We start from the raw sequence: 72,089 nt of genomic DNA on the forward strand, positions 1-72,089 counted from the left end.
GCCCTTTCTTGTTCAGCAGTCAATTCTGCTGCTGTATATTTCGACCTGATGACGATTGCTTGTGTTGCGATCGAAACGTCGTGATTTATTCTTATTTTTCTTCTTCTACCTACGTGACTTTACCGAAATAACCAAAGAGTAAGGACAACTACCGTGGACATCCCACAAAGTGCATACTTATTTTATCGACCCTATAGCTATGATGAGCTGTGTTTCTCCCTGATCATCTTGCAACTATAAAACAACACTTGGTTTCAAAAATGTAAGTTTGTAGGCTGATAATTTCAATTTACATTTCGACAGCATGTCCTGGTGATTCGATTTGATGTCTAAAAAATGACAGCATCTTGATATTATTTAGACACGTATATAGATTACAATTGTTTTGCTGTCTGTGCAGAACAGTTATGTCATCGTTTCCTTTGTGACAGCTGTCATATTTGGGCATTGCAGTAAAATAAAGGTAAAGGTGCAGCGCTGAAATTGCTTGTTCGCACCACTGTTGCCAGAAAGGCCTCAACTAAAATGAACTCCACAATTTCCCCCCAAAACAGAGGATATGTTGGCATATTTTTTTTCATGCTGGCCAGACATCTTGAAAGAAGGACGAGCACCCACACTTTGCCCCACCGCACACGACCTGTCGGTCGACTTTACTCTGGTGTGTCCACTGAACACGGCTGGATGGACAGATGGCTGGTGGAATTCAAGAGACGCGTAACCCTCTTGCAACTGCCACGCCAGGGGCGAGATCGAACCGAAGGCTGTGAGTATTGCGACGCGAAACCCGAATCCGAGGTGACACTTTTAAGTCATGGCTCGTTTCTCCTCGACCTGGAGCCGCCTGTGTCTACCGGCGGCTCTGACTGCAGCACCACGCGGTTCAAATCCGCAACACGAGGACTCTGCGTGAGCCTCAGCGGTGCTTGCGTGACGTCACGCCGTCAGCCCCCCCACCCCGCCCGGCTCGGCTGCCGCACAAAATTAATCGGAGGCATTGCATGCCGCTAAAGAGGGCAACATTGTTGAGTCTTGACTTAAAGCTTTCGTGACTGCTGGATTACATATTTTCTGGGTCTTTCGGTAAAGCCACGTAGATAGAAAAATAAAAAAAATATCACGACGTTTCGATCGCAACACACGCGATCGTCTTCACCCGCACTCGAAGCGTCGTGATATTTTATTAATTTCATTTTTCGATCTACGTGGCTTTACCGAAAGACCCATAGAATAAACGTTGTTGAGTTTAGAAAGCTCAAGTAATTCTTTCTGCCTTGGAGGTTGTTTGTGTCACTCGAGCTTTCATACTTGATCTGAGATCAGCCACTTTCAAGCTCTGTGGTTCAGAGTATTACACATGCTTCTAAAACTGACAGTAATCCTCAGAAGCGAGTTGCAATCGACTGCTTTGGTGATAATGTGATTCGTGAAAGTTTGCACAGCTCCATTAAAGTCATGGCCATGCATTCCCGAGTGAATTACTGCACCATTCTGATATATTTATTATGATTATTTATATAAAGCGAGAGAAAAAATTTCAGTATCAATTTCCCACCGCGGTTTTATGCAATACGACACGTGAGAGTTGTTTCGGCAGTCAACAACTTTCAACGATTGCATTTAAAGAAAAAATCCCCCAGGCAAAATGATTGGTTCTGGTCATTTGAGAGTTTGTGGTTGAGTGTGGTGTCTCGCTGTGAAATCTGGATGATGATAATGCTATCAATTCTGTATAAAGTAGCCAATGTTCTCATTCAACCACTTATAGCCATGAATCCAACGGTGCTGTTTTGTCTTTGCTGTCTGAATTTCGCGCAACTTTTTCAACGTGAAGGCTTTAAATCCCAATCAGGGGGGGTTGACTGAGCCCACCCCACCGTTGTGTAATGGTCTGCACCTCAGAATCACGATCCTGAGGTCGTCTGTCCGATCTTCCGGCATGGCAGTTGAAACAATGGGCAAGCCTCTTAAATTCTAGATTTGAAGCTTTCGTGACTGCAAGGATTCATATTCTTAGGTTTTTTTCGGTAAAGTCACGAAGGGAAAAATTTAAAATTTATAAAAGTAAAATAAAAATCACGACGTTTCGGAGGCAACACAAGCTTCCGTCTTCAGGTGGAACCGTCACAGCACGATAGCTGTGACGGTTCCATTACCAACGGGCCTGGCATTGGAATGTGGACGTTACACCACTGGTTGAATCTCACTGCCGATGTCCAGCCAGCAGCATCGATGGATAACAACCACAGTTAGTCGAATGGCAGGTCCAAGATGTCTGGCTAGCATGGACGAGTAAGTCCTTACTAGTGGGGGCACTGCCACTAGCAGTGTCGGGAGCAGGTAATTGCGGGGCTGTGCCTTTGCCTTTGTAAATCCTCACAAATTACCAACGGGCCTGGCATTGGAATGTGGACGTTACACGACTGGTTGAGAGCCACCGCTGGAGATAAACACCACCCAATGCTCGTTCGAGCAGAGGGAAACTTAGAATATTAAAGCTAATTTCGTGACGCTGTAAGCAGAGATGACAAATTTCATAGATGTATGGGACGTAAATAAAGCAAATGGTCTTCCCTAGACGTGTTCTTAATTAGGCTGTGCCACTTTATGTGTCCATTAATAACAGTGGGCGGAATTAACTAGGCAAAATGTATAGAGTTGGTATGCATTTCAATGCTCCGAAAATGTTGCATTCATCCACATTACTGCACCATTTTCAATATCATGCCACGCACACTTTACATCGTAAACCTGTGCACGACTCAGCGGTAGCTGGCAGCAAGGCAGCATGCTAAATAGCCACTGCATACGCCGGCGTCTACAGGGACAGTTTTATCACAACCTGTGACCTTGAGGGGCCATGCTTATGCGAGTTCCTGTGTGCGTAGGGCTGAGTTAACTAATAGGCAGCTGCCTTAATGAACTGTTATGTTTCCTAGCGGCCGATCGCGTTGACAAGGGCGTTGATGTGAATTGTTCAAGAGTGGCTGGGGAGCATCTGAGTAGCTGGCTACTGGGCCCTGTGAACGTACACGAATATTAAGTGCCACATTCAATTGGTAAAGACGGGCGCACCTCGGATCGGATTCAGATTGTGTTGGTGTTGTCGTCTTCGGATGTGTTGCAGCAGCGGCAGGAAAGTTTTGCACGGAATGGGCATGTCACCACCACTGAAAATGAAAAATAAACCACGTTGATGAATAAAAAAAGTGTTCTCATAAATCACTGAACTAAATATATAGAGATACATTTTTTCCCAATAAGCATAAAAGTGTGTTGTATTTTTTCCAAAGTATGTAATTGTAAAAGTCACTTAAAATTGTGGCTATTTGTCAAAATCAATCAAACTTAGGTGGTGTTTTAAAATAAACAAAAATGTCTACATCTGATTGGGAACATGTAGATAACATGACATCCTCTTCAATCGCCTCCAATGCCAGCTAAATGCAAAGGTAACCTGATTTCCAAGTTCAACCTCCTTTCCAAGAAGAAGCCAGATCCACACGTTAAGAAGTTAGACGTTGACAAGATTGTTATCAATCAGAGTAACAGTCTAATTTCCGACAGCCTAAAATCGGTTCCAGCTAAAGGGTTGAATTTCGCAGTCACCCATAAACACATCCCAGTTGATGATATCATTGCCCAGGTCGACGTAGCCCTTAAAGTTTTGGGACCCATTACTGCAGACGTGGCAAGATCGTAAATCGCTGCAGTCCTCAAAAACGCTAAGACACCTATGAGCAACATCAGTGAGGATGAGCGCTTTGAGCTTTCTCAATTAAAAAAGAGAGGTGACTTCGTCATCCTCTGAGCCGATAAGGGCAATGCCACAGTCATCATGGACAAAACCACATACAATAGCAACGAAATCTCAGCCATTGAAACTACGGCACTCATTCATGGCCATTGACACAAAGCTAGTACAATTTGGCTGTCACGGATGGTAAAACATTAATCTGGTGCATATTACCTGCTAAAAATACGTGTGCACTACATTCAGTCCCGTGCACTATCACTATTATTACAAACACCTCAAAGCTGGACTCGCGCAAGCCTGAATTTTGGGTGAGCCGGAAGGCACCCCCTTAAAATATTATTTAAAAAATATAACATACAACCCGTTGCTCAGCAATGGAAAAAAAGAAGCATCTGTTATTTGCAGTCTTCTTACAACCCAGCATTCTCTAGGATTTCACGAACATTCCGGCGAAATAATGACACGAATAGAAGCACAAATTGAAAAGCTAGAGCAATTTTAAATCAACCGTATCGGTCTTCTGTATCCATGACTCCCGCCTCTCCAGTGTCGCTGTTTCACTTCGGTCTTCCGAACTTCTTCCGCTGTGTTAATTCAACTCGATGTTGATCCGTTACACGGAAAATCCCGTTTAGCCCGTTACCCAGTGAGTGTCGATGCCAGTGGCCTGCAGCCACTCACGATCGAAGTATTGTCAGGGTGGAGAGAAGCCCAGCCAGCACCCAGCCAATAAACTCGAGGCATAAATATAATATACAGGGTGATTTAAAAAGATGGACCCAATTTCAAAGCAGTATATTTATTCACGATGGCAACATGTTGCAATTACACGAAAAGTTACAAACTGTTTACTGAGTTATCAAGTTTTACTAACCATTTTATACTGGTAGGAACCTCCTGGGGCTGGGTGGGGAGGGTGGGGCTATACTCAACGTTTAACCTACTCACGCCGGCTTGTGCCCGCCCTCACAGTCGGGCATATTTACGGAATACACCACACCGCCGTTGACCCTGCAGGCCATTGACCGAGCAACCCAACGTTGCTACCAGCTCCCTCCGCAGGAATGTGTTAAATGCTCTATGTGCCCTCCACCTGCTGTACGGACAGCATCGAGACGATAGTTGAATTCGTCCCAAACGCCTCTCAAAGTGTCTTCTTCCACTGAAGTCACCACTGCCGTGATTCTGTTTTTGAAGTCATCCAGATTAGTCGCTAATGGTGGCACAAAAACACGGTCTTTTGTGCCACCATGCGTTTTGACATTGGCGGATCAATGCGAAAACGCCGTTGAAACGCACGCTGCACCGCAATTACGGATTCAGTCTTGCTGAACTGCATGCAGCACGCAAAACGCCCCTTGTGTGTTGCGGGGTCACCGTCTTGCGAATGACTGAGGCTAGGGGCTGTTTGTGCGCTGGGAGAGGCATCTCGCGGTCATCATTTGACACTCTATGCCCCGCCCTTTCGCTGCAGAGATATAGCGATTTCAAATCGGGTCCATCTTTTTAAAACACCCTCTATTTTTAAATCCTTTATATTAAGTTCACTTGCTTGCTTGCTTGCGCGCTTACGACCGTGCAAATCTTTAGGTCGTTTTTTAACCCACTTCCCGTGATCCAATCGAGCTGACATTTTGCACACAGACTTGTTGTGCGTGACAATTTATTTTCGTGAAATTTTTCCCCCCAAAATTTTACACTTTTTAGGAAAAAATAAATTATATTTAATTACCAATTGCATAATGGTGGCAGGCAATCATCTGACCCATAGGTGGCATCCATCTCAAGCCAGAGGACGAGAGGACTCTAGCCGCCACGCATATAAAGGATTTATAGTGAAAAACTTTGTTTTTACGGGTTAATTTTTTACATAGTTTGATTGCAACTGTCTGGCGGGAACACGGTCCACACTGGAATTAAATTTAGTGTGGTCGGAGATGTCGTATGCGTTCTATAGCTGCATACGTGTGCTGCACTCATCGGTTGCATGGAATTCAGGACTCACGTTCTGTTCGTGCGCGTTCTATATATATTTTTTTCCAATGTACTTTTTACAAAGAAATGAATGTTAAAGGAAATAAATGTTTGAAGGCTATTAGGACATCGATTGAGCCTTCCACATCTGCTCAAATTCAGCCTTCAGCCTCTGCCTCACAGTGATGGTGATTCAGATTAAACGGGACAGCGGTGATTTTGTTTTTAATTAAAATTATATAGGTAAGTGTTACTCAATGTTAATTCAATATCTTGGATTTCATTCGATTATTCAGTAAATATTATTCAAATGTAGTGCAGTACTCGAATTTAACAATTATGTAATTAAGTGGATGTTCCCAAATAATGGAGATGCTTTCCCAGGAATTAGATTTCACTGAATATTCATTATTATACAATTGGATCTATAAAGTGATGGTCACATTTCAATAAAATGATTATTGCATGAAAATGCGCAGATTAAAATGTTTCCATGCGTACCGTGTTGCAGTATTAGACTGCAACACGTCAAAGAGTTGCGAGCGTGAAACGCGAAACTTCGATATTTATCGTTTGAGATATTTCAAAATGAAAATTGTTCCGACCTGTTTAGATTTTTCATCACTCACCTACTGAGCCTGCAGGCATTGAGTCGACAGTTCCATTCCAGTAGCTCCCCTAATAATTTATGCTGGCACTTATCAAAGTGTAACCCCTGCTGAAATGTGTTTATTCCAGAACCTGTCTCATCATTTGCATTCCTACTTGTGTGAGCCAAAAATTAAAGGTCGAAAAACTCTCCAACTGCAGTGATTAAAACAACAATCCATCGTCCAATGTAGTTTTAGTTATATTAATGTCAACCTTACAAAGTAATTACAAACATCGCTGCACTCTCACCTAGTTAAATTAATAATAATTAATTTACTTAAGGACCCGTCCTCTCATATTTTTACATGGCAATGCCCCGACATTCACTCAGCGAATTCAGACCTGGAAAATGTGTTTTGGTAAAGGGCGATTACATAGCCTCCTCATAAATCCACCCCATCATTACTGTCAGCGAACAATGATTGCAGCAGTGGTGTCAGCCAGCTTGTCCTTGCGGAAGACATAACACCTTTAAATTTTGTTCGTCGTGAGCTTCTGTCCTGGAGTTATTATCGAAAAGTAAGGCAGCCCTCTGGGGAAATGCTGTCAATTTTTGTTTTGTTTTATTATATATATATATATTTCAACAAGAGGCTGGCCACTGGTTGGTGCCTACACCTCAACGTTGCGATTTTTTGCACCAAATCCATTCGAGTTTGAGCAGTACAGTTGTGTCAAAAATAGCAAGTAATGTCTGCCCGCAGAGAATATTTCAACCGGAGATGATTGACGGTGGACTTTTGTTTTCGGGGGGGGGGAGGGCGCAAATGATAGTATCTCTACAATACAGCAACGTGTGGAAGTCAACAGTGTTTGTCCTCTGGATATACTGGCTCCCGTCATGGCAATGTGGAGTTTCAAACGATGGCTCATGACAGCCAATGAAAATTATCGTTGCTGTAATTCTTCTTTGAGCGTAGACATTGTGACTTCGACTTAAATTTAAATGGTGTGTCACTGCTACAAAATAGCATGCACTAAACCAGCACTTAATACGCGGGTCAAGTGGGTCTCGAGTGCCAAAGAGAACCGTCCCTAAGCCTGCGATGCATTTTGAAAGTTGGACCGCACGCTGTTTGGCATCGGGCTCCTTCATGAACTCCCAGCACGCGGAGCCATTGCGCTGAACAACGCATCGCGTTACAACCCGAGAGCACATTGGAGGAGAGCTGTAGACGACAACAGCGAAGACCGACACAGACCAACAAATGACAAGGAATACCTCCGCAACACAGCAGCAGCACATCGCTAACACTACCCTTCCACTGTTGTTAAATTCAATGCAATGTAATTTACTCTATTTTTAAATTCTTTATATTAAGTTCACTTGCTTGCTTGCTTGCGTGCTTGCTTGCTTGCTTACAACCGTGCAAATCTTTCGGTCGTTTTTTAACCCACTTCCCGTGATCCAATCGAGCTGACATTTTCCACACAGACTCGTTGTGCCAGACAATTAATGTTCGTGAAAAAAAATTCCCAAAATTTTACACTTTTTAGGCAAAAAAAATGTATTTTACATATATTCAAATAGAACTCATTCATGGCTTTGGCTGAACGTCACAGTATAAGAGCCCAGAGCGTAACCCCTCCACAGGCCGTGGCGGAGTAGTGCAGTTGGTAGCGCCCTCGCTTCCCATGCCAAAGGTCGTGGGATCGATCCCCGCGTCCTCCACAGGCAAATATATTTTTAAATCCTTTATATTAAGTTCGCTGCCACACATATAAAGGATTCATAGTGAAAAACTTTGTTTTTACGGGTTATACTTATTCACTCGATAATAACCCGCTGGGGTTATGTCATACAGGATGTTTTGTTTACTATTTGTTATTTTACCAGGTAAGGCCCACTGAGCTATTTAGCGCTTTTTCAGAAGCGATCTAGCCACAAATGATAGCTCAATAAAGTGGCTTATGACGTGAAAATGTATAGCAGCCAAATACTTTAAACGCATGTTTCTTAATGTAGGGGAAAACAACTGGAGGACCCGGAGAAACATACACACGACCACAAGGATAAAATGCAAACTCCAAATATACAGCAGGCGTCAGGGTCAGGATCGAACGCATGACCTCCTACATGCCAGGCGAGGTAGTTAACATCTCGCCGCTGCGGCTTCCCATCCGTCCATCTGCAGAACGTCTCCCACACAACCCGTTCAAGATCTCCGTGCCCGCACCGGGAATCAAGTCCACATCGCCCAGCACTCCGCGAGTCTTCCGCTGGCTCCCGTTCAAGACCTTCGCAGCCGTCAAGATCATCCCTCACCACATTCGAGATCCTGCATTGAAGAACCCTCGCCCGAGTCTTCCCTCTCACCGGGCCTTACTCTGCCTTCGCGAGCTCGCCGCCGTAGACAAAACAGAAGAAGGCACCTCCTGCCGAACGCTGTTCACGGTCATTGCTTTTGTATATTACAACAACAAAAAACCCCCTAAAATCCGAACAGGAAGACAGCGTCTTCACCTGAGGACAGCTGCTTGCGTTGTGGCCGAAACGTCGTGAGAATTATTTTATTATGTTTTATTTATATTATTTTATTACTTCCCTTCTACGTGACTTTACCGAAAGAACCAAGAAGATGAATCCCTGCAGTCACGAAAGCTTTACATCGAAACCGAACAGGAAGTAAACCCACAATCGATCTGCTCCTCGCAAGTCACGGCGGGTTTTTATTGGAGCACAGATCACCTGGCGATACCGTTAAAGCTCACAAGCTCATTTACTAAATATTGATCATGCATTAATTATGACGCGGTTCGTTGACACGAGGCCCGACTTTAACACGATGAATTTGCGTTGTGTTTGTACGTCGTGGTTATTTGTGAACAGTGACGCTCATTGCTCTTTAGTTGCAACGCAAACCCACGGCAACTCGACGAATGTCACAAACACGTTCCTTCGGAGTGGGCAGGTAGGAACTTGGTTGGACAGCGCATTCGTGCACGGCAGACAGACAAATAATCCCTGGTGGGCAGTGTGGAACCTGTTGTTCCTACCTGTGTACAAGATCACGTGACTTGAGGTAGCCAGCCAGCCAGCCAGGTAGCCGGCCCCCTTAACTATCGGCCCCTCCCCCTTACTTAGGCACCTCCGCTGACCCCCTCCCTCCCTTAGGCCCCTCCCCTGACCCCCCTTCCCTTAGGCCCCTCCCCTGACCCCCCCTCCCTTAGGCCCCTCCCCTGACCCCCCTTCCCTTAGGCCCCTCCCCTGACCCCTCCTCCCTTAGGCATCTCCCCTCTCCGTACCCGGCAGTAGGTCTCCACCAATCAAAGAGCTGTCTATATTATATATTTATTTATGCACGACAGACAGACAAAAAATCCCTGGTGGGCAGTGTGGAACATTGTTCCTACCTGTAAAACTGCCACTGTCTCAGCGTGTATGCGTATGCACACCGCATATAAGCTGCAATAAAATGAAGACTACGAAAGCGAAACACCCCGAGACAACTCACTAAACCTTAATTTGCTCTGTGATGCGTTTTTGGGTTGTAGCGCGCGCCGTTCGGCATGGTGTTTTCCTACACGTGGAAACTGTTCAGTTGCTGAGGAAGCTACCAGCACGTGAACCGAAATATCGCGCATCATAAGCAGCAGCAGCAGTATGCGCTACAAGGAGAAAACGCGTCAGAGAGACATACGGCACAACCGCAAACGCCTACGCTGGAGCAGAAACCTCAAATTGCTTCACAAGTGCATGGCTCTGTTTAATAAAAAAGAATATCCTGTTCTCTAAGCTCCTATCCAGCAACGTCTCAACACCGAATTCTAGATTTGAAGCTTTCGTGACTGGCAAGGATTCATACTCTTAGGTTTTTTCGGTAAAGTCATGTAGGTAATTTTTTTGTTATAATAAAAATAATAGAAATAATAATAGAAATAAAATAATAAATCACGACGTTTCGGAGGCATCACAAGTCTCCGTCATCAGGTGGGACCGTCACAGCTAAATTTACTGCATCAAGTGAGGCAAAATTCGAAGAGACAAGCTCTTAAATACAAGTTAAGGGGGGAGGGGAGGGGCTTGTCTGAATGTGGTTGCTGGAGAGTGGCGGGGGTGGCGGGGGCAACCCCTCCAGCAATTAAAAATGATAGAAGAGTTGTTAGTAAGTAAGGACTTGTCCCTTGCTTTTTATTCGACGCGTGTGCGGCGATGGCTCAGCCATCGATCGAGGGTCGAATTCGAACCGCGTTGTGTGATCGGCATCGCGCTCGCTGAAGGTGTTGATGCCTTCAGCAGGGAAGTCGTTAACTGCATACGCAACTGCGCACAATTCTGTGAGTCACTTATAGCTGCTTTGCCGTTACTTATTGCCAATTATGGACTCAGACTATTGTCTTATCATCTCATAGAGTCCCTGGCACGTAATAATATGCTACACAGTGGCAGTGGGGGTCGCAAAATGCCGAATTATTACTAATCAACCCCAATGATCTGATTGAAATTAGGGATTTCGATCGGATCATTGGGGGGGGGGGGGGGCACGTGTCACCCCCTCCCCCACTGGCTCCACCAGTGCCTGTGTGGGTACCACTAAATATCACTCGTCATATTTCTGCTCACCCGTAGATGGCAATGACGGTGACACACGCCTTTAATGCGAAATTATTGTAGACCGCATTGGTGAACTTCTCGGACACTAATCTGCAGCAGGCAGCGTCAGAAGGTATCTTCCACAATTATGAGTATGCTTGGTTACTCAGCAAAGCCTCACTCAATCTCATGAAGGGGTCCTGTCAACTATTTTTGCAGTAGGAGGGGGGGAATACTTTTCTATGTGTATTCCAACTGAGTAGTTTGCAGCGTCATCGGATATTTAATATCCACTGTGAAGCAGACGGTGTCATATCGGTTAGGGGCAATCCATTTAGTACGTACGCATGGAGGGGGGAGGGGGGGTTAACTCAAATGCGTACGCTTGCGTACGGGGGTCTACTGACAATGTGCGTACGCATAGGAAACGGGGGGGGGGGGGTGAAGCCTCGATAATAATTTGTCCACATTGGCCTTCATGTGAGTTAGATAGTCCGGCGATGTACTATCAGTTTACTTAAACACGTCAATATTATTAATCCGTGATCGTTTCTGCGTAGATTAAATATCGGCCGTTCTTTAGGATTCGGGGGTAGGGGAAGGGTGCGTTAGACGAACGTACGCAGGTGGGAGGGGGGTGTAAAAAGTCCGTGTGCGTACAGGGATGGGGGGGGTCAAGTTGTGACAGATTTTTGCGTACCTACTCAATGGATGGCCCCTTCATACACGCGGCTCTAATCACCAGGGCAGCCACTGCTTTCAAACCACGAGCCTCTGCAAGGCGTGTCACCACCCCTTTAAAACACTTATTTACGTATTGCAATAATAATACAAAAGCACATCAAGGTTTTAGACAGTCCCTGTAGAGGAATAAATATTCAGTCCATTGGTAAACAGCTGTTTCAAGTTCATATTCTTAGGTTGTTTCCTATTCTGTTTCAAGTTCATGTGTCACAGTATGTATGTTGAACTTATTTCGCACCCTACCGATACAAACTAATTGGAGCTGCAGAGGAAGGACAACAAACTAAACACAAAATGCCATTCTCAAGAAATTCTTTTCAATCTACATTTAAAAGCGCATAGCTCTAGCAGCTTCCTCATATGCAAGGAAGAGCGTTCCAGACGGCCGCATATAAGCGCATCTGCAAGAGCGCGATGCAGTGACCATCTTTGTTCGATGGTTAGCCAAAAGCCGCGACGAGGATGACCAGCGTTTGCGTGATGGTTTTTTCTCTTTGACAAGATCAGCAAGGTATTGTGGTTCATTAGTGGCAAGCACTCTGTGCGTAATGAGCACAACTTTATAATGTATTCGTTTGGCAACTGGAAGCCAAAACAGCTTGACGAGCACCGGACGGATATTGTCAGATTTTGTAGTACCTGTCACGACACGTACCAAATAATGTTGTACAGGCTGCAGCTTTCTAATGTTTTTTTTTTGCCAGACGTCCCGTAGAGTAGTGAGTCGACTCAATAGTCACTGATTGTGCCGTAGAGCCCTGATATTAAAATTGCTTGATGTGAGTATATTTTGCACGTGGTGTTCAAACGATATATCGTTTCAACAAGCGAACTTGTCAAATGTTTTGGTTTCATTAAACCTCATCTGCAAGGTGTGGCTGCATATATCAATTGCATTGGGTGCCCTGGTGTTATAGACTGGAGCCAGCCGTGTTTATTATGTGGCCTACTTTGAGTTGCAACAAGATAGAACAGAAATTTCAGATTGAATGTCCTTTCAATGAATAAACAATAGCTCTTTCTAATTTAAGAGAAAATCGCATTTGCATGATTCACCAAAGCAGTACAAACAATTGCATATTTATATAGGCACGCAAACAACATACATCTTTTAGATTTTGATGCATTCCTGCTGCCAGCACGGAGGTCAATGGTCAATGTGGAAGGAGTGGATGGAACACATTTAAGCATTATTGTGTACAAATGGCATTATGTAATGCAATAAGGCTGTTGACATGGCCTAGCGGGAGTGCATTCACGCTTGTCACAGAGGTTAGCGTAGCGGTTCTATCCCAGTGGCCGCCCTGGTTAAGCCTGTGCGTGCATTAACCATACAAATACACGCTGTCTACTTTAGCGTGGACGTTGGAGACCCAAGACGTCATTCGCAAGAGTAGGCCATTGTCTGCTGGCGCCATGGTCAATATTTGCCAAATTAGAAAAATTACCTGTAAGTTGCTAGTTTGGAATATAAACATAAATCATCGGCCCTGGCAGCAAAATCTTATCAGGACCCTCCTGAAGACGAGTCATGAGACTTACTTAGGCTTTCTTGGGCCAACAAGCGTATCAATAAATAACAGCATAGTAATAATAAATTACGCTTGTTAGAAAACGAACAAAAAATTATTTTGCCGGGCAGGGGTGTTTATCGGTTGCTCATGTGCGATGGTGTTTGCAGTGCGCTGGATTGTGTGAGAGGTTTGCCCTACTGTTGTGGAGCGTTAGCGTGATGAAATAAATGTAGCAGAATGCTGCCGGAAATGTTTTGTGGAATATTAAAGTGAAAGCCTACTGGCCATGTGTTGTCATGTCAATTTGAATGAAAATTTCCCATAAAATAAATGCACAAAACATTGCCATAAGCCCTGCTCATAACACATGGTAATATATTCTATCCATATATATATTTAAAATATATATTAGAAGTAAGTAAATAAATAATTGTTTGACTAAATCGGTAAATTGTGCAATTAATATTAAAATGAAGTGAATGAGTGATATTTGGATAAGTAATTGAATGGTAAAAAAATGTGTGAATCAATATTATGAAGTGATCAAATTAATAAATAATGGAAATGATGAAGACAAACAAAAACGGTGCACAGGTTAATTAATTTGAATCATGAATACTTTAATAATTTTATTGGTAAATACACATGCCAATCTTAGCTGTATTAACTCACTGAATTCACCAACAAGGTACATATTAGGAACTCGCAGCCATCGAACAAAGACGGTCACCGCATCGCACGCAATCAGATGCGCTTCTGCGGCCGTCTGGAACGCTCTTCTTTCCGATATTAGGAAGCTACTGGAGCTATGCACTTTTAAATCTAGATTGAAAAGTCATTTATTTAGAACTGCTTTTTGGTGTTTAGTTTGTTGTTCTTCCTCCGCACCTCTGATTAGCACGGTGGGCTATGTATGGTGCGAAAGAAGTTCAACTTACATACATTTCTTAGGTTATTAAGTTGTGTTATACTCCTATTGACAGCCTTGAAATACAAATGTATCTCTTTGTGAGGACATTGGCAATACAACTGCCGTACAGCTGCTAGGCAATGTGCAAAGCATGCCCAGAAATCCACGTAAAATGCTAATCAGTGCAAACTTTTGGTGTGCGATATGAATTGGTTTGTGATTGATGAGCACAGCCAGCTTGTTATCCCTGCTGTTTAATTCGTAACTATTTAAATGCATTAACACCATACACCAAGTAGAGAAAATCAAAACAATAAAGGGATTGAAAATCAATGGGTGTTGTTCTGAATTTCGTTTAAAGTACTGTATTAATGTTTCAATGCTATAGGCTTCACGTAAAGTAATTATATAATCTAACATAACTCTTCCAGATATCTCGACTAGTGCAATCTAGTAGGGCACATGTAGTTTTTTGAAAAATAAAGCCATACTGTATATGCATTAGCTGTTTGGTTTTTAAAGTAGGCTAATATTCAAATTGGCAAGAGGTACAGGTGCAGTCATGCAATTCCTTACTTATGCCACTGCTGGTGGAAAAAACTTCACTAGAGGGAGCTCTAGAGAGCCCCATACAGAGGGATTTTGTTTGCCCATCATGGAGGTTTTGGAGTTAGATCGCGTGAATATATAAATGTGTCATTAAAACCCGCCACCACCCGACACAGCCAACCAGTAAGGGTTGTCACGTAAACAGAACATGCCAATTCGTCACTAGTTCAGCACACCCGGTGTGTTGGAGAGCCAAGCCACAACATTTACAATCTTAGTGCGACGTTTCGCCAGTAATTACAACTGGCTTCATCAGGCGACAGCCAGATTTGTGGAGAAGTCTTACTGCTTCGTTCGTTATATAGAGGCGTACATGTGTTGACCACCCTTCTGCGCTCTTGCACAATGTGATTTGGTTTACTCTTCAGCAATGTCCAGATGTATTGGAAGCGTTGGGAGTATCCATACCTTTTCCGCACGATACACGACCGGCCGTTCAACTCTCTGCTACACCAGGGGGTCGGGTCGGCAACCAGAAAAAAACCCTAAATATTTCAAGAGCCGCAAAGCATGTGAATAACGTCACGAAGCAGCAGTCCTTAAAGAGCCGCATGCGGCTTCGGAGCCGCAGGCTGCCGACTCTTGTGGCACACCAATTATGCTGCTGGAAGGACAGAGGCAGGAAGATTAAAACAAGTTGCCCCATTGTTTCAACTGAGATTAAACGAGCAACCTCTGGATTGTAAATGCAAAGTGATAACTGTTATACTAAGGCAGCATCTCCGGCTTATAGTGGCAAAACATAAATTTCTCTGTATTTGTTTTGCATGGGAAGATACAAAGTATCTCAGTTGGCTATCTCCAGGTCATCAATCAATCATAACTGATATTTAACATTTCACATGTCTCAAGCCTCTTCCTTGTATAAGGAGTATCACTACACCGAAGTTGCCAAGAACAAAATATATTTTTTCTTCCGCACGACAAGAAAATAGTGGTGTTGTCACGAGTTGGAATGATAAAAGAGTAGAGCTGGCCCAATGGGAACTGTAATCGTTACCTGGGGGTTTGAGTGGGCAAGAAGTTTGTTCTAAGCCAGGGTTCGGCAGCGAAAATGACAAGAAGAGGCATTTTCTTTTTCGAATTCGGCAAAAAGCTAAGAAATTCAAGAGCCACAATACATGTGGAGTGGGTTCACTTTAAGAGACACACTGATTCAGGAGGCAACACCATTTATTCTACAACCACAATGAGGTAACTACATAAACCACAACGGGGTAACTACACAAAGGGGTCAGGTCCGTCGGCACACTGCCTGACCCACGATGCCGAGCACGAAGACCAAAGAGAAGACGCAGCACTGGCGGGTTCCGTTCCAGCAAACAGCCCCGATGCAGCCCCGGGACCCCCTTTTTATGCCCCTCAGCGTGGCCCCGCTCCGCCCTCGGACACACCCCCTTCCAGAACCCACTAGAAGGTTCTGGGTCACCTTCCCTGGCTCCACCCATGGCCACGCCCCCTTCTGGAACTCACCAGAAGGGTTTTGGGCCCTTTAACGTGTCCCCTCTGTCAGCTTTGGCCTACATCCCATCACGTGCCCATGCCAGCCAATCGAGCTACTACATCCTTGATTGCCCCCTACTCTGCCAGCCCCAGAAACCTATTCCATGACATCCTATACTCTGCTGGCTGAGAGGGCTACCATACCAACTATTCCTCTCTCTGTTGGTAGATGGCTCTAAGCGCCGTAGTGACCCATTATATGTCACTACACATGTGTAGTGTAATAGCGCCGGCTGATGATCAGCAGCGGCAACTGCGGTGTACAAACAGTACACATGCCGGTGAGCATATACAGGTGTGTGTCGGCAGGGCGGAAGAACTAGGGCAAGGTTCATGGAGAGGCCCATCTGAAAGCCCCTGGAACCTGCTAGTGGTTTCGAGAAGGGGGCCGCGGCCAGGGCAGAGCCAGGCCACGCTGCTCGGATAAAAGGGGCCAAGAGCGGGAGCTCCAGGATGCCGGTTTGGGAAATTGGATCGTCTTGTCGTTGCTGTCGTCTCGTCGCCATTTTCGCCGCCATCTTCGCTCGACATTGCGCTGCTATAGAGCCTGTCAACGGTCTCAGCGCTGCCGATGCTAGACGGCTAGTGTTGCGTCATAGGCTAGCGAGTACAGAGTATGTGCAGGCGAGATCGTGTGTGTTAATAAAAGAAGGTGCCTCTACAAATATCGTCTCCGAAGTCACTGCACATGTGAATACGAGATGGTGGTCCTTAATAAATAACGTCACGGAGCGGTCCTTAAAGAGCTGCATGCAGACTCCGCATCCACAGGTTGTCGACCCCTGCACTGAGCAGACATTGCCACACGCAAAGTCCAATTGTGTTGGACTTGACACCCATTCATGTAAGGTTTTCAACGTGGTGGAAGGGAGTAGCATATGGGGCATGTACATTGAACTTCTTTCGCACCGTACACAGCCAACCTTGCTAATCGGAGTGGCAGGTATAGCCACACCCAGAGTCCTCTTGTGTTGGGCCTGTAAGAGATGGTGGAGCTAGGCAACGGATGAGAGGGTGCTCAGACGCTGTGGATGCTCAATACACTTTCCTCTATCTTCTGTAACTTTGCCCAAGTGATTCAATGTGACGTGAGTTACTTTGTACAAATATCCCGTTAGGGTAAAAGTAACTTTTGAGCGCAATTATAAACCTACTTACTTTCATAGTTTCTTAAATTGTACATGCTACCGGCAAGCCCAATATAAATGTAACATGCGAGGCATGAGCGCACGAACGAGTGAGTCCTGTGGGAACATTGAGGGGATTACACCTGATGTACAAAGTGAATGGATACAAATTAAGTGGAGCAGAACTTTGGTTTCTAAAGGGAATGAGGAAACCACACATGCACATTCTTTTTGTTAAGGCGCTCTTCAACCCCCAATGCAGCTTATATATAAGCTCCTAGTTTGGTAGTGTCTCATTCTTCACCTGAAGACGGCTGCTTGCGTTGTAGCCGAAACGTCGTGAGAATTGTTTTATTATGTTTTATTTTTATTATTTTATTACTTCCCTTCTACGTGACTTTACCGAAAGAAACAAGAAGAAGAAGATATTGTTAATAATAGAAGCGATAATTATTCTATTTTTTTTACAATCGACCCTGCCCACGGGTGGAGAATGCGTTTTGGAGGCATGGGGTGAGTCCTGATAAGGGAGGACCAAGCCCAGAGCTGATACAGAGTGGAAACCAAGAAGAGAAAGTGGATTTCTGCCCCTTGCAGTGTTCTGCATTATGGACGTGTTAAACTGACTAACCTCTATAGGGAGGGTACTGTGCTTTCAAACCAGAACATTTGAGAAATTCCACATCAAGCGGATGAAGCTGAGGTCTTCGCCAGCGTTCCTCAAAAGATGCAGAGATTCAAAGGTAATACCACACGATGCATACATTACCCCCCGACATCACATGTATCCCTCTATTTAAGACCGAAACAGGAGGATTTCTCCACAACTCTGGCTGTCGCCTGATGATACTAGTTGTAATTACTGGCAAAACGTTGAACTCGAATTGTAAACGTTGTGGGTTTCCTCTCTAACACACCGGGTGTGCTGTACTGGTAACGAATTAGCATGTTTTGTTATTTGTGACAAACCTTACTAATTGGCCATGGTGGGTGATGGCAGGTTTAACGACACATTTATATTGATGTGAACTAACCCCACAACTCTCCCTCACTGTTAATACAACACCACACACATAGCTCGGTGCTGTTGTGCTTTCGTGACATCGCATACTTGTCAAGAACCATCTCGGCCATCGGCCTTACCCACATAAGGTGCTAATGCTATAGACAGCCCATGCATGAAGCACAGGCATGGGTGAATCAATAGGCAATTAATTTACCACGTTGTACTTTACTAATCGCCGGAGCAGCAATTATTTCTATACATTTCAACTTGCTGATCTTATACAAGAGAGGCAGCCGCCTTATTTTCTGAGTGAGATACATTATTTGATGTACGGCATCCACATTGCCACTTAATCTTCCCAATAGGGGTAGTATTGCTCTTAAACATCATTGCAATGATGGGAAAATACACTGCTTGTTGTTATCCATAAAGAATGGGTCCCTGATCACCTCTTATGAATAAATCTAAACTTTATATTTAATGCACCCTCAGAGATCGCACGTTGCACCTTTAAAGCTGTTAAAGTGTCTTTGGGGAGTCCCTGCAGATACAATAATTTCTTAAAAAGTATTTCACATGAGCTCACAATTTATATCGTGCGGCTAGAAAACGCGTATCCTTTCCACCAGTGAACGTGCTTTCATTAAATACAAAAACCAACCAATGTCACTGATATTGGCCAAATATCTTAATGCTGAAAAATTACCACCCCGCAAATTACTCACTTTGGAATTACACGCAAGCAGTAACATTGCTGTAAAAAAGAACTTGGCAGGACCCTCCTGAACAAAAGAGTATTGAGACTTTCCCGGGTAAACAAGTGTAATGAATTTTTATTTAAAGCTTTCGTGACTGCAGGGATTCATATTCTTGGTTCTTTCGGTAAAGTCACGTAGAAGGGAAATAATAAAATAATAATAAATATAAAACAATAAAAATTCTCACGACGTTTCGACTGCAACACAAGCAATCATCATCAGGTGTGAAATCCACAGCAATAAAATTCTCCACAGCAAGAAAATATTTTTGCTGTGGAGATTGCTTGTGTTGCAGTAGAAACGTCGTGAGAATTTTTATAGTTTTATATTTATTATTATTTTATTATTTCTCTTCTACGTGACTTTATCGAAAGAACCAAGAGTATAAGTGTAATTAAATAAACAAAGTAAATCAGTAACATTTCACTTTGAGCTGCTGCCAACAGATTACATCGTCTAACTATTCGAGTCGAGTCAGAGACAGTCTGCTGTTTCAAGTGAACATTGGGTAGTGCTCATCTCCGCTGCTGATTCAATTCGGAGTCATCAAGCGGTTTAACGTGATAACCCCTAATCTGCGTTGCTAGCTAAATAAAACATACTCCTGCCTAGCCAGCAAACAGAATGAAAGCATTGTTGGATGGACAGAACAACAACACACGGGCGTGTGAATCACCGAAGTTGAAGCTTTTTTTTTGGAAAACTGCATTGGGTAATGGAAACCAACGTTTCCATAACTTAAGCTTCATGTAAAGCGCTTTGAGGCCTTTTGGGAATGATGCTGTAGTGCAACGAGTTTATTGTTATTATTATTGTAAGGTGTCCCAAGACGAATGTTTTCAATCAGTGTATATTTCCCGTTGTGAAGTATGAATTATAAAACACGGTTCGACAAATGAAATGGAACAAAACGGAGAAATGTAGATTGAGAAAACACACATCGGAAGACATAAATACAAGCGAGACAGGTGATATTGACCGTAAAGAAATGTAACTGAACTTTGCCATGACATATCCCGAGCAGGAATGACTGCAAGACCAGTGACAGGATGGAAGGTAAAATATGAAACATGTCTGAGAGAACAACCATGGTGGGATTGGAGTCATGAGATTGGCTCACATGGAGGAGCGAGTTGGATTATGGTATCGCAAGACCATCGGCAGCGGCGATGACGTGGGGACACCTTCATCTGGCAGTGGATAGAGCATGTTAATGATGATTAACGATGGTGGTTCGCCAGCTGAATGATGAATGCTCTGGCTGCTGGGCAAGTTGGCCTGCAGTTGCTACAAGGAACAAAAGCGCAGCAGCTTCTGTAAAAGACAAACAGTTAAACCACGTGGAATTGTTCTCAAGAGTAAGCTCCTAATGTGCCCTGTCATAGTCCAAATTCCACAATGGCAGATTGTCTCCAACACATTTCAACGACTAACTTCCATGGTTTTGGTTATACTGTTGATTAAACATGTGACTCGCAATTGCAATTCTGCGTGCGCATTCAATTTAACTCTCTGGGGTCATTAATACGAGCACTCATTTGTTGAATGTCAACAGTGGTCATCCTAATAAATATTGCATGTTTGGTGATTTTGGAGGAGTAACTTGCTCGGCGGCTTGCCACCTGTCGTCCTGGTTTCCCATGATTGGCCTCTCTTTGAGGGAGCTGTCCTGGGAAATCTATAAGTCTTCCCTGCGCATTAAAAGTCCAGTTTTTTTGCCAATTGCAAAACAATACGCCACTCAAGACGATGCGTTTACATGTAGTTCTCTCTTCTATTGTGAGATATTCTTTAATTCCTATGGTAACTTGCTTTTTTGTAGATAAGAGATGGCAACCTTTGTGGTCCCAACAGTGAGCAGAGAATGATCACCACTGCCCCATCGCCACCATCAAAGATGACCCAACAAAGTCTCTAGAATGGTGACTTTTGAAATGCTTTTTTTTGGTACATAAATACAAACATTGTGTTTTCTGAAAATGTCATGATTCATCTCAAAGGGTTCTCACTTTTGCTAAATGAAGAACAATAAGTAATGTTGAACTGATAATTAATAACTAAAGCCATAACAAAAAAAAACGGTCGTATAGTTTTTCAAAAAGTTTTAGGGTCTTCCAACTCAGACAACTGTTATAACGCAGCTAATCTCTGCCGGCAGCCCCGGGTCAGTACTGAAATTGCCACATTCCTAGGTTAAAAGTCATTATGTGTATAGGATAACAACTATTGCCATCTCTTAAAGCAGTACTTATATCAGAAGCAGCGTTTCAACAACGTCATTTGTGCAGCATGGAAACCTCAGCTCAAGCCATTGCACTTGGAGCTTGTTATCCGCCTCGATCTGCCGGCGAAGAGAAATGTGGAAAAGGTGTAGTGACATATGACGTCACGACTGTGTCGGGACCGTGCGAGCGTAGTGACACATGACGTCACTGCTGTGATGGCTCGGTACAGGTAATGTAGGCGGGGGGTCACGGAAGTCGCGTCAGGCCGTGACACTCTGCGTGAACCCGACAGGACACGTGACCGGACAAAGGGGGGCTAGGGGCCCCAGGGGGGGGCTTGGTGGTCACGTGGTAAGGGGCCCGTACCTTCCCGAAGGATCGGTCACGCCGCAGGAGTTATAACACTGGTCAACAAAAAAAAAACATTTTTTTCTGGCCTGGACTTTTGCAGCTGTTTTAGACTAATTTCAGGGTGCTGATTCCAAATCTGATCTCAGATTTGCTCTATCACATCCCATTTTTTTGCTATCGGCATACCCCATTTTAATTGATTTTACCCGAAATTAACTCTGTCACTTATGATTGCAAGTTGTTGCGAGTCAGTGACTGCTTTAGTGTTAAACTATGGTGCTGTATTTTTAGGATAGTGTGTTTATAATATCATTTTATGTAGATATCCACGTTTATTTAATATTTTTTTCTTGCAGTTTTTATTGAAAATGCAATATTTGATATCTCAAAAACCTGACGTGATAGACAAAAACTGATGCCAGATTTGGAATCAGCACCCCAAAATTACATTAAACCCGTTGGAATACATTATGCCAGAAAAAGTGTGTTGACCAGTGTAATAAGCGGGATGTGAAGTGAGAGCTGGGCGAAAGTTTTCGTGACTGCAAGGATCCATACTCTTTGGTTTTTTCGGTAAAGTCACGTAGGTAAAAAATAATACAAATGAAAACAACAAATTTTGATATTTTATTTATTTCATTTGTGATTTAATTTAGTTGTTTTCATTTTTATTATTTTTTACTTACGTGACTTTACCGAGAAAACCAAAGAGTATGAGAGGGCTGGGCTGTTCAACCCTGGGATGAAGACACCAGCAGCAGCCCTCACGAGTCTCCGCTCTTCGCCCATGACCAGGCAGCCTGCTAACCTGCCCTGGTCACGTTATGTAGTATTTCACCCGAGTGTTAGTTAACTAGAGATGGCGGTCACCACCTTATGTGTAGTGTTGAGTTGGTTGTTACGTTTCGATTTAAAGCTTTCGTGACTGCAGGGATTCATATTCTTGGTTCCTTCGGTAAAGTCACGTAGAAGGAAAATAATAAAATAAGAAAAATTATTTTATTATATTATTTTATTATGTTTTATTTTTATTATTCTATTATTTTCCTTCTACGTGGCTTTACCGAAATAAAAATAAAACATAATAAAATAATTATATAATATTATTTTATTATGTTTTATTTTTACTATTTTATTACTTCCCTTCTACGTGACTTTCTTCTTGGTTCTTTCGGTAAAGTCACGTAGAAGGGAAGTAATAAAATAATAAAAATAAAACATAATAAAAAATATGTAATTATTTTATTTTTTATTATGTTTTATTTTTATTATTTTATTACTTCCCTTCTACGTGACTTTACCGAAAGAACCAAGAAGATGAATCCCTGCAGTCACGAAAGCTTTAACTCGAAGTCCCTTTGGTTGTTAACCGGTGGGCTCAGCGAGGAACAAAACGTTAACGACGCGCAGAACACAGAGTTCTGGAACAAACACAAACATCGGCGCGGGCGGCAGCAAATGGCCACGTCAGTCGCAGCTCAGCAACAAACCCCTTAGGCAAGTGCCACGTCTCGCGCCGTGGCATGCGTGCAGCGCCATTCGCTATGCGTGCGATCAAACTCTTGCAGGAGTTGAACTCCATTTTTATTCGGTTTTTTTGTTCTTTCATATTTTTATTATTTTATTGTTTCCCTTCTACGTGACTTTACCGAAAGAACCAAGAATATCATTTTTATTCGTTTTTTTTTAAAATGAAGCCAATCGTAGAAAGTGTACGGTTAAATCTCTTTGAGTCGGTCTGAATGTGAGGATAACTTCGTTTCGATTTAAAGCTTTCGTGACTGCAGGGATTCATCTTCTTGGTTCTTTCGGTAAAGTCACGTAGAAGGGAAGTAATAAAATAATACAAATAAAACATAATAAAATAAAATAATTCTCACGTCGTGAGAATTATTATAATAAAATAAAATAATTCACGTCGTGAGAATTATTTTATTTTATTATGTTTTATTTTTATTATTTTATTATGTTTTATTTTTATTATTTTATTATGTTTTATTTTTATTATTTTATTACTTCCCTTCTACGTGACTTTACCGAAAGAACCAAGAAGAAGAACTTCGTTTGTTATGGAAGATGGCTGTCTTGATATACGCATATGATTGACGTTTCCCCCTTTAGCACGTGAGCTGGTTACATTTGCATATGATTACCACCCCCACCCACCATCAAAAAAGGGCAAATATTTAAATGTGTTGCTTGCTCTCGCATTGCTAGCAGAAGAAAGACAGCACCTCCACCTGGGTGGGCTTCAGAGTGTCCACTCGAGAGGAGAATGATTCCACGGTGGATCGACATTTGAAAGAGGGGCTCGTACCCCCACACTTTACCCCACCGTGCGCAAGCCGTCTTAGGGGCCGTCCATAAATGACGTCACGCACCTACAACACGTTCTACTTAATTAGACTTTTTAATAAATGTTTTCTCCTACAACATCAGAGTGCAACGCCACATTAAATACGCACTACAATGGCAATAGTTTAAAGCGATTTGAAGCATGTTTTATATTTTTGGGGGGGGGGGGCAGAGCTTTGTGACGTCATATTTGAGTGGGGGTCTGACTTTTTGTGACGCCGTGTGATTAGGGGGGGGGGCGGGGGGGGTAAAAAAATCGTCCAAACTCGCGTGACGTCATTTATGGACGGCCCCTAATCAGCTAACCGTGCTGCGCCTATTTAAACTGCAGTGTGGACGAAGAGCGGGAGGATTTCTAAGCCTTGCGATGTTGTTTCAACGGACCGCATTACAAACCGGGGCAGAATCCCTGAGGTTTATTGCCGACTGATGCAATCGGATTAGCCGTGGACAACACATCATGCTTCACACAGCTTAATTAGCATGGGAACAGTGTTCTGAATGGAGTAATTTTTTTGCGTGTGCATTTTTCTCAATGTGCATTTATTTATCGCTGTAGGCCTTCCAGCTTTCCCGAGTCTGGCTCCGCGATAATGTGCGCTCCAACACGTTTGAAGTCTGTTTAAACGAGCATTGGAGTAAGTGGTTGGCATTCCACATTCTCATGGCAAGTGCCGGTATCTCCATATGGCAAATGCCAGTATTTAGTCTGTCCTTCCCGCGCACACCTGATTAGAGGCCGCCATAAATGACGTCACGCACCTGGGGTGGAGGGGGGGTCAGACATTTGTGACTATGTGTGACGAGGGGAGGGGGGGTTGAGAAATGTGACGTCACATCAAAATGCGCAACTTTAAATCAATATAGACAACACGTTCTACTTAATTAAATAGACTTTTTAATAAATGTTTTCTCCTACAACATCAGAGTGCAGCGCCACATAAAATACGCACTACAATGACAATAGTTTAAAGCGATTTGAAGCATGTTTTATTTTGGGGGGGGGGGGTGGCAGAGCTTCGTGACGTCATATTTGGGGGGGGGGGGTCTGACTTTTTGTGACGCCGTGTGACGAAGGGGGGGGGGGGGTCAAAAATCGTCCAAAATCGCGTGACGTCATTTATGGACGGTCCCTTAGCACGGTTGGCTACCTCGGGCGCGAAAGAAGTTAAACATATATACATACCAGCACTGTTTATTTTAATGCAGTATTTGCATTTTGTAATTGGGTTTATATAAATGTAATTGTCCAGATAAATACATGATTACAAATACACGAATTAAATACTTTGTTTAACAGAGCGCGACGCTACGATGTATTGCAACGGAGGCCCGGACTAAAATCTGAATATTTATTTATACTGCAGGAATCCGATGAGTTCTGAAGCACCTTTTCACGGGGAGCAAACTATATTTTAACATCATCTTGAACGTGCAGAGGACGAGAGGAACTGCGTGGCAGCAGAGGGAAAGACCACATGTACGTTTTGTAACACAATGTAGAAATCTTCTTGGTTCTTTCGGTAAAGTCACGTAGAAGGGAGATAATAAAATAATAAAAATAAAACGTAATTCTACGTGACTTTACCGAAAGAACCAAGAAGATGATTCCCTGCAGTCACGAAAGCTTTAATTCGAAATACAATGTAGAAAATAAGTATTTCTTTTTTAATTTAATCAGAGATGAAGGTTTCCACCTGTCCTGAATTTCCCCAAGATCATCATCGTCTTGTTGCGGTTGCTTCAAGATCTGCAAGCCACTCAAGATGACGCGTTACCAACGCAGCCCTCCCCTTGTCCACGTGGTGGGGGCACGTGTGCATTCTGGGAGATGGCAGTCACTGGAGGTGGCCCTCGAGTTCATTGGCCACAGAACGAGTGCTGATGGTGGAGTCCTGCACAGAATGAGCAGATCTTGGAGGCCGGGCGTCGGCAGGTGGCACGTGGTGTTTGACGAGCATAAAGTGGCATCAATGGAATTGATTGTGATGGCCTCTAGTATAGGTAACCCTCCTCCCCCTCCCCATATTATAGGCATGTTGTATTCACAAACACGGTGCCGATTAGTATTCTGTATGCAACAAGAAAGACCTGTATCAGAACAGTTAGTGTAGCCGCTGCCTTAGAAACCGTGGGTGGAACAGCAGCGATCACGACGAGTTGTCTGCCGGCACAAGTCGCCCTTGAAAAGAGCCCCAAAGCTCAAAGGATCTTTAGTCGGGAAATGAACTTCTGATTCTCAATGATCGTGGCGATGTATTAAAATACATTCGATTTAAAGCTTTCGCGACTGCAGGGATTCATCTTCTTGGTTCTTTCGGTAAAGTCACGTAGAAGGGAAATAATAAAAGTAAAATATTTTATTATTATTTTATTATGTTTTATTAATAAAATTAAAAATCTAATTATTTTATTATGTTTTATTTTTATTATTTTATTATTTCCCTTCTACGTGACTTTACCGAAAGAACCAAGAAGATAAAATACATTCGTTGGCAAGTGACTCGATCAATCGTGAGTTGAACCCGATCGTCAGTTTGAAGGTGGCGATGGGTGGGTGGTGTGGTGTGGGGGGCACGCACAGGGGGGGGGGCGATCGCGAGTTTGCGTGGCCGACGAGCACTCTGCCTCTCTGTGGTCTTTCTCGGCCTCTCTGTCGTCGGCGTCATCGCGAGTGAAGTCGATGGCCTCGTCCTCGCCGCCTCGCGCCCTTCACTCCCCGCTCCGAGTGAAGTCTTCGACTCTCGTCCCTTGCGCACGGCTGCTCTTTCCGGGCCATTAGTTCCCACCCCACCCCCCTTCCATCCCCCAGTCTATGCCACCGTTTAATACCGTAATAAATCAGTGGGATGGGGTGGAAATAGAGCCGGTAATTTACTTGTCTTTATCAACATATCTCGGTTGTTGTTGAAGAGCACACACACACACACAAAGAAAAAGCATCTTTAAACTTGTGCGTTTATGCGTAAAATTAAAATGGTTGTTTGTTGCTTTGCATGAACATTATTTGTCTAGGCTGCTGAAGGCATTTCTGCACGAGTAAATGCACATCTCTCCCCCCCCCGAGCGCAGGGCGCGTTTGATCAAGTGCTTGTGTTATGCGACGCTTCAGTTTTGTTGAATTACGCAGCAATTCCCATCGTAACCCGGCTGAGTTGTGCAGCAGTCTGGCTTGCAATCAGAAGGGCGGGAGTTGAAATCCAATTTGAGGTCACTTTGGTACGCATTATACCTCTCGGGTAATAAACATTGACTACCCAATTCATCGGGAGTCAAGAGTGAACATTCTACGGATACCCTCCTTTGTTAGCAATGTGAATTCCCTTGGCTCAAGGTCACCAATTGATGAGAATGCCACCCCACATTTCACAAATAATATTTTGAGCCGAATCGTTTATAGAACTTACTCGGGATGAGGGAGATGAAACAGCATTTATCAGGGAGAGCTCGCTGTAAGGTGACGGTGGTGGTGGTGTCTCCTCATTGTGAGTGATGGTCTCGTTAAATCGCAAGGCCAGTGCAGAGTGGTAAAGGCTCCTTGGTAAGAGATTAGAGGACAGACTAAGGTGTTGTGCCTCTGTTTGTTCGAGAGCACCTTACGTTGACTGTCACACTCTATGATAATTGTTTTTTACCCTTTTATCTGGCAATAAAACTGACACTTTTTTACATTATCACATTATCAGAGTTATGTTTTTTGTTTGCATTATGACTGCAGGTATTGTGGTCTATGCAAACATGACTTCTTGTAAAAAAGGTGTCAGTTTTGTTGCCAGATAAAAGGGTAAAAAAACAATTATCATATTTTTTACTGGCAAATGAGGTTCCAATGGTGTCACACTCTACCTGCATATCGTAATAAACACGAGTAAAATATATATATATATATGATGTTGAGGTGGCTGGGTGGCTCTGGAATTAAAGCAATGAAATTGGCACTGCTGAGTTAATGGGTTCAAATTCAGCCCAGTTATCAATGACTACACAGATTTAATTGCATCCCACATAATTTGGCTTTTCCAGCTCTGAGACTTAATCATTGGCATGTGGAAACACTCTTTACAAGGCATTTAAACGTGTGCCCCTCGTGTGCATGAAGTGGTTCATTGAACTGACTTTATTTCAAAAGTAAGCAAATTATTTGGTGAAACTGCACTGGGAGTGGTGCACAATAACACATTACATCCACCAAACAGCTACGTATTTATATTATTGGTTCTTTCGGTAAAGTCACGTAGAAGGGAAATAATAAAATAATAAAAATACGTAATTGTATTATTTCCCTTCTACGTGACTTTACCGAAAGAACCAAGAATATGAATCCCTGCAGTCACGAAAGCTTTAAATTGAAATAAAGCTACGTATTTGTCAATAACACTACCTTTAAAGTAAAAAAATCGCATTTTAACGTTAAACTATATAATTGGTGACGTTTTTGAGCAATGGGTCTTCTTTATAGCACGTGGTTTTTGTGCTATATGCCGATTATATATCAATCAGACGTAGTTCCATAGTATAATCTAATGGGGGCCGTTTTCTGACACACCGTTCCAATGAAAGTCAGTTGATCTCATGGCAGGATGGCAAAAGCACCACCGCAATGTAATTGAGGGTGGGGGGTGTGGGAGGGAGGAAGAAGAAGATGCCATGGACCCTTGAGTCAAACCTTCGGTGGCAACAGGCGAAGAGGGGAATAATTTTTCCATGTCTGCTGAATAATGCATGCGCGTGGGGGGAAGGGGGTCATTATTGTGTAGTGTGTGGGGTAGTGGTGTGTCTCTTATACTGTGCCGCTGACCTAATTGCCACAACCTCATTAATGGGGTGTATTCATCAGCATCAAGGCTCTTGTTGAATTGTACCGGGTTATCCAATGAGTCAGTTGCATGCAACACTTGAAAATCAGGCATTCGACCGGTGTGTTTCTTTGTCTTCTTCTTGTTTTACCTGCTGGGATTTTGTTTAGATATTCAGTTGTACGTCATTCTCACATTAATACGGATGATCTGGATAGAATACAAATGAGTCATGAATACATGTACAGTGGTTGAATTTTAAACAAGTGACATTACAGCGTGGGTAAAATATGACAGCATTTCCATTATTCTGGTTAAAAATTCCACGTAAACATGCAAATGTACATGGATGGTGCGTTTGTCAATCCACCGGCTGAATGAGGTCCTCCTCGTCCTCCCCATGCCACGTGGGTCGTGAGGGTAATTTGATTATACTTCACCACGCTGGGGCAAATGTACATCTCTATAAAAAAAAATCAAGGCACAGTACTTGCATAGTATACGTGCATGTAAAGTATTGCTTTGTTTACAAGCATATATAGAAATAATATTTAGAATCTTTTATAATTATCATCATCGTCGTTAAGATTACAGTGCTTTATTGTGAATAATATGGATTCCAATTCCGTTCAGAGTTCATGTATAAGAGGGACATACACAATGGGCACCCAGAAGTGAGCAGTCGGTTCAATGACAAAGGGAGGCTTGCATGAGCTGGCTCACTTGCGGTGAGGGACATCAAACAAGGACCATTTCTGAATGGACTAATGCATACATCGAGCAGCCTTAGGGGAGACACGAGGAAAAACGACACCCCTGGGTCTTGCGAGAGATGGGTAGCTCTTATGATTGACCTCGGCGCTTCCAATGGATGTGAGATGTCTTAATGTATTCTAAACAGCAGTGGGCGCTTAATGGAATTTTGCAGAAGCATTTGATTGGAAATATGACGTTAGTTTGCAAATTGTATAAAAAGGAACACGGTAATGGAATTTGTGGAATTTCAGGCAGCACGAAGATGCTGTCGTTTCAATGGAATACAATAGCACAACCACTGCTTTTACGGAGCTGAACGTGACGTTAAAAGCATTCATTGACGTGACGTTGACCAGACAAAAAAATTGTCTCACCGAGTCGTAGGACTCTTTTTCAAGAGGCTGATTCTGTGGCGGGTTTGACCGGTTCCTCAATAGTTTATTGAAAAACCAGAACAACCCAGAAGAAATCCCACACATACAAGAGAATGATCTTCTTGGTTATTTCGGTAAAGTCATGTAGAATGGAAATAATAAAATAATAAAAATAAAACATAATAAAATAACTCTCACGACGTTTCGGCCACAACGCAAGCAGCCGTCCTCAGGTGAAGAACAGGTCTGTTAGGTGAAGAACAGGTCTGTCAGAAAAACGCCGTCTTTCTGTCAGAAAGACGCCGTCTTTCTGACAGACCTGTTCTTCACCCGAGGACGGCTGCTTGCGTTGTGGCCGAAACGTCGTGAGAGTTATTTTATTATGTTTTATTTTTATTATTTTATTATTTCCATTCTACGTGAGTTTACCGAAAGAACCAAGAAGATGAATCCCTGCAGTCACGAAAGCTTTAAATCGAAAAAGAGAATGATCGTCTAACGTCCGTACAGATAGATGAGTAGTCGACTTGCTGTACTTCTTGCTACTGGTTATCGAGTATCCCTGCAGTATCAATCGAATGCACATGAAGGCAATTGCGTGACCCATAAACCCTCCCCTATAGATAGGTCATATATACTGTAGATACAGCAAATATAAATGAAAGATAGTGAGGCTGATGGACTATTTTGTACGTGGAGACGCACCCCTAATTTTTGTGTATACTGTATATGCTCAATTTTCTACAACGCAATGAGTTTGTGTACTGTATTGCTTTTTGAGTTAGGCAGGGCCCCGTAGTTGAGATTGAGTACTCGTGTTATTAATACTTGCCTCTGTTGATGTCCCTAAATCTGCTGATGTGACCCAGGAGGTTGAAACCAATCCAGAGTTTTCTTGCGTAAGAAAATGCTTTTGGAAAACGTTTGTCTAGAAAGCCAATGTTTACTTATATGCGGAGGAAAAAAATTAGTTCTGCTCCTATTCACTTTACCCACATATAGGGTTGTGGAATATAGGTGTGTTCCACCATGCCTGGGTTTAACGCAGAACATTTTTAGACATTGTTTGTTAAGAAATTGAGGTTTTTTTGGTTCGTGTTGTGAATGCCAAGATGATTAAATACCACGTTTATCTGCAGAGATGCTGGGGGGGAGTGTGTCTGCACGCACGGGATGTGTTTTTATACGCCCCATTAGTGTTTCCTAACAGTTAGTTATTTCCAGTCGAAGAGCAAAATAACAGTGAGATAAATGGCACAGGGTTGACCACAGGGGTGTCAAATCAGGCTTTATCGGGACATGCCCAGGCAGTCCCAACATGAAGGTCTATCAGCTGCAGCATTGGCTTGCTTTTTGTGTTGTCACTTTTCAGCACCGTTTTAATCCGCCGCGTTTCATTGGAGCTCCTTGCATACACGTTTAGCCTGACGTGTCGTTAATTAGGTCGGGCCAGTCTCTCAGTCGCTATCGCAAGCGCTGCAGGCTCGATACCGTGTGCACATTCACTATCTCAGCCGCGCATATCTGCCCGCTTGCTGACTCGCGAAAACACGCCCGCGCGCGCATACGCACTGGCGCACATGAACACCCCCCACTTATTCATGCGTTTGGCTCGTTCCAGCAATGATCGGGTGCCATCATTAGTCTGGCAAAGTCAAACTAACACCTGTACACAGGTGAAAAACGTGAAACCCTGCAAGCTCACGCCACTGCGGGTGGGAGGGCCTCCACTAAAGCGAGCCCCTCTAGAGGGTATTCCCCGCCCCCCCTACTTCTACACACTTGTTAAGTTTGGGGACTACTGTAGTTGATGTATGACACGATGAGTGGCCAGCAACATGTACCATTGGGTCCATAAAAGTTGACGTTGGGCCAACGTTGGTGCAACAACCAAAGTTAGCCCAACGCTGCACGTGGACAGGGCATTGCTGGGAATAGTTGTTAGTAGTGGGGCCATCATCACATTCAACTGATTCCTTATGTCTTGCCAGCTCAAGTGTTAATGATGACAACTATCGGTCACAGTCGTAATCATGATCATCATCGTGCACTTTCATTACGAGGTGAGATCCCATTGAGGCAAGTCTATTGCGTTGGGGAATCTGGCTGGGTGTTTGCCGAGTTGAGATCAGTGGTCAACACAGCCGATCATTTACCGTGGGTCAATAAAGAACCCTTCGTGGGGAATACAACAGTAGCTGGTCTATGTGGGAAATACAACAGTAAGTTGTCTATGTGGGGAAATAGAACAGCGGGTTGTCTATGGAAAGACATCTTGGGGATATTTTGCTCAGGGATGCCAGAGGTGAGCACAATGCTCGCCTGAGCACCGACACATTGACTTTGACTCACTTTAGGCTGAGCTAACCTAGCTGAGACCTAAGGTTGGGTGGTGCGGTTACCAGCTGTTACTGGTTTTCAAGGCCAGCCGTCACACTTGTTGGGTTTTATTTCGCAGTCAATTAAACGGCACCGTGCGTGTGCAGCTACATACACACACATCCACTTGCAGAAACAAATGGACACAGGTACACGCACAGTCAAGTATTCTGTGTACACACACACACGTGCACATAGCCCCATGGGGGGGAGGGGGATCACTGCTGTTTCAAGCTGCCGTCAAACGCATTTGTGCGGAATGCCCAATGAGCAGGGGACCTCAGCGCTGAGCACCACGTGGTCACGTGGCACGTGGCATTAGCAGCACGCATGGCAAGGTGGCTGACAACGTGGTGTATCTGTGCGAGCAGCCGAGAGGGCGAATTGTCATTGACTGTCCAAGCGACTTGTCGGAGAACGGGTGCAAGGGCGAGCAAGTAGGTTGACGACGAGACGACCGCTCGACACGAGACGCGCGCACGAGCCGAGACGCTCGTTCTGCGATTTAACATCCGTGGGACGACACAATCGCCGCAGTGTCAAAGTGTGTTTATTTTTCACGCAGTGCAGTGGTGGGTAATGCACCGACCTTGACTCCTTGTCCACCAAGTGTTTGGTTCACACTTTCTCTTAACGGCTATAATAATTACACCTGTACGGGGCCGTTCATAAATGACGTCACGCACCTAGGGGGGGGGGGTCAGACATTTGTGACGATGTGTGACGTGGAGGGGGGGGGGGGGGGAGAAATGTGACGTCACATCAAAATGCGCAACTTTAAATGAATATAGACAACACGTTCTACTTAATGAAATAGACTTTTTGATAAATGTTTTCTCTTACAACATCAGAGTGCATCGCCACATTAAATACGCACTACAATGACAATAGTTTAAAGCGATTTGAAGCATGTTTATTTTTGGGGGGGGGGGTACAGAGCTTTGTGACGTCATATTTGAGGGGGGGGGTCTCCGTGTGACGAGGGGGGGGGGGGGTCAAAAATCGTCAAAAATTGCGTGACGTCATTTATGGACAACCCCTACCTTGGGAAGTATGTGTACCGTGTTCTGCTGAATATGGGTCACACTTCCCCCCCTGTACTATAAAGCAAAAGTTGGGGGGTGCGTCTTGTAATCCCGTAGTGGTATATTGTTGTATGTGTTTGTCTTCGTGACCGGATTTATAAAACTTGATTGACATTGGACACGCATTTGGTGCGCGTCTTACTTTCTGGAACCTTTTATAATCTGTAGAATATGGTCTATATACACTCCTTTGGTTTCTATTACCGTTTGATTGTTTAAGTCACTGAAAGTGAAAATTAAGACAGTACTACATATCCAGGCGTACAACATTGTACATTGATCATATTTGTTATCAGTTCTTGACCAGTGATGGAAATCCCATCTAATATTGGTAGGAGCCTGTGTCTAATGCGTATGCATGCACCAATATATAATTTAAAGCTTTTGCAATCAGGTGGGACCATATATTGTACCGTATAAACTAAATAACTATATCTTTTAGCAGGTAAGGCCTGCTGAGCTATAACGCTGTTTTAAGAAGCGACCTTGCCACAAAGGATAGCCCAAACCAAGTGGATTATCACGTGGACATTTGTAGCAGCCGAATACTCTAAACACGTGATGTTGATTCTTATTGTGGAGGGTTAAACCGGAGGACCCAGAGCAAAATGCACCTGAACACGTGGAGAGAGACATGCGATCTCCAAATATACAGCAGGCGTCAGGGTCGGGATCAAACACACGCTCTCCTGCATACCAGGCGAGGTATAATTGACAACTCCGTATTTCTGCTGCTGGATGAAGGCCTTCCCGTGTCACGTAAGTCATTGTTTGACCACGCTTTCCCACGCTTGCCACTGATGTTAGCCATGGCCAGTAATAGAACTTACATCACCTGGGTGCAAATTGCAGTACAATAACCACTGCTCCACACAAGAATGTGTATTCTAATTTGTAGATAATACATTCAAAATGCTCCACCATAAATTCGGTGCTCGCTGATGATAAGTGCATCTGCGCTGAATTCAATCTAATATTTCTGAGAGGAAACCTCACTGCACCACCGTTCCATTCTTACATCCTATCCACACACACCAGCACACTCTCTCTCTCACACACACACGTACACACGTACACAGTGTGCGCGTAATATATTTTGTATGCGAGTAAAAATTTCATGTCATTCCTTTTGGGAATTGCAAAGCTCCCTGCCCAGATGGCGGTGGTGCCTGCTCCGGCATAGTTTCTAAATTTAGCCGCAAAGGCTCCTTTCGGGGGTGCCTGAGCGACGGGGGGGGGGGGGCATTTGGGGGGGGGGGGGGGGTGAGCACGCAGGCGAACGGGATGTGCCGCGGAGCTGACAGCCAATCATAGCGATGTGCACGCCTTTGTCAAGCGAGCTAATGCAAGCAAACGCTGCTCCTCTGTGGATGTGATGGCGAGTGCTGCGAGGGTGGGGTAGGGTGGTGTGGGGTGGGGTGGTGTTGGGGGAAAAACCGAACCCACGCTATTTATGGCTCTCCGGCGTAATGCACACACACGCGCGCGCACGCACGCGCACTCTGCATATTTGATTTAATTGAAATAAAAAGGGCCTTGCCTGACCTCCGCGGGCAATGTCTGGGAATTCTACAAAAAACGTCGTGATATGCAATATACAATGTGTGCGTATATATAGATATAGTATGTATATGTGTATGCATGCGCACGCGTGTGTGTGTTTGTATGTATACATGCACATCCTTTATACATGTGTGTGTGGGTGTGCAATTATCCGACCGGGTGGTTACTCTGGAAACGACAGCACTCGGCTCACAAATGGAAGGATGCAAGTCAAAATCCCACCCGAGGTTCACTCAGCCCATCACCCCCGGTGGAGATCAATAAAATGAGTACCGCTTTGTGGGAGCAGTGGCGGTGCACTGTTTCGCACTCGGCGCAATGAACCAGGTGAGCCGAGATGAATTATTGTCCACAGTTAGCATCAGTGGCGAGTGATACCTGACCTTTATCCTGTATCTTCTTGGTTCTTTCGGTAAAGTCACGTAGAAGGGAAGTAATAAAATAATAAAAATAAAATTCTCACGACGTTTCGGCCACAACGCAAGCAGCCGTCCTTAGGTGAAAACCAGGTCTGTCGAGGCGACAGCGTCTGAATGAAACAGCACACGTGCTTGGAGCATATATATAAGCTGGGTTGGAAGGGGGGAAAAGAGCGCCTTGACAAAAGAATATGCATATCAAGTGGCATTGAGCATATTTGTTTCACCTGAGGACGGCTGCTTGCGTTGTGGCCGAAACGTCGTGAGAATTGTTTTTATTATGTTTTATTTTTATTATTTTATTACTTCCCTTCTACGTGACTTTACCGAAAGAACCAAGAAGATGAATCCCTGCAGTCACGAAAGCTTTAAATCGAAATTTATCCTGTATGTTGGAACTTCTCTCGCACCGTACGTAGCCAACCGTGATATTCGGAGGTGCTGATTATCCTGGGTACCCCCCTTTCATCAGCCTGCGGCGACGAGCATGGTGAAGTATGGTCGAAAGCCCCCGTGACGGCATGGCATGGGGAGACCTTCGCCCAGCAGTGAATTGACAAAGGGCTCTAAATAATGTAGAGTGCAATCAGTGGTCATCGTATGGACAGACTGGCACCATGTCATGGGAATGTGGAATTTATGCCACTGACTCAGGGCCATCAATAGAAATGAGCACCGCCCTTTAACTGCAGTGATATAGTATTTGGTTCTTTCGGTAATGTCACGTAGGTAGAAATTTTTTTTTTTTTAGTAAATCACGACGTTTCGATCGATCAACAAAAGCGGTTGTCCTCAGGCGGAACAATATAATCCAGCAGTGGAACTGCTGAACCAGCTTCAAATCAAGATTGCAGTGATATACACACACGCACACTGCACTCTGCATAAAATAGCAGGTTTAAAACAACGTAACAACACCTTTGTTTAACTGTCACTCCATATGCAAATGGCTATGGGCGGTATTGTGATGAGCACAATTTATTAGGATCAAAGCAAAGAAGGTTCAATTCTGGGTCTTGTATAACAGTGGTGTTGAAAGATCGGCAGGAATTGTTGTACTTATGCAATTTGTACCTATGTGCTTTATTAATTTGTATTCGTGTTTAGTGACTCGCTTAGCTTTCCTATACTTTGCACGCCTATTTGCCCTCCATTGTTTGTCATTGCAACTTTCTGACCCGCCTTTACCGCTACCGGACATCTGTGAAAACAAGAGCTTCACAGCTCATCGGATTCCTCCAGTCTACATAAAGATTCTGATTCTGCTCTGCTTCTCAACTACGTTGGCTTGATCTAAGCTGCACGCTTGGTCTGGCAATATGTGTTGATCAGCACTGGCTTGCCAAAGGCAGCCAGACGTGATGGCGGCAGGCCACAGCACGACTTTTGAAGCTGTGCCAACCGTGATAGGTGGTTGTTAACAGCCACACTATTAAGGTTAAATGGGCACTTGATCGTATTGTGTATAAATGCAAATGACGTTTCGGCTTATAATGCGAGCACATGTATCTATAAACAAGAGGAGATAGTTGGGCTCCGCGTGTCTAATATTGCTCTTAATATATTTATGTATTGTTTAAAACAAATGAAAACAAGATTTATAAGTACTGCTCTTTGCAATAGGTGTCTCTCACTTGAGGATGCATATTTAAACAAAGGCGTCTAGTGGTTTCCCAGTGTGCACGCTGCATATGCAATCACATTGGATTGATGTATGGATGGGACTGCCGATGGAGATGATGGTTGGGGAGAGACGTCCCACTGTCAATGTAGCTCCGCTACGGCGTGTAACTTTCTCGCTCACAATTCCATAAGATTCCAGCTAATTGCTGTACCACACACACCTTGCCCAAATGTCGACAACCTTCTGCGTATTTCTTAGCAAGTATAAGTGTGCATCGAGCCAGGAGGTGATACAGTTGAAGCAGTCAACTTGCAATTCGTTTCAAGTGGTAATTCCAGGCATGGGTTCAATTTCAAAGTTGTCATCCTTTTGGAGAGAATGGCCCTGCCATGGGATTGTGGAATTTGCACAAATTAATCAGAGCTACCAATGAAAAATAGCACCTCCTCATTGCTTGCAATTATATAACAGAATATAATAATACATGGAAGCGTCCCCATGCCATGTTGGTATTGTAGGATGTGTTACCATACTTGTAGGGAGCGGTAGTGTAGCGGTTAGCGCGCTGCGCTATGAACCCGGCGACCCGGGTTCGATTCCTGCTCACGGCCAACACCAGTGACGATTATCTGAACCGGTCCAAGGCCCTCCCCTAGGTCGACTCAGCCTCAAATGAGTACCGGGTGCGGTGTGTAAGCTTTGCCACTAGGGAGACAAAGGCGGTCGGGCGTGGTGCTGGCCAGCCACCCCCTCGTGTACCGTTTCGGCCTTCATAGGTGCTCGCTAACAGCACTTGCCCCTACAGTCTGTTAAGGCTATATGGGGGATCTTTCTTTTTGTTACCATACCTCACCCAGCTGGTCAGTGCAACGTGTTAAATGTGTGTGGTGTTGTTTTGCTGTTAGCCATGGCCGGGAATCGAACTTGCGTCATTGTTTCACATGCAAGGGAATGTAAACGGAGTTAAAAATCCCAGGAACGAAGACGTGCTGTTACTTGTCTCAATATGTGCACCACGTGTCTCAATACATTTTCCTTCAAGACACCGAGCAGCCCGGCCTGCCAACAGCAATGCGCAGCTTTGCGATGCCATCCAAGGTGGCTTACGTTCTCGCGCATGGCGGCCAATAAGTAAACAACAATTAGTAGAGCGCAAAACAAGCCCCCGATATTTCGGGTCGATATTTAATGAGCGGGTGCCACTAAGCGTTGTGATGCAGGAGTTGAAGAATGCCCGCGCGCATTCTCCTTTTTTTCCCTCTTGCTCACGTTTCGTATTAATTGTCGGTGCACCGTCCTCAACGCGCCAGTCAGCGGGGACCACGCTCCGTGCGCCTTTGCAGCTTCGCGTTGGCTGCTCCCGATGCTCTCGTCCCTATGGCAACGGCCAAAAAAAAAAATTTTTGTCAGCTTGGAGTGGATTTTTTTTGTTGCACCCCGGCAAAAAAAAATGACGCACGTCCGAGGTTTCGTCCGTTGGCATGGGGAGAGCTGCCGGGACCGGGTTGGTGTGGGGAGGCGGGAGGGAGAGCTGTACGGGGTAAGGACGGAGCGATGGGACACGAATAGAGTCGAAGAACAACACTGGGCAATGCCCGCAGATTGTATGCCCAATAGCGATTGCATTGGACCTGCTGTGTAAATGTGTGTATGGTTGAACATCTTTGGTGCCGTATGGAGCCGAACGTGTTAATCGGAGGTGCGAGGGAAGGACAACAGGTGCGCTTCTGCGGCCGTCTGGAACGCTCTTCCTTCCGATATTAGGAAGCCACTGGAGCTATGCACTTTTAAAGAATCTAGATTGAAAACTCATTTATATAGAACTGCTTTTTGTGTTTAGTTTGTTGTCCTTCCCCCGCACCTCCGATCAACACGGTTGGCGACGTACGGTCCAAAAGAAACTCAACATGCATACATACAACATGCCGCCGTGACATAACGGATAGCACACTGGACTTGCAATGCAGAGGCCATGGCGGCAGTTGAGACATTGGGGCAAATGTCTTCAATCGCCTCCTGTCTCTGTCCACTCGGCAGTATGAATGGGTAACAACCAGAGTTATTCAATGGGCAGGTCACGTGTGTGTTGAGGTCAAGTGTGGGTACCCCCACCTCGTCTGGCCAAAGTAAAATAAAGGGCACCAACACGATGGCGGGATGTTAACTACCTCGCCTGGTATACAGGAGGTCGAGGGTTCATTCCCAACCCTGACACCGGTATATTTGGATTATTCTCCGGGTCCTCTGGTTTGTTCCCAGCACATTTAGAATAAATACGCGTTCATAGTATTTGGCTGTTACAGATTTCCACGTGATAAGCCACTTAGTTTAGCTATCATTTGTGGCCAGGTCGCTTCTGAAAAAAATCTATATCGCTCATTGGGCCTTACCTGGTGAAATTAAATAATTAATATCACCCTCTAGAAGGTCTCTCTTGAGCCCTATCTAGTGAAGGCCCTTCCACCAGCAGTGGTGCTAGCCAGGAATTGCAGGGCTACACCTTTACCTTTCCAGGGGACCAGGATTGCCAATACTCTATATCAATGCGATTAGACATTGCCAACTCTTGTACCCCATTGGTCTAAATATGGGCTTAACATTGTTTGGGTTCATATTCGAGTGGCTTGAGTACAAATTCTGGTCATGGGTTGACTTCGCCTCTTATCCTCAGAGGTTGGTGAAAAAGGAGTATCACTTTGTGGCTAGTCAATAGTGGTTACTCTGCAGATAAACTTGTCCCTGCCACAGGAATGTGGAGTTGAGACCACTGGCGGCTCAGGGCTGTAAGTAGAAAAAAGAGCACCACACTATGCTCACTTGGGATGGAAACTATATATTGTACGCAGTGGTTTCAACAATTTGGCTGTCATGACCTCTTGATATCAGTTACGCACTTGACTCACACCTGATACTGCTATTGGCTTGGGCACATCGATTTGATTCCAAGGGCATCTCAAGGGACTGATGCACCTGTGTGCATGCCCACAGCTATTACAATTCTAGTCTTTTACATTTTTCATGAGTAATATCCCAATCGTAGTGGTGGCATCCAAGGCAAGTAAAAAAAAACCTTCCAGACTGAACCTCCTCTGCTGCCGCGCAGATGAATCGCTCACCCTGCGTAACTTTGACAACCTCGTCTGCAAGGTTGAACTTGAGTGAATTAAACTTACATATTTTGGTGCTATTTATGCTGTGAGTTGTATTCGGGCTTAAACTACCAAGGATTTATATCATTAGACCTCCTTTGCCAGTACCAAAATATAATAATAGGGGTTTTCCCCTTTTTTCTGGCAACTAAACTGAAACCTTTTTACAGGGATTCATGTCTGCATTAACCACAATACTTGCAGTCAAAATGCAAACAAAAAACACACTATGATAATATATGCATTGTCCTTGAAACTGATTGGTCCACACCAAGGGACGGCTTTCTTTTGAGCCTTTTGGCGTCCTCTGGTCGTCCCTCGGTGTGGACCAATCAGTTTCAAGGACAGTGCATATATTAGCATAGTGTGTGTTTTTGTTTGCATTTTGACTGCAAGTTTTGTGGTTAATGCAGATATTGATCCTTGTAAAAAGGTTTCAGTTCTGTTGCCAGAAAAAAGGGGAAAAACCCTATTACTACCAAGGAATATTTGCAGTTTTACAGGGTAGGCGCCTCACCCGAATGTGGATAACAGGTAATTTTAAGGGTTCTCAAAAGTAGTTTTACAATATCCACCTCTGCACACATTTCTCTGACACGTGCTTGCACTGCTCTGAGAATTGTGCACGTATTCTTACTGGTAGGAACCCACTGGTTCCACCAGCCCACAGGGGATTCTTGTGTCCGTCCGTCCCTCGTGCAGGGAGGGGCTGGGTGGGGAGGGAGGGGTTGGGTGGGGAGGGCAGGGTGGGGAGGGTGGGGCTGGGTGGGGAGGGTGGGGCTGGGTGGGGAGGGGAGGGTGGGGAGGGGCTGGGTGGGGAGGGTGGGGCTGGGTGGGGGGTGGGAGGGGTGGGGCTGGGTGAGGAGGGGCTGGGCATATGGGCATATTGCGGAATACACCACGCCGCCGTTGACCCTGGCCATTGACCGAGAAACCCAACGTTCCTACCAGCTCCCTCCGCAGGAATGTGTTTACGTGTCACGATTACAGTATCACAGTGGGGAGAACCCGGGGAAAAGCTACAAATGTCTGAAATACAAAAGGGGAAAGCAGTCAAAACAAGCTCTTGTAATCTATTTAACCAAAAGTTGACTTGCCCTCCAGCTTTCGCCCCTTTAACTTTTACTTTTAAATGTGCTTTCATGTATTTACTAAATAGATATTCCCTTGCACGGAGCTACCCAACCCTTGCTAAGATTGCGCTGCAGGTATGAAGCTATGTTATCAGGTGAATGGTCATGGTAAATGCAAGTGTCTCCACATCGATGAATTTGCTTATTCACTGGTTCTGCTCAGTCAAGAATACGCTCGTCAAGGGTGGAGCTACAAAGCAGCGGCATGCGGGAGACACTGCGCACTCACAATGAGATCCAGCAAAGCAGAAATTCAACTCTAAGATTGATCACGAACCACTACTGCATTGTGATGGGTAATCCCAGGACTTTTCCTGCTCGTTGCTTTTGCGTGTGTGTGCACCCCTGTGCATGGGAGCGGTGGCGCAGTGGTTAGCGCGCCGCGCTACGAACCCGGCGACCCGCGTTCCATTGTCGCCCGTGGCCAACACCAGTGACGGATATCTGAACCGGTCCTGGGCCTCCCTTAGGTCGACTCAGCTTCAAATGAGTACCTGGTGCGGCGTGTAGTAAACATTCCCACTAGGGCGACAAAGGCGGTCGGGCGTGATGCTGGCCACCCACCCCCTCGTGTGCCGTGCCGGTCTTCATAGGTGCTCGCTAACAGCACTTGCCCCCACAGTCTGTATTTGTGTGCATGTGTGTGCGTGACTAATGAGCTTGTGATTCGTGACTCCGCTGTTGGCTCCGGAGGTTGTGAGGTTCAAGTTCCTGTGATTCATTTATTCAATTTATTCAAGATCTTTACACAGGGCAGCTCGTTTCATCCACTGCCAGTTCATTTACAATGAACCCCTTCTGATTCATCGGCTCGACATGGGCGTTACTCTTGTGTCGTTGCCCCCTTGATGGCGATTGCAGTGTTTACCCTTGCGTTGAAACTGACGTTAATGCAAATTTGCGAATATGTATGTAGTGGTGATAACTACTCGCTGTTCGCAAGCGGATCGTAAACAAGGTTTTCCCGCTCAATCAAACGGTCAGGGTCAAATGGGGTGAGGTAGGATCCAAACGCCAGATTGGGAAGGATCAATCGGAGGGTTCCACAAGGTGGCCAGAGATTGGACAACCCGGCCACGAACAGGTATAAAAGCCAGAGCGCTGAGAGCTCTTGGCCAGTTCTGCTACACGAAAACCCAAGTCGGCCGAAGACATCTAGGACCCTGGACCAAGCCTTCCAGCCCTTATCAGGGCTCGGGCTCAGAGTAACCAGTGGTCGGGGAGAGATCCCCTAGGTCCAGCCGGAGGACGCTGGGAGAGCAGGGAGATTAGACAGCCTGCAAGGTCCGGAGGCTGTACCTCCTCAGGGTAACGGGTGAGGGGACCATACACCCCTTTGTGTGATAGGGACTGTGTATTAAGCAGAGGTGGGACAAAGTCATTGTTATGCAAGTCCAAGTCGAGTCTGAAGTCATCAAATTCATGACTCGAGTCCAAGTCACATGACTCGAGTCCACACCTCAGAGGTGGGACAAAGTCATTGTTATGCAAGTCCAAGTCGAGTCTGAAGTCATCAAATTCATGACTCGAGTCTGACTCGAGTCCAAGTCACATGACTCGAGTCCACACCTCAGAGGTGGGACAAAGTCATTGTTATGCAAGTCCAAGTCGAGTCTGAAGTCATCAAATTCATGACTCGAGTCTGACTCGAGTCCAAGTCACATGACTCGAGTCCACACCTCAGAGGTGGGACAAAGTCATTGTTATGCAAGTCCAAGTCGAGTCTGAAGTCATCAAATTCATGACTCGAGTCTGACTCGAGTCCAAGTCACATGACTCGAGTCCACACCTCAGAGGTGGGACAAAGTCATTGTTATGCAAGTCCAAGTCGAGTCTGAAGTCATCAAATTCATGACTCGAGTCTGACTCGAGTCCAAGTCACATGACTCGAGTCCACACCTCAGAGGTGGGACAAAGTCATTGTTATGCAAGTCCAAGTCGAGTCTGAAGTCATCAAATTCATGACTCGAGTCTGACTCGAGTCCAAGTCACATGACTCGAGTCCACACCTCAGAGGTGGGACAAAGTCATTGTTATGCAAGTCCAAGTCGAGTCTGAAGTCATCAAATTCATGACTCGAGTCTGACTCGAGTCCAAGTCACATGACTCGAGTCCACACCTCAGAGGTGGGACAAAGTCATTGTTATGCAAGTCCAAGTCGAGTCTGAAGTCATCAAATTCATGACTCGAGTCTGACTCGAGTCCAAGTCACATGACTCGAGTCCACACCTCAGAGGTGGGACAAAGTCATTGTTATGCAAGTCCAAGTCGAGTCTGAAGTCATCAAATTCATGACTCGAGTCTGACTCGAGTCCAAGTCACATGACTCGAGTCCACACCTCAGAGGTGGGACAAAGTCATTGTTATGCAAGTCCAAGTCGAGTCTGAAGTCATCAAATTCATGACTCGAGTCTGACTCGAGTCCAAGTCACATGACTCGAGTCCACACCTCAGAGGTGGGACAAAGTCATTGTTATGCAAGTCCAAGTCGAGTCTGAAGTCATCAAATTCATGACTCGAGTCTGACTCGAGTCCAAGTCACATGACTCGAGTCCACACCTCAGAGGTGGGACAAAGTCATTGTTATGCAAGTCCAAGTCGAGTCTGAAGTCATCAAATTCATGACTCGAGTCTGACTCGAGTCCAAGTCACATGACTCGAGTCCACACCTCAGAGGTGGGACAAAGTCATTGTTATGCAAGTCCAAGTCGAGTCTGAAGTCATCAAATTCATGACTCGAGTCTGACTCGAGTCCAAGTCACATGACTCGAGTCCACACCTCAGAGGTGGGACAAAGTCATTGTTATGCAAGTCCAAGTCGAGTCTGAAGTCATCAAATTCATGACTCGAGTCTGACTCGAGTCCAAGTCACATGACTCGAGTCCACACCTCAGAGGTGGGACAAAGTCATTGTTATGCAAGTCCAAGTCGAGTCTGAAGTCATCAAATTCATGACTCGAGTCTGACTCGAGTCCAAGTCACATGACTCGAGTCCACACCTCAGAGGTGGGACAAAGTCATTGTTATGCAAGTCCAAGTCGAGTCTGAAGTCATCAAATTCATGACTCGAGTCTGACTCGAGTCCAAGTCACATGACTCGAGTCCACACCTCAGAGGTGGGACAAAGTCATTGTTATGCAAGTCCAAGTCGAGTCTGAAGTCATCAAATTCATGACTCGAGTCTGACTCGAGTCCAAGTCACATGACTCGAGTCCACACCTCAGAGGTGGGACAAAGTCATTGTTATGCAAGTCCAAGTCGAGTCTGAAGTCATCAAATTCATGACTCGAGTCTGACTCGAGTCCAAGTCACATGACTCGAGTCCACACCTCAGAGGTGGGACAAAGTCATTGTTATGCAAGTCCAAGTCGAGTCTGAAGTCATCAAATTCATGACTCGAGTCTGACTCGAGTCCAAGTCACATGACTCGAGTCCACACCTCAGAGGTGGGACAAAGTCATTGTTATGCAAGTCCAAGTCGAGTCTGAAGTCATCAAATTCATGACTCGAGTCTGACTCGAGTCCAAGTCACATGACTCGAGTCCACACCTCAGAGGTGGGACAAAGTCATTGTTATGCAAGTCCAAGTCGAGTCTGAAGTCATCAAATTCATGACTCGAGTCTGACTCGAGTCCAAGTCACATGACTCGAGTCCACACCTCTGGTATTAAGACAATAAACAGTGTGTGCCATAAGTCCGTCCTTTACAACACTACATGTACATTGTGTACAACAGGGTAGACAACATGAATTGAGCCAAAGTTACAGTCCGTCGTTCACGATTGCCGTATTCTACTGCGTGTTACGACTCTCAGATCTGATTGTCAGAGTGGCACAGGGATAACAGCGAGTGGGCAACGGTGTCGTGCGAACTGCAGAATAGCAGAGAGCATCCAACAACCCATGATCCATCATGAAATATGACATTGATTACACCAAATGTCACTCATATCTAAAGAAGTGTAATAATACTCTTGGAGACGGCTTGTGGAATCGGTCCTTTTATTTACTTATATCAGTTCACAAGCACTCCCCGTTGCTGGCAGGCAACGGGAAGTGGGCAGACAGATCGCAAGAGACGCACCGCCACGTGGCACTCGGAGCCCCGCTCGCGCGTGGCCCCCCTCTCTCTTCGTTCTTCGTCTGACCACGTGTCCCTCGGCTCTTCCCTTATTTAATGCCTGGGTCACGTGGTACGCTCCAGCCAATCCTTAATAGCCTGCGCTGAATGTTCCAGATTCCCCATCAACTCCCGGGACCACGCCCCTGACTTGTCTTCCCATTGGCTGAGGCCAAGACCAGCAGAACCAATCATCCTAGCTGACATCCCTCGATCACGCCAGGGCCATGCTCCCAGGCTCTCCCCCCATTGGCTGTAGAGCAGGACCGGCAGAGCCGATCACCACGTGAGCCGGACATAGGTTCTCATTACAGAAGCACAATGCGCGATGTGAATGGACTTAGATTCACAAGCACACACTATGAACGCAGCAAAGTTTGAAATCATCGTCATGATTAAAAAGGGTAATGCTCCGCTGGATGTATGTTGAGCGTCCTTCGCATCGTACGTAGCCAACCGTACTAATCGGAGGTGCGGGATGATGCCCTCCCCATGTCGTAGCCATAATTCACGGTCCCAGAATGCCACAGCCCACGTCACCTTTGCGCACAGTGGCTTATAATTCAAAACAACTTGCTCATCGTACAATATTCAAGCATTTAGCATTCAAGGGAGGAGGAATACGCTCACCGCGCATGTGCCCAATCTGTTTATTATGCCTCCTTTGTTGTGCGTCTGGTAATGTACGTCTCTAATGTGACAGCACCATCAGCCTGCATCTAACAATATCCAAGCCGATAGGCAGACGAGCGGAGGTCACGTTCGTGATCTCGCTGATTTTGCGAGCGGAGTGGCGGCCGAGGAATTATTCCTCAAACTTTTTCGCAAACAATTTATCAGACACGCCGCAGATTGGAGGTGACCTTTGCAAGCTGAGCTGTATCTTGAAAATCACAGAACTGAGAGGGAGCAACAGAGGGTGAACGGGGCATTCATTAGTATGCCGAGACTGCTATGGATGGGAATTATGTAAATGAAATGTCGCAATGGAGAAAGGGAATTGGTTTTAATGCATTCGCAATCATAGTCAAAGTGTCGTCGAGTTCATGGAAGTATGTGGTGGAAATTGTTTTTGGCCACTGAATCAGTCGTGGAAATGTCATATTTCTATGGCAGGAGCAGTGGATTTACATAATTACCACTGTCTGCTCCTCACTAAGTGGAATAAATGTTATTGATCTCAGAGGGGTAATGAGTCTCCCAAACTGGATTTGAACTCGCAACGTTTCGATTGTGGATCGCCACGGTTCCCTACCATACGTAAATATATTAATTTATGAATTGGCCACACAACACAATGTGAAAGCAATTACATCCACAACCATGCACTCGCAACACGGTAAAGTTATAAATGATCGTTCTTGTCATCATGATCAGTCATTACCTATCCACTGCTGCCTCCTCATGCAGTGAACAAATGGTCTTGAATCTCCGTGAGGCTTTGATGGGCAAATACATTGCAGTTACTATCATCGCTGTTATCATCATCTTTAGAACTGCTACAGCTTTGCCCTTGACAAGCAATACAAGTCAAAATGCTGTTATACCCATTTTGCAGCTGGCACAAGCCAAATGCGGGACGGAGAGCAAAATCCCACCCGTGCAAGGCCTTTTGTCACTGAATTGTGCGTTTATCTGTGCCAAATGTGTGTATGTCAGGTGGGTTCTATCGGCTGGAATTCCGTTTCAATACGCCCAATTGCATTGCCGACTGACAGAGGCAATGCCACAATGCTGGATTTATGAGTCTCAACAATAACTGGAAAGAAGCACTTATGAATGGAAGTTTTTTTTTTTACAAAAGACTTTCAAAGCGCTGGCAAGTCGGTCAGATTCCTCCATCAACTGCCAAAAAACGTGTAGAGTGATACGGAATCTCCAATAATAATGATAACAAACTTCTAAGAGCCTCAACTGGGATATATGGCGAGCTGAAAGCCCCTTGCATGCCTACCTTCAAACGGCCATGATTACTCACCCACAAATCTCTGTCAAACGCACTCAATCACTGTCTCTGTCCATACAGTGAGTGGGATACTTCTTGCCGATGCTGGCCCCGGCCTACTGCACGTCGGCCCTTTTCACTCGTCGATTCACCCGCCCGCGGCTCAGGCAGCCCCCACCCTTTCCCCCTATCATGAGCTGAGCATGAAGTCAGAACATTTTAAACCATGAGAAAAATCAAATTTTCCATCATTCTGTGTACACCGGGGAGACAGCCTTTCTGAAATCAGCACTCCCCCGACTAAACCGGGACATTTGGTACGCTTAATAAACAATATTTTAATCTACCGTTTGAGCTGGTGGGTACTTGGGGAAAATGCCAAATGTAAAGTCTGTTACGTCTCAAACTTTATATTGGTAGGAACCTCCTGGTTACACCAGCCCACAGGGGATTATTGTGTCCGTCCGTCCGTCGTGCAGGGAGGGGCTGGGTGGGGAGGGAGGGGCTGGGTGGGGAGGGGAGGGTGGGGAGGGGCTGGGTGGGGAGGGTTGGGAGGGGCTGGGTGGGGAGGGAGGGGCTGGGTGGGGGGTGGGAGGGGTGGGGCTGGGTGGGGAGAGGCTGCTCACCCCGTGGTGCCCTTATAAAACTCAACGTTTAACCTACTCACGCCGGCTTGTGCCCGCCCTCACAGTCGGGCATATTTGCGGAATACACCACGCCGCCGTTGACCCTGGCCATTGACCGAGCAACCCAACGTTCCTACCAGCTCCCTCCGCAGCAGGACAATGTGTTTGTGAAGCAGTGGGTATTCAACCAGAAGGGAGCTCGGGATGGCCGAAGAAAACAAGCTCTTAACGTGCATCAATAAAATATTCATGTTGAGTGGCGTGTCTGGCGGTTGCCAGGGCTGTATCAATTCTGCCGAGGGTATGAGGCCTTTTTTTAATAGCCACGCGTTGGCACGCGCTCCGTGTGCAGTGTGAGTGCATTGCTCTTCGTGACGACGCTCATTTGGCCAGAGGAAGGGACATTTCCCGTGTGCCGTGGCGCCCGGAGCGGACTCACTGTTGCAGATTGGGACGTATTTGCATCACCGAATTATATTAGCCTGTTTCGATTTAAAGCTTTCGTGACTGCAGGGATTCATCTTCTTGGTTCTTTCGGTAAAGTCACGTAGAAGGGAAATAATAAAATAATAAAAATAAAACATAATAAAATAATTCTCACGACGTTTCGGCCACAACGCAAGCAGCCGTCCTCAGGTGAAGACCAGGTCTGTCGGGGAGACAGCTTCTAAATGGTCTTCACCTGAGGACGGCTGCTTGCGTTGTGGCCGAAACGTCGTGAGAATTATTTTATTATGTTTTATTTTTATTATTTTATTACTTCCCTTCTACGTGACTTTACCGAAAGAACCAAGAAGATGATATTAGCCTGTTCAATTGGAGCGGTTGTTCAATTGATTCGGTGATTAATCGCGGTGCTCTGGGTTGCCTGGGAGGGGCTGGCAATGTGCACAATCAGTGGCCGGTGTTAACGGGCAAGTGGTCGACTGGAGAAAAGTGGATTCAAATCCCGTGACCCTGCCCTGAATGGTTTGTTTGTGTATTTAAATAGTGGGTAGCTATACAGGGTGATTTCTAGTCCGGCTGTAGTCCAATATTATAGCTGTATATTTTGATACATGAATGACGATAATAGACATCATGTAGCAGACACGTCTAGTAGGAGACGAATAACGCAATGCATACAATATATCAGATAATTAAAAACACAGAAATCAGATAATGTATTTCAGATAACCAATATCAGATAACAGCTATTTCATATTAGTCAGATATTACATGGCAGATATCTAACAAATATCCAACAAGCGTATAAGCAAAAACACGATGGGCTTCCCACAGTGGTACTTTGTGCATTGATCCGAGGAGGAGGATGATGATGATGATGATGGAGTGAGTAAACCGCCAACAAGGAATTTCACTCAAGACCTAACTCGCAATCACAGGCATTAGAGATCCGATCTTCATGAATACCTCCTGAATTGTATTAATCTGCAAATACACATCTCTGAGTGTGACATTAGAGTCAGAAAAAAATAATAATGTCAAGGTTCTTAGAGCTATTTTTCGATTTATAAAAAGAAATCAGGATCACACCTTCCCACATTGTATGCATATGCTGGCACATATTTGTAACTGGTACATAGCTGGGCTATATTTGTAACTGGTACATATTTGTAACTGGTCCATAGCTGGTACATATGTGTCAAAAGAGAGATGTCCCTAAAGTGAAGCTATCCACAACCGCTTTCTTTCTTCACGTTCAAATTTGCACTGTGATTGTGGGCATGCTAAGGAAGTGACATTATATTCTTCAATCTTGACTTAAAGCTTTCGTGACTGCAGGAATACATATTCTATGGGTCTTTCGTTAAAGCCACGTAGATAGAAAAACATTAAAAATATCACGTTTCGATCGCACCACAAGCAATCGTCTTCAGGTGAGAGAGCGATCGAAACGTCGTGATATTTTTATTATAATTTTTCTATCTACGTGGCTTTACCAAAAGACCCATAGAATATGATATTCTTAAATGAATTATGTATTCCTACTTCTGCAAATTAATGTAATAAGGAAGCAATAAGGAGAAGATGAGGTTGATAGTAGCAAACTTCCCCATCACTTCCTTTCTCGTGCCAGACCCTACAACTGTTGCACATTCAACACCCGACCTCCAAACTGTAGTATTTACAGGACTACACGATCTGGATTTAGGTTTGTCCATCGGTCGCAGATCTGTGATGCCACTGGGAAATTGCCTTGGTAACATGCCAACCGTCATCGTGTGCTGTATACATGCCTCACTCATTGCAACCTCCTCCTCCAAACGAATACACTTTCCCGGTAAGTTATATTCCAAACGTCCAAGTTGTTTAACAAGTCCTGCCATATATTTGCAGATTACTTTCCAGATTCTTTGTTAAAGTCTTGTACGTTGAACCGTGCAATAAAAAAACACCATTGGGATACTGTGTTGGCAGCGGTGTACAAGTAAATCTAATAACAATCCAACACATTCATCAGTAACATTGCCCTAAAACAAATACACAAATTAATCTGTAATAGGTGACGTTTCGGGAAATGATCCTTGTTTATAACAGATAATAATAATAATAAAATAGTTTAGTACATTTGGGATTCGTGCCATTCTTATAGCGGCCATCATAAAGCAGCTGTGTTCACAGGCACGGTTTGAGTAATTTGTGGTGTCATTTTTCGAATTGAGCAAATTTGGACCATTACGCAAACACGCCTTGGCCGATCCTTCCTTGTTTATGTCAGGGGACCTTTACCGTCCACTGTGAAGTGGACGAGTAAGGGCCAGCAGAGAAGAAGGTCTATTGCCCTAAACATCGCGTATTGTATAATATTTTCCTTTTCGGGCTTACGATAACAAATCTCTTCTTAGGCGAGCCCCGTTATGTGCTCCACCTTGACTGCTATTCTATCACCTGGTTGTGCCCATCAATTATTTTTACTGCTTGCAGCGACGTGAACTGCACAAGCCCATTTGTTTTTTGTTAATGTAAAATAGATTGTTTTGGCAGTGCCGGTTCAAATATCAACTCGTAAATTCTGGCCCGGGACATTTTTTTCCACACATTATATGATAGCATGCGAATCGATAATTAAAATAAGGCGCAATCCGTGTTTCGTTTACATAGAGCACCAGATCACAGTGGTCAATTATTAACTCGCAATTAGTTGTTGCTACCACCTACAGAGATCACAAGAAGACGATATACCCTTATAATAATATATCCTACAGTCGAGCATTACAAGAATCACAGTAGACCCTGCATTGCTGACAGATACACTTGAAGTTTTCAGCTTTGCAATAACGTTGGCTGTTGAATGCACGGTGTGTATGCACGCTTGTCCTGGTCTCGGCCACTTTTATAATAATTGAGTACATTTGGTATTTGCACCATTATAATAGCGCAATGATTTCTCGAAGGAAGGCGCTATGTTTTACAAACATAGTTCGCCATGGTTAAAATGTAGATGGCGCAATATTGCCATATGTTATCCCATGAAAACAATTTGCAGGACATTTTTCAAATTTGGTAACATTTGGACCATGACGCCTGCAATTCAGAAATGGCCTTCTCACTTTCAACGACGTCAGGGGTTCTTTAACGTCCACTAGTAAGTGGACGGCGCGCATTCCATGGTGAGCACGCTGACAATAATAACCAGGACGACCTGGAGGAGTTGAACCACGAACTTCTGCAACAAGCGACGAATGTGCTACCGCTGAGTCCACGCCACGGCTCATTTTAAGATAAAATCCTACACATGGTGGGGTTTTTGTGCGTGCAGTCATCGGTGACTGACAACTTTAATTTATCTCGGAGGACCTGCCAACATTTTAACCCAGCGTCTTGGCAGTGTTGGCCTCGTGTTCTATCACAGCCATTGACTCCTATCGCCACACGGTCACTGCACACCTTTAGTTTCGCAATTTGAAAAAATTACACCTAGATTTGATTCTAGTTTGGTGTAGCGGTTGGAGCAAACCCCCTCAACTCTCTATTGGCTGGGGGGCTGCTGTGTGTGCGTGTGTGTGCGCGTGTGTGTGTGTGCGTGTGTGCGCGTGTGTGTGCGTGCGTGTGCGCGTGTGTGTATGTGCGCGTGTGCGTGTGTGTGTGCGCGTGTGTGTAGCGGTTAGCGCGCTGCGCTATGAACCCTGCGACCCGGGTTCGATTCCCGCTCACGGCCAACACCACAGTGACGATTATCTGAACCGGTCCTGGGCCTCCCCTAGGTCTACTCAGCCTCAAATTAGTACCCGGTGCGGTGTGTGATAAACATCGCCACTGGGGAGACAAAGACGGTCGTGGCGTGGTGCTGGCCACCCACCCCCCTCGTGTGCCGTTCCGGCCGTCATAGGTGCTCGCTGACAGCACTTGCCCCTACAGTCTGTTAAGGCTACACGGGGGATCTTTGTCTTTGTGTTTATTTTTGGAGCGCGTTACGTCTCTGCCACTTCGGCGTCCGCATTAAATAACCGCATGGGTATCGTGCCCCCACATGGCACTTTGGTGTTCCACGTGTCGATGAGCTGTGAGCCCGGCGGCCCTGAAGCCAGTCGTGGGAATTCCTCATTCCTATGGCAGGTGACAACCACTGTTGCCTTCCCATGGAATGGTGCTAATATTGTGTCGACTCGAGGGGGCTTGGCCCACCGAATGGGATTAGAACTTGCAACCTTCCGTTTGTGAGCGAGGGGCCGTTCATAAATGACGTCACGCGATTTTGGACGATTTTTGACCCCTACCCCCTTCGTCACACGGTGTCACAAAAAGTCAGACCCCCCCCCTCAATAATGACGTCATAAAGCTCTGCCCCCCCCCCAAAAATATATAAAACATGCTTCAAATCGCTTTAAACTATTGTCATTGCAGTGCGTATTTAATGTGGCACTCTGATGTTGTTGGAGAAAACATTTATTAAAAAGTCTATTTAATTAAGTAGAACGTGTTGTCTGTATTTATTTAAAGTTGGGCAACCCCCCTCTCGTCACAAATGTCTGACCCCCCCCCTCGCCTAGGTGCGTGACGTCATTTATGGACGGGTCCCTGACCTGTTTTCGTGATACAACAGTGATGTGCATCCGTGTGCACACGAACTCCTCTTCTAAGACTTCTCAGCACCGTGGAAGAGTAGGCCAAAAATAACCTTTGGAGGAGACCTTTCTGCAGGCAATGGCGTGAGCAAGCACTTTCAAGGCTGCACATTTACCTTTGACTTAAGCACGGCCATACACGCAATACGTTGTATTTAACACTACATGGATCATTTGTGCTAAATAGAGGATATTTATTTAAAATGTACATCACAGCAGTACGTAACACCGCGTTCCTTTTTTGCTTATCAAAGAAGCCTTTTTTCTGGACATCACGCGGACAGCGAATTTACCTTTGGTCATCCACAGGTCTGCTGTTCCTTTTGAAACGAGAGCCCTCTTTGTGAGTCTTACATGCACACTGTCACGCACGCACGCACGCCACCTGTGTGGATCAAACGCGACGTGCTGAGCTGTGCCGCGCGGGCAAGGCTCCTGCAAGCCGCGGTGTGAATCCAGTCAAAAGAATGTGTTAGAGGCGCAGCCCTGCAATCGCTGGCTCACACCACCGCTGGTGGAAGAGCCTTCACCGAAAGAGCCCCTGAGAGCCCATCTTAAAGGATGTTTTGGCTTCCACGTTGACCAGACGTCGCGGAAGAGATGTGAGTACACACACCTATTAGGGGCCGTCCATAAATGACGTCACGCGATTTTGGGCGATTTTTGACCCCCCCCCTTTCGTCACACGGCGTCACAAAAAGTCAGACCCCCCCCCCTCAAATATGACGTCACAAAGCTCTGCCCCCTCCCCCCCAAAAAAACATGCTTCAAATCGCTTAAAACTATTGTCATTGTAGTGCGTATTTTATGTGGCGCTGCACTCTGATGTCGTAGGAGAAAACATTTATTAAAACGTCTATTTAATTAAGTAGAACGTGTTGTCCATATTTATTCAAAGTTGCGCATTTTGATGTGACGTCACATTTCTCACCCCCCCCCCCCCCATCGTCACACATCGTCACACATCGTCACAAATGTCTGACTCCCCCCCCACAGGTGTCTGACGTCATTTATGGACGGCCCCTTACCTCACCACATGTGAGCTGCGGTGTATCTAATCATACTGCTGGGTGGACAGGGGCTGGGTGGGGGTGGGGGGGTTTAATAAACGTGTCACGTGGCTTTAGCTGCCACACAGGGGACATTATTGGCTAACAAATAATGAAATAAACACAGGCACGATAGTTTATTTATTGGCATACTACCTGTTGTGCTTCACAACAGGTAGTATTGTGAACTTGATTTGAATCTTTCGTGACTGCAGGAATGAATCTTTGGTTCTTTCGGTAAAATCATGTGACATTTGTGACGATGTGTGACGAGGGGGGGGGGGGGATAAATGTGACGTCACATCAAAATGCGCAACTTTAAATAACTTCATTAAACAGACTTTGTAAATAAATGTTTTCTCCTACAACATCAGAGTGCAGCGCCACATTAAATAAGCACTACAATGACAATAGTTTGAAGCGATTTGAAGCATGTTTTATTTGGGGGGAGGGGGCAGAGCTTTGTGACGTCGTATTTGAGGGGGGGGGGGGTCTGACTTTTTGTGACGCCGTGTGACGAGGGGGGGGGGGGGTAAAAAATCATCCAAACTCGCGTGACGTCATTTATGGACGGACCCTTATGAGTTGCAATACTGCACGTTACTATACGTGCAGATTGTAATTGATATAAGGAGTCCAGCCAGGTTGCACGGTGTTTAGGTCACATTATTCACCATTGGAATGTGATGATTGCAAATCCTGATCACTGATCGACTCAGACTGCCATCCATTTGGAGTCCATATACGTCTATCAATGTGAGATCAATAGTGAATCTTCTATGGATAGACTTGACCACGTCATAGAAATGTGGAAATGCCACCATAGACCTAAGTGTACCTCGTGTGAAGAGAATCATGCTAAAACAATACTGCACAGATGGGTCAGAAATCTTCTCATACAGACACCTTGTAGACCTGGAACCACACACCTGGTTATTATGAATCACAACAACCTTGTTCGAGGACATCGAATGGACATTGAACTGATCATTATGAAGCATGATTAACATTATCTGCACTATCGTTTCTCCGTAACAAACCTTGCGTGTATGTTCTTTATATTACAATATATATCTTTGGCATGTTGCTCGTCAATGTGGTGAGATCATGAAGCCAGCGCACTGGTGCTTGTTGATAAACACAAGATTATCAGCACAAGCAATGGGTTGTGACGCAGCCGTTGTACTTTGTGTTCCATTCACAGTATTTTTTCGACATTTGCCTTTATTCGAATCACATTCGCGTTAAACCCGCGGAGGGCGACTTTCTTAATAAAGTGAACACTCGCGTTAACCTGCCCTGTCGTGTCGGAGTCCTGAGCAGGTGATGGCAGTCGGCTCTGGTGTAAGCCCCCTTGCATCAAGGACTGACCTCGATCGCGCTAAGTTTACGGTCGGGTAGTAATCATATATCGTGCAGAATTGTTCAAAATCTATGGCGACAGGAAGAAGAAACAACACTTGAAATGATTCCATTCATAGATTACCACCCCCGCCACCACCACCACCACGAAAATAAAAGGGAGATCATTAAACAGGAGTAAATTGCGATCGAAGGCTGGTAAGCGTGGCGTTTTTCAGGCGCCACGCATTCGTGGCCGTGTTAGAACTTGTGATGCAATATGTAAATCGCTCTGCTTGGCAGTGGCGTCTACCCGATGTCTACTCTGTGTGTGTATCACACGGGGGGAGCGGTGGTGTAGCGGTTAGCGCGCTGCACTACGAACCTGGCGAACCGAGTTCGTTACCCGCTCGCGGCCGCCAACTGTGGCGAATATCTAAACCGGCCCTGGGCCTACCCTAGGTCGACTCAGCTTAAAATGAGTAGCTGGTCCGGTGCGTAATAAAACATCGCCACTAGGTGAGGCAAAGGCGGTCGGGCGTGGTGCTGGCCACCCACACCCCCTCATTTACCGTTCCGGCCTTCATAGGTGCTCGCTAACAGCCCTTGCCCCAACAGTCTGTTAAGATCATGTGGAGGATCTTTGTCTTCCTGCATATTCCCCCATAATATCTGCAGGGCAGTGCAGAGCAATGTTGAAGTTACGAAAACATTCAACACTGCCTTAATAAAGAAAAAAAGAACGTATAATGGCCCTTCTTCACAGCACATAGAGAGGCCAGGTAGAGTGAGGGAATGTTATTGACGAATGTGAGTTTTTGTTGTTGTTATTTGTGCTTGTGCACCACTGCCAATGACGCATCACGGAGTACTTTACTTTAACACAAAATGCATTGGGTTAGAGCAGAATTTAAAGACCACAAGTTCAAGTGCTGGTCAAGGCGTCTACTGAGCTCATTTTCCCATGGAGGTCCATGGAAAACGGCTCTGCTCAAGAATAGTTATATGGTCGAGAAAAAAAAACTAGCGCCTGTCATAGTAATATGGAATTTCCACCACTGCCTGAAACTTCCAACAGAGATTAGCACTAGGCTGGCACTTATTTGGGTTGAAAGACACTTAAATCAGACTGAGTGAGCTTACAAAAAATTAACCCGTAAAAGCTAAGTTTTTCACTATAAATCCTTTTAATGCGTGGCATCGGGGCGGCTAGAGTCCTCTCGTCCTCTGGCTTGAGATGGCTGCCACCTATGGGTCAGATGATTGTCTGGCAGCATTAAACAATTGGTAATTAAATATTTTTGTTTCCCTAAACAGTGTAAAATTTTGGAATTTTTTTTTCACGAAAATGCATTGTCACGCACAACGAGTCTGTGTGCAAAATGTCAGCTCGATTGGATTACGGGAAGTGGGTTAAAAAACGACCGGAAAATTTGCACGGTCCTAAGCAAGCAAGCGAACTTAATATAAAGGATTAAAAAAAAGTACCATTGTCCCAGCTAAAATCGTAACCACGAGGCACCCGAGCGTATGAATAGTGTGTTAGTGATGTGCCATTCACATTACCATGCAGATCACTCCTCACACATGCCTGCCAGTTGCGCATGCACGAGCAGCTAGGCTGCCTAATATCACGAGAACATGTTGTTTCATGTTAATGAGGGCGCCACACTGAATAGCGTGCGTTCTTGAATGAACGGCACACGCGGACACACCCACACGGCCCGTTAACTCCATTCACGTTTGGTCACGTTGACTTTAAAACTGGCTGTGAAAGAGCAGTTGGAGTACAACGGTGACATCATTCATCGGGGAGGGGAGTGGGGGGGGGGTCTGAGATAATTATATGCCGGCTGCTGTGCGCCTCCACAGAGGTGCTTGTTAGGCTGATTGAGGCAGGTACCATTTGTAAGATTTAATCGAAATTTGACTCAGAGCAACAGATGATAATATTGATTATGAAGGTAATTATTTTGAAGGTCCTATATTACCTGCAATAATTGAAGATTTTAACTTGCGTAAAGGCATCTCACTCGATTTCCATAAAACATGTATTACATAGAACGGGCATCTGCCAAAGAGCACATCCACGTACTGAATTGAGTACCTTGATGCTAAGGAAAGTGAAAGCATCCAATGTCAGACTGTGTTTGTGTTCTGATCGCTTGACTTCATTGCTGTATTCTTGTTTTGTTTGTTTTTAATTTTGTCATTTTGGTGACCCTAGGTCACTCTTGCAAATGAGACGAATCCTGGTCTCTTGAGCTCACACCTGGATTAACAAAATAAACTTGAACTGCAGTGATTTAATTATCAGATTCTCACGATGATATCATTAGGCTATCTGAAAGTTAGGCACGCCCCGAAACTTGAGCGCGTTCATCAATGACGTTGTACGATGACGTTTTACAATGACGTCATATGATGACGCTTTACGATGACGTTTTACAATGACGTCATGCGATGACGTTATACGAATCTGATCAAAGACCCCCCACCCTCCTTCTAGCCTAAACAGACTGTTGGGAGCAAGTGCTGTTAGTGAGCATCTAGTAAGGCCAGCACCACACCTGGCCGCCTTTGTCTGCTTAGTGTTTACACACCGCACCAGGTACTCATTTGAGGCTGAGTCGACCTAAGGGAGGCCGAGGACTCGTTTAGAGTTTAGATAATCGTCACTGGGTTTGGCCGTGAGCAGAAACCGCTGCACCACCATTCCGCACAAGTTATACGAATCTGGTCACAGACACACGCGCACCTACCGGATTAATAGGTTGCACTGATTCTGAAGACGGTTAGCGGTTAGTGTTGAACAACCTTTATAATGGCCTCTGACAGAGTTGCAGCCAAGAAAGGAAATTCCTCCGAAAGGACATTCTACGCCCAAGAGGGCATCCATATAATACATTTCTGGGTATTTGTGCTAACGAAAGTGGCATCAACGGATGTCACGTGACACAATATTTGTCGATTAAAACACAGACGTGAGTGTCACATAATTTCCTGTGATGTCATACTTTCCGATTAATCTTGCGACATTTATTTCCGATCCTGAATTTGTTATCTTGGCCAGATTTTTTAAACGTTTAGAATTTATTCAAAAATTAGGAACGTATCCCACCTACCTACGCACCCATCCACATACCTACATGCCCAACTATTCACCCACTCCAACTATCCATCTGCCCACGCACCTACCTAACCACCCATCCACATAACTACATGCCCAACTATTCACCCACCCCAACTATCCATCTACCCACCCACCTACCGAACCACCCATCCACATACCTACATGCCCAACTATTCACCCACCCCAACTATCCATCTGCCCACCCACCTACCGAACCACCCATCCACATATACCTACATTTCCAACTATTCACCCAGCCCAACTATCTATCTGCCCACCCACATACCTAACCACCCATCCACATAACTACATGCCCAACTATTCACCCACCTCAACTATCCATCTGCCCACCCACCTACCGAACCACCCATCCACAAACCTACATGCCCAACTATTCACCCACCCCAACTATCCATCTGCCCACACATCTACCTAACCACCCATCCACATACCTACATTTCCAACTATTCACCCATCCTCCCAAGTATCCACCTGCCCACCCACCTACCTACCCACCCACCCACATTCGTTGAACACCAGGGGCTCAAACCCAGGATTCTGGCGGCCTTGGTGGCATTGTCTCATGACTCTGACAGACGCAGCAGTGGCCCTCACGAGGTTCCGAGGCTGCCCATGTACTGACACTAGGGGTGAGTACGTATCAGTGCAGTGACGTTAGGATTGAGCTGTCGGCTTCCTTCCACCTGCATCGCACGTCCTCAATAACCCGACACAACCGTGGTTTTATGCACTTTATAACGCGTGCATGTAGCTTCAGTGTGCCTTCTGATTTCCCCACCTTCCCGGCACGTGGAGCGAAGAGTGATAATGGAACCCACTTTGCGGTGTGATGATGGCGGTGGACGTGTGTGTGTGGGGAGCGGCTGCACTACGAACCCATCGGATCTGGGTTCGACTCCTGCTCACGACCAATAACAGTGGCGAATATTTGCACCATTCCCGGGCCTCCCCTAGGTCGACTCAGACTTTAACAAGTACCTGGTGTGGAAACATGTTGGCCACACCACCTCCACGTGTACTGTATATGCCTTCGTAGGTGCTCAAACAGTCGATTAAGGCTGCAGGTGGATATTTGTGTTTATGCTTGCCTTGGGGGTATATTTGCATTGTGAGGTGGCTCATAATGTAAGCCAAATATCTCGACACGTCTGTGCTTGTGTAGCCAGCGTCTTCCGAGACACGTCGTGTAGAAGGCTTCTTATTTATTCTCACACTTTAAGCACAACACTGGGCGATACATCTATGTGACGTTCTACATAGCTACACAGAGCCGACCCTTCTACACAACCCCATCGTCGGCGTCCAACTACACAGCTGTCTGACTAGCACAGCGACGATGAAAGCCTTGCAGAAGATCGGCCACGTGGCCGGACGATGAAGAGAGATGACGGCGAGCAGCGACGCAGTCACGACCCAGGCCCGCAACAGCCTCCGAAGCTCTGGGTCGGTTCCTCTTATATACACCCCGGCGCGGCCAAGCCCCGCCTCCAGCCACGCCCCCTTCCAGAACCTTCAAGAAGGCTCCCGGAGCCTCCCGACTGACTGCCGCCTTTCACCTTTACCCCAGACACGCCCCCCTCATAATTAGGCATTATGTAATGTACCCATAACCGCGATTACCCCTTCAGGCCGACAGGTGTCGCCCTGTCATTACACTTGTATTATAGATTACCCAGGGCTCCCAGCACACCTATTGTTCCTCATTGCAACTCACATTGCCGCTGATGTATTTCTGGTGGTTACAAGCATGCCGTGCGGTGTTGCTCACTGCTATATGCCGTAAGATTCTTCGTCGTTTTGTTTGTGCATGGGAATGGTATTACTACTGTGTTTTAATCAGGTGTTTTAAATATTTATCGAATGGGGTAACATTGTGCTGATGAGAAGAAAAGCCAAAGACATCATGAGATGAGGACAGTTATTGTGGACAAAGCGAGGAAAGCGAGACAGAGGTGGTTACGGGCACGTGGTGCGGAGTGAACAGGGAAACGTCACAACAAGGAGTTTATTAACAGGGATTAGAGACTGGAGAGGAGGACGAGATTGAAATAGAACACACCGCAGGGGCGAGCGGGACTGGGGTAAACACAAGGGAAGGTGCGGCAATGCCTTCCCCACACGCAATTGGTAGAGGGACACCCTGGTGGTCGCTCCCAAAGCAGCGAGGGAACAGTGACTAATCCCATATCTGCATTTCCCATCAATATGCTTAATTCCGCTGTTGATATGTAAACTCCTTTGTCAAGGCGCTCTCCTCCCCTGACCCAGCTTAAATATACGCTGCCAAGCTTGGCGGTGTTCATTGGGACGCTGTCTTTCCGACAGCTCTGTGTTTCTTCACCTGAGGACGGCTGCTTGTGTTGTGGCTGAAACGTCGTGAGAATTTTTATTTAATTATGTTTTATTTTTATAATTTTATTATTACCCTTCTACGTGACTTTACCGAAAGAACCAAGAAGATATTTACATCTGTATTTATTACGCAATTATTTTTCGATTTAAAGCTTTCGTGACTGCAGGGATTCATCTTCTTGGTTCTTTCGGTAAAGTCACGTAGAAGGGAAGTAATAAAATAATACAAATAAAACATAATAAAATAATTCTCACGACGTTTCGGCCACAACCTGAGGACGGCTGCTTGCGTTGTGGCCGAAACGTGGTGAGAATTATTTTATTATGTTTTATTTTTATTATTTTATTACTTCCCTTCTACGTGACTTTACGCAATTATTGCCACAAATGAACAACAATACCTTGCTGATCTCGTCAAGGAGCATCATCAATCACGCGAACTCCGGTCATCCTCGCAGCAGCGGCCTTTGGCTGGCCATCGAACAAAGACGGTCAGTGCATCGCGCACTTTCAGGTGCGCTTCTGCGGCCCATCTGGAACATTCTTCCTTCCGATATTAGGAAGCCACTGGAGCTCTGCATTTAAACATCTGTATTTAAAACTCATTTCTTTAGAACTGCTTTTTGTGTTTAGTTGTGTTGTCCTTCCCCCGCACCTCCGATTAGAACACTTGGCTAGGTACGGTGCGAAAGAGGTACAACATACATACAATCACGATTCTGGAAATCTTCTAAGAAATAGAATATTTATCAATCATTTAAATACATTAGTTGATAAATAGGCAAAGATTGTCTCACCGCATGCAACTCGGATGTACAAGTAATTTTCATATATCAGTCTATGTCTAGGAGAAATGTTTTCCAACAACATTTGTTTAAGCCGTCAACATCTAGGCCACTTTTGCCTTTCAGTCTCATCAGCAGGTTCAGGGCTGTTCAATAAATGCAGCTGGCTGCTTTCCTGACATTGGAGGCAATACTGAAAAAATGTGTGGCTTCCAGCCACCTTCTAAAAGCCTTCAACAAACATTCTTGCAAACAACAAAGATCTCCCATTTAGCCTTGATAGACTTTTGGGGCAAGTGCTGTTATCGACAACCTATGAAGGCCGCTATGGTGGGTGTCCAGGAGCCCGCTCGACCACCTTTGTCTCCCCAGTCGCGATTTTTACACGCTGCATCAGGTACTAATTTGAGACTGAGTCGACCTAGAGGAGGCCCACGACTGGTTCAGATAATTGTCACTGGTGTTGGCCGTGAGCGGTAATCGAACTCGGTTCGCCGGGGTTAAATCGCGGCACGCTAACCGCTCTACTGCCACTCCCCACATGCTTAAAAAACACATGCATATGATATACAGGTGTATTCAACAATATTAAATTGATATAATTCAGCCTCACAGACTGTTGGAACAAGCCCTCTCGATTGAGCAACTGCAAAAAGGCTGTCATTGCACATATGGGGATGGTGACGCTGGCAACAGGCTTGGCCATCCGTGTCTTTCCATTGCATTACTTGTGTGCAAACAACACCCATCGTCGTCATCAGTTCCTTAACCCAGGGTCGTTGTGAGGGTATCCGTTCTTTTGCGATCTGCACAAAGTGTGCTGCGGATCTCAAACTCTCATTAGGTACCCAATGTTTAAGGCCACGTTGGCGTCGAGGAAATCCGGGCCTCGTTGGGACATCAATTTATGCTGCTGGTCTCATGCCAGGCTTCGAATCTCGGCTGCCAGGATTGCAGCACAGCGCAACTGACCATTACGCCGCTCAGTATCAACACAGACGCATGCACTCGTACAACGTGCACTGCCTTAATTGTATATTGTGCAGTGGTTTCATTAAAATAAAATGAAAAGTCCCCGGCATTTTAATGTGCAATCTAAAACGACCGGTAATAAATAATGCGAAAATGGCAGCTTCAGCCTTGCTTAACGTCGCCACTGAAAGTAACGATTTCTAGCCGTCCGACTTTGCGCCATCCCTGTCCCAGCGTTCGTGATGCAGCGCGACCTTTATTGCAGGGCTGCCTCGCTGCCCCTTGCGGCTTTTACGTCAAATGCACAGAGCCGGGGCCCCTTGCTCCTGCCCCATCACGCCGTGCCGCGTGCTCTGACCCGCGGGAAGGGACTGGCGCAAATTGAAGGGGCCTGTAAAACCACTGCCCGGAGTTAATTCAGCGCTGATTTATTCCATCTATGGCTATACTTGCAGTTTAATTATAACACAAAAAAGCAAGCCAGCAAAGTCAGTCCTTTTTGTCGGGCCTCTATGTTGTTGCGGGATTCCTATATCCTTATATTCGGAGAAATTCAGATATAATGATGCCACTGTGGTATACGAGTTAGGAAACTGGACTTGCAATTCAGAGATCACTGGTTTGTTCTCCCGGCGCAGCAGTTGAAACAATGGAGCAGATTCTAGATTTGAAGCTTTCGTGACTGCAAGGATTCATACTCTTAGGTTTTTACGGTAAAGTCACGTAGGTAAAAATAAATAATATAAGTAAAAATAATAGAAATAATTATAGAAATAAAATGATAAATCACGACGTTTCGGAGGCAACACAAGTCTCCGTCATCAGGTGGGACCGTCACAGCTAGATTTACTGTATCAAGTGAGGCAAAATTCCAAGAGACAAGCTCTTAAATACAAGTTAAGGGGGAGGGGCTTATAGCTGTGACGGTCCCACCTGATGAGGGAAACTTGTGTTGCCTCCGAAACGTCGTGATTTATAATTTTATTTCTATTATTATTTCTATTATTTTTACTTTTATTATTTATTTTTACCTACGTGACTTTACTGAAAAAACCTAAGAGTAACAATGGAGTAGGTTTCTTAAATCTCCCCCCCCCCCCCCCCCCACTCACTCGGCCACCTGCGTTCACGTCGCAGAATAACTGGGCACATCGCAGGACGCCAATGTGCCCTTCCGACTGAAATAAATATAATCTAAAGTCTACATCACAGTTAGTCGATTGGCATGTCACGTTCGGTAAGGTAACGTGTGGGTAATACTGCTATTATCTCTTCCATCTGGCCTGTGTAGTTATACATATTCTATTGCGTTATCTGGGTGTCCCTTCAACGGTATTTATTTTATTTCACATTTTGTTTGGAGAAAAATATTTTAATTTGTTCATATTCATCTTGAGCCCAACGTTGCAGTCTTATTTGTCAAGTTGTTCAGTTACGTCCCGTTTGTCCAATATAGCAGATGCTATATACATATGTAGTAAGTATATGGAGGCTTGACGACAGGATCGGAGGCACACTTATTTATTACACCAACACAGTTATTTACAGGTCACTGGGCTACAGGGATTTCTCGACAGCTAACCCCTCTAACCTATACCAATTCCTCCACTACGGGACTAGGGGAGGCTATCTGTCCCAGCTTGGTTAAGCTGGGATCCCGGCTCCCTGAGTCACCAGACCAGCTTCGTCTGGGCTCTCGGGGCCACGCCACCGGCTTGCCCTGGTCGGCCCTTATAAGGACAGCGAGCCAGGGGAGCTCTGGGGCCTACACTAGCTGGTCTTCCGTCTTCTCTGGTTATAGCTGAGTCCCGACTCCCGAGCCTTTCGGCTCATCACCTTTTATAGGACTTGCCCCCAAGGGGGGGGGCCCGTGGGGGATACACATGCGGACGTCGGTGCGAGCGCCACCCTTGTGTACGGCCGTAACCCCGCCCCTTGTGTTTGTTGGCCATCCGTGGCCATGCATAATCACACCTCAACATTCGTAGACATGCGCAATTACACCTCTACATCACCCCCCCCTGTACAGCTCGCAGCCGTCCCCGGCTGCAAAAAAAAAAATCAGAATAAAGGTGCATCCCTCACAAAAACCCCGTGTGTGCCTCGCGTAATTTTTAACAAGAACAAGAACAACGAGAGGAAGAGAGAGAGAGAGAAAAAAAAAATAACCCGACGCACCCCCCCCGGATAACACCCCAAAACCAACATATATATACACTCCGGACGTCACCTTTCCCATCGTCCGCAAGGCCCCCCAACGGCCGACCTCACAACACCCCTCTCCTTTTGTCCGCAAGGCCCCCCAACGGCCGACCTCACAAAAGTCTGCGCGTTTTGGCGCGCGTTCTCGCGGCGGGTCCGTCACAAGGGTCCGTCCCGGCACGCTCAGTGACGGTTGTTGACGGTCCGGGTGCAAGAGGGTCAGGCTCCGCTGTCGAGTGACCCCCGACCCCTCCGGGAGGGGTTGGTGGGCGTGGGCCCGTCACTCCTGTTTCACCTGGGGGCGGAACAGTTGGCGTCAGGTTAGGCGAGTGCAGCGACGACGGGGAGTCGGCGACACCCTCACACGTTTGGCCATGCGTGTGTGTGTGTGAACCCCGGGGCGGCGTGACGAATGGTTTTAACCTTGAGGGGTGCACATACCACCGGCGCCTCCCCCATTTGACGCGAACACATTGCGGCCGCAAAACCTGCACGACCTCCACTGGCCCCCGCCACGGCCGTACCAATTTCGACGAGGTTGCCAGCGGCACCTGAGGACAGTGCAACCACGCCCTGTCCCCTAGTACCCATTTGACCACCTGCACCCGCCCCAACCGAAGCCTCTCGTTCGCCTTCTGGCGGAGTTCGGAATTTTGCACGGCCGCTTCCCGCGCCTCAGACAATTGAGCGATGTTAAATTTAACGTGTTCGGACAACTTAGACTTCGCCTGGAGCGCCGAGAGCTTCAGCTGGGTCGCCACAGGAGGGTTAACTTCGCGCCCATACATTAAAAAGAAAGGGGAAAATCCGGTGGCCGCATGGGGAGCCATTCTGTAGGCCTGCAACACACCGGCTATGCGGAGGTCCCAATCCGTCTGGGATACCGACACCTGCTGGGACAGCATGGACGTGATGGTCCGATGCAGCCGTTCCACCATCCCGTCAGTTTGTGGGTGATACGGAGAGGTCCGAACCTTCTCCGTACCCAAGAGGTCGCACACCTCACGTAGGAGTTTACCAGAAAAATTCCTACCCTGGTCAGTAAGCAGCCGTTCCGGAGCACCCTTGTCGAGGACATAGCCCTGGACAAAGGCCTCCGCGATGGCTGCTGCCGATTGGTTCGCCAGGGGCCAGGCCATAGGCCATCTCGTGAAGTATTCAACCCCCGTTAGTAAATACCTATTGCCCCTGGGTGTAGCGGGAAATGGGCCAAGTATGTCCAGAGCGACGAGCTCGTTAACCCTGGAAACTTTTATGGACTGCAGCGGAGGGTTGGATCCCCTAGCAGGTGGCTTCCTCTGCGCGCATTGCGTGCACGACCCCAAGAGGTCCCCCACGTCCTTTTCCATGCCCGGCCAGAAGAAATCTAGCTGGAGCGTGGCAAAGGTCTTATGAACCCCCAAGTGCAGAAGCCGCTCATGAACAGCCCATACCACCTTACCCCTTAAAGCAGCAGGCACCACGAGCCGCTGGCGCCGGGTTTTACCATTCCAGTGCATTAAAAGTCCCTGGAACAACCCCCACGAGTCAACGTTTTCCACCCCCTGGCCAATCCCCCCGGCGCGACGGCGCAGAGCGAGGAGGGAGGTGTCCTCCATTTGGAGGCGACCCCATTCCGCGACTGACAACCCCAGCAACGAATCCCTCCCTTCTTGCTCGATAGGACCCGAAACCGAAGGTGCATCGGCAGCGGCCACGAGGACCGAATCGGTGGTGACGTTCGGAGACCTACAACGCCCCGAACCCAAGAGGCACGCGCATTCCGAAGTGGGTGGCAATCGCGACAGGGCGTCAGCGTTCGTGTGGCGGAGACCCTTACGATATGTGGTGACAAAGTCATAGTCTTGGAGAATCTCCAACCATCGAGACAACTGGCCCGATGGTTGTTGAACCCGCAGGGCGTATTGTAGGGCCGCATGATCTGTACGGACGGTGAACCGCCGACCGTACAGATACGGGCGGTACTGCTGAATGAAATAAACAATCGCCAATAATTCCCGACGGGTAACGCAGTACCGCTGTTCGGCTGGAGACAGTACCCGACTACCGTAAGCCACCACATGCTCTACGCCCCCAATGAGCTGGGACAGCACGCCCCCGATGCCCGTGTTACTTGCATCTGTATCGAGCAAGAAGGGTTGTGAAAAATCCGGGTAATTCAACGGCGGCGCCCCCACCAAAGCATTCCGGAGGGCGCGAAAAGAAGCCTCCTCCTCCGGCCCCCAATGAAACCTGACTCCCTTGGACGTCAAGGCATGCAAAGGTTTCGCAATCGTAGCGAAGTCAGCCACAAATCGCCGATAATACGACGCGAACCCAATGAAACTCCTGACCTCTCCCACAGAGGTGGGAGTCGGCCAGGAGCTGACGCATTCCGTTTTGGCGGGATCAGTGGATATCCCCGAGCGCCCAACAATGTGACCCAAATATCGCACCGATTCGCGGAGTAAATGGCACTTCTGTGGTTTAAATTTCAAATTGGCAGCCCGCATTTTGAGAAAAACAGCACGCAACCTCTGGAGGTGTTCCTCGAAGGATTTGCTAAAGACGATGACATCGTCTAAGTAAATCAAACACGAATCCCATTGCAACCCTGCCAAGACCAATTCCATTAACCGCTGAAAAGTTGCCGGCGCAGAATGTAAACCCATCGGCAAGCGGTTAAATTGGAAGAGACCCTGCGGTGTCCGAAAAGCAGTCTTAGGTTTTGATTCGTCATCCAGAGGAAGCTGCCAGAATCCAGATAGCAAATCGAGGGTGGAAAAGAATCGCGCCCCCGCCAAGGCATCGAGCGACTCATCCATTCGAGGAAGCGGGTACGCATCTGCCACAGAGATTTTGTTCAGACGCCGAAAGTCGACACAAAACCGCAGTGATCCGTCGTGTTTTTTCACCAAAACGATCGGCGCGCCCCACGGGCTATTGGAAGGGGAAATGATATCGGCGGCTAGCATGTCATCAACAGCCGATTTGACATGATCCTTTTCGGCGGGACTCAACCGAAAGGGATTTTGGCGGATTGGCGCGCTGTCACCCGTGTCAATATGGTGTCGCAGCAATTTAGTACAACCAATATCAAATTTGTGTTGACTAAAAACGTCAGCAAATTCGCTCAGAAGAACTCGCAGCTGCGCGCGCTGCGAGTCGGACAGGTCCACTGAACCCGCGCAAAGCGCATCCAGCCAACCGTCATCACAGTCCGAATGCGGTCGCGACGGAGGATCGGTGGCTACCTGACCCACGAGTGGTTCCTCATAGGGTACCGGCGTTGCGTGTGCAAGCACGGTCCCTTGAGGAACCACGGCCGTTCGCGATCCCACATTAAGGACTGCAATGAAGGGGTCCCCATCCCCTCTCACCATGGTCTGAGCCGCGAGCAAATCTGGTCCATTTACCCCGGCCCGAGATGGTCCCAACAAGACCCCCCGATCCGCAACCCCTTCATTAAACGGCCGACGCAATCTAAGAGGGACGAGCATCTGAGCCCCCGGAGGCACGCGCACAGTTTTTGTGACGAGCGCCTGCACGGTGGCAAACGCCCGACGCTCCGTGGTGGGGGAAGACAGAAATGTAACGCGTCGGCCCGATGGGAGCTCAATGCACCCTTGGTCAATAAGGATGCGGATGGGCATTTTGGCCAGAAAATCCGTCCCCAACAGGCACGGAACCGCGAGTGAGGAGGAAACCAAAACAGGCCCGGATAATTTAATGTCCCCAATGCAGATAGTGGCGCGGATTTGGCCAATAATGCCCAGAGAGCCCCCGTTAGCGGCATAGCACGGCACGTCAACAGGGAGCAAGGGACGACTTTGAACGGGAAGGATGTTATAAATTAAATCAGATATAATGGTCGCCGATGCCCCTGTGTCAATTAAAATCCGCACCTCTACCCCATCAATGTGACCGACCACGACCGAAGATCCCGCCGACGCAGCAACGACACGATGGGCGAGCTCCGACCACTGACCCGGTTGGAGCGCCCGCCGCATTACCGAACGATCGCGCGCGACGGATGGGGAATTTGGAGCCCTGTTTAGTTGGGCGCGTGAGTGTGTGTCGGATGTGTGCGTGGGCCAAACGTGTGAGGTGCCGCGACTCGCCGTATTTCTCTGCTGGAGCTTGTGAGGAGACGGCGTGGCGTCCTGACGAGGTGTCGCCCCGCGCTGACGGGGAGCCCGGCATCCTGACGCAACGTGGCCTTGCAGGCCACAGTTGTAGCAGCGTGTGAGCGCCCCCGATGTCCTGGGCTGCTCCTGGCGGCTCGGTCCATTCCGAGCCTGTGGTACTGCCGCTCTCCATTCCCCTCGCCGCTCCACCCCGCAGACCTCCTCCGATGGGAGGGCGGTAGCCGCCATGGCATGGCTGGCCGCCCCCTTTGCCGCCTTTCGACGAAGGGACCGCAAGCCCCCGTGGATGTGGCGCGCGACCAGCAGGGACGACATCTCTGAGTCGTCTTGAGCCAGGACGTTGACGTCCAGCTCATCAGCGAGTAGCAGCAGCTTCTCAGCCACCATGGCATCCACTCCTTCCTCGTCCATCCTTGGGAAAGCAGCCTTCGCTAGAGCCAGGAGAGCAGTCCGGAAGGCCAGAGGTGATTCGTTGGTGCCCCGACGCCGATCGTGGAAAAGCTGCCTGCAGTCCGAAGGCGGCCCATAGACGGCTGACAGCAGCTGCAACGCCAGGTGTAGGGTGGCGCGCTTTTCCCTCGGCGCCGAGGTGAGGGTAGCCAGGGCGTCGTTGTCCAGCATCGCTGGCAGCGCGCGTAGAGCCTCGGCGTCCGTCCAGTTCGCCATCTCCTGATGAGCGATGAACCGTCTCTTGAAGCCGCCCCAGTCTCCGTCTGCGCCTACGAATTCTTTCAGAGGTGGCAGACGCTGCTGCAAGGCGACGTCCGTGGCTGTAGATCGCTCTCCGTCGCTCCCCGCCGATGATACAGTGTGGGCGGGCTGTGCACATGGCATCGCCGGTCGCTCCGATGTTGACGCGCCGGCCGGTGTTGATGATGTCACGGCTTGTGCTTGGGCCGGCCCCGCCGTCCGCTCGCACTGTAGAGATGGCGGGAAATTTAACCGCCAGCCGCGTCGGGGTGGCGGGAAACGTTGCCGCGCGCCGGCTGCTGTCGTCGACCCGCGCTGCCCCTCCAGCCCCCAGCCGCGTGATCTCCTCCAACGCAGCGGCGGCGGCGTAGAGCAGTTCCGCCAGGCGGGAGTGGGCCAGCCGGAGTCTTTCAGCCGACGCATCCCCCCCCTCTTGTCGTAGCGGCACGGGCGTACTTGGCCCCGGCTGCTCCGATCCGACCCCGGCCATCTCTGGTGTTGAATCGGCCGCGGCGTCTTCCATCTCCGACTCCTTGGTACGTGTCGTCCCTCGTGTGTCCATCGTTTGGACGTTTTACTTCTGACACCAGATGTAGTAAGTATATGGAGGCTTGACGACAGGATCGGAGGCACACTTATTTATTACACCAACACAGTTATTTACAGGTCACTGGGCTACAGGGATTTCTCGACAGCTAACCCCTCTAACCTATATCAATTCCTCCACTACGGGACTAGGGGAGGCTATCTGTCCCAGCTTGGTTAAGCTGGGATCCCGGCTCCCTGAGTCACCAGACCAGCTTCGTCTGGGCTCTCGGGGCCACGCCACCGGCTTGCCCTGGTCGGCCCTTATAAGGACAGCGAGCCAGGGGAGCTCTGGGGCCTACACTAGCTGGTCTTCCGTCTTCTCTGGTTATAGCTGAGTCCCGACTCCCGAGCCTTTCGGCTCATCACCTTTTATAGGACTTGCCCCCAAGGGGGGGGGCCCGTGGGGGATACACATGCGGACGTCGGTGCGAGCGCCACCCTTGTGTACGGCCGTAACCCCGCCCCTTGTGTTTGTTGGCCATCCGTGGCCATGCATAATCACACCTCAACATTCGTAGACATGCGCAATTACACCTCTACACATAGCAGATGCTGTATTGGACAGACGGGAAGTAACATTAGCGTAAGACTAAAAGAACACCAGCGAAATATTAAATACTCTCAAACACAACTGTGGGCAGTTGCAGAGCATGCTTGCCCAACAAGGACACTCAATTGATTTTGATAACGATCTGTCTGCTTATATGTCTGTCTATAGTTTTCTGGTAAGAGTGATTTTGATAACTTTGAAGTTTTGTGTAAAACAAATTATTACTGGCCGAGACTAATTCGAGAATCCATTGAAATTGAGAGAAATACAAATAATTCTAGATTTGAAGCTTTCGTGACTGCAAGGATTCATACTCTTAGGTTTTTTCGGTGAAGTCACGTAGGTAAAAAATTAAATTAAAATTAATAAAAGTAACATAAAAATCACGACGTTTCAGAAGCAACACAAGCTTCCGTCTTCAGGTGGAACCGTCACAGCACGATTGCTGTATCAAGTAAAACAAACGGTTTCACCTGAAGACGGAAGCTTGTGTTGCCTCCGAAACGTCGTGATTTTTATTTTACTTTTATTAATTTTATTTTTTACCTACGTGACTTTACCGATAAAACCTAAGAGTATAAATACAAATAATTTTAACTGCTCTGACAGCTACATGCTTAGTGCGGCCTGGAAGCGTATTTTTAAGTAATACAGCTTACAACTACAATTCCTTATAGAGGAAACACATGGTAATTAAATTATTATTAATCTATTATATAATTACAATAACCCCCTCTCTGCGTCTGATCTCTGCATCTGATGGGTTCAGTGATGACGTAACCCTGCTGCTCTATTTAAGACCGGAAGCAGGTGGATTGCGTCACTATTCTGGCAAATCGCCCGACGATGCTGGATGTAATTACCAGCGAAACGACTTACTACTCAAATTGTTAATGTTGTGGATGTACTCTTCAACACAACGTTGGGCTGAAGTAGTAAACTAACTGGCACGTTGTTTACGTGACAAACTTTAAGGGCTGTGTCGGGTGGTGGAGGGTTACAATACATTTATATCTTGATTTGAAGCTTTCGTGATTGCAGGAATCCATACTCCTTGGTTCTTTCGGTAAAGTCACGTAGGTAGAACATTAATAGATCACGACGTTTCGATCGCTGAAGACGGTCGCTTGTGTTGCGATCGAAACGTCGCGATCTATTAATTTTCTATCTACGTGACTTTACCGAAAGAAGCAAAGAGTATGAATACATTCATACTTACGCGA

Source organism: Lethenteron reissneri, chromosome 33 (assembly GCF_015708825.2).
Source record: "Lethenteron reissneri isolate LAM-NWPU_2019-01 chromosome 33, ASM1570882v1, whole genome shotgun sequence".
Taxonomy (NCBI): domain Eukaryota; kingdom Metazoa; phylum Chordata; class Hyperoartia; order Petromyzontiformes; family Petromyzontidae; genus Lethenteron; species Lethenteron reissneri.